General features: G+C 58.5%; 1 protein-coding gene across 1 annotated transcript; it reads right to left on the bottom strand.

Annotated features, from left to right (window-relative positions):
- Nucleotides 1-672: 672 nt before the first annotated feature.
- ZMIZ1 (zinc finger MIZ-type containing 1) lies at nt 673-36,216 on the bottom strand. Its single transcript, XM_080822933.1, has 18 exons — nt 36,159-36,216; nt 25,611-25,725; nt 24,415-24,632; nt 23,782-23,980; nt 22,554-22,844; nt 19,575-19,757; nt 18,311-18,388; nt 17,668-17,842; nt 16,909-17,050; nt 15,221-15,431; nt 14,016-14,121; nt 12,898-13,058; nt 11,920-11,987; nt 11,526-11,594; nt 10,818-11,062; nt 9,424-9,590; nt 6,034-6,291; nt 673-4,553 (listed from the first exon to the last, which is right to left on the bottom strand). Exons 1-18 carry the CDS (start codon nt 36,209-36,211, stop codon nt 4,446-4,448), a joined length of 2,847 nt encoding a protein of 948 aa, XP_080679059.1. The 5' UTR covers nt 36,212-36,216; the 3' UTR covers nt 673-4,445.
- Nucleotides 36,217-69,679: the final 33,463 nt, after the last annotated feature.

A 69,679-nucleotide genomic window follows, 5' to 3' on the forward strand; every position in this document is an offset into this window, starting at 1 on the left:
GAGGGGCACCGAGTTTGGGTTGGGGGCTGAGGCCACAAAGGAGAGTTAGGACAGTGGTCTGGGTAGGGGCCGTGGCTACAGATTCCCACCCAAAGCACAGTCACAGAGAAGAGGAAACCCAGGGTCCCCTCAGAGGGTAGGTGGCAGGGGTGCTGGGGAAGTACGGTGGCCTGAGGGAGATGCTGAGAGAGCCAGCCAACTGGGAGAGTGGCTGAGTCAGCAGTATCCCAGGGTCTTTGAAGCCTCGCTGGGCTTTCAGCTCTTCATTCTGGGTGCTTTGGACAGCACCCTCTGGGGCTTGGCATGAACAGGTTCCTGCTCTATAAACCTAGGAAATCCACAAGGGGCTTGTACTGAGCCTGGCCAGCACTGCACACCCTCCGCTAGACCCCAGCTGTCCCACTGCTGGAGGCGGGGCCTGCAGCAGACTGGAGTCCCGCCAGAAGGCGGCTCTGGGGTCTGGATATGACCATCTGGCCCCAGGTCCCAGGGCCTCCTCCAGGGACAACCCACGGCAGGGGCGCCTCCAGCTCCACACCAAACCACCTGACTTGCTGTTTTTTTGCCGGGTGATCGGGCAGGGGGGGTGGTTTAGAAGCGGAAAGAAACAACCAAGCCCCTCCGTAAAATTCACAAAATAGCTAATTCGCCAAACCTTCGTTTTTTGTCAATTTATTTAGAAAACAATTAACATGGGCAAATGAGATACCTCAGTGTTACAACAGAGTATAGAAATGTCTAGCAATAGTCAAATAATTTGATCTTTAAATACAAAATAACCACATGAACACCTAATATACAGGTTTCATCTGAATACATATTTATTAGATAAATATTAGAGGTTGTCACATCATCTAACTACATACAGCTTTGCAAGACTAGAAATCACAATTAGTTTTCTGACCAGTTTAAAGTATGAAATGATTGCATTGTACATAGATGTACAAAGACGATGACGGTTTCTGTGGGGGGTCACTTCAGGCTGCACTGTGGGTGTGTTTATGTGTGTACGTGTGAATCACCTGCAATCATGATATCAAAAAATTATACAAAGTATGAATTTGGTTACAATTTTCTTCTGAAATCCCCGTTTCTTTTCATTATTTCCATAGCACCCTAAAAATACACAGGTGGCAGGACTAGCACACTGAAGCTAAAGAGTACATGTAGGTAAAATAAAAACGAAACAGAACAAAAATTCCTTTCCACACAGGGTCAGAGTATATTACATGAGACAAATGTGGAGAGAGACCTCACAGACGCTAACGAACAGGATCTAGTTTTTCCACGTTAAGATGGAATTCCAAGCCTTTTTTTTTTTTGTTTTGTTTTGTTCCGCAAAATAAAAACAATACACATTCCAAGGGAAATGAATGCATCTGTTAACGTGTCTCTATTTCTCATTTACATATGTACACACGTCCCTTGTCCCTTGAGTCGCTGCTGCTGACGTCGTCCTGTCTAGGTGGTCAGGTCGAGGGAGCAGACAGGTAGCTCTCTGGGGGGTTTCGGGCTTCCGTGAGGGAGAAAGTATTAGAAGTTTCTTAAAAAATAAAATGGCTACAGGGAACATGATACACGGGTAAAGCTTCGAACCAAGGAGATGGGGTGATTGCCTGTATTCGGGCCTTCCCGCCTGCTCGCTGGTGCCCCGTCCGTCCTGTGGAGTGCCAGCAGAAACGCGTCTGCGGCCTGGGTGGATGCTTGTCATGGAGAGGTGGCTTGCTGAGGCCTCGTTTTTGCTGAGGTTACTTATGGCTCCAAGTAGTCGTCCAAAAGGATGAGGGAAGCATCTCCCCAGAGTTCAGAACCGCCCTGGCTCGGGGAGGCTGTTGTCACCTGAAATCTGTCACCAGCCGGGCCTTCGTCCAGCCCCGGACACCTTTCTGCCTCCCTCACCCCCCTGGCCTGGCTCCAAAATTGCTCCGGGGGGCACGTCCCCAGAGCATGGGCTTCAGGCACCACGGTTCGGGAAAGCTCTTTGCCCAACTTGCTGGTGGAGGTTTGCGTGGGAGGGGCCCCAGGAAACCTGCCTCGGGGAACCAAGCCCGGGCTTCCACGGAGATGGTTGAGGGAGGGGCCCAGAGCCTGGGCTGTGGGGAGCAGATCGACCTTCTGGCCTAGAAAGCTGTGGGTAGGTTGGTGAGCGGAGTGGGGACACCCGGTAAGAACCAGCATGGACCCCAGGCCTTTCTGGGAAGAAAGTAGCACAGCAGGAAGCAGGAACTTCTAAGGAAGGCATTTGTAAGTCTGTCTGGGGCAGAACATTCCCAGATGGCCTAACGCAGACTGTGGCCACCTGCCAGGGCCCTCAGCCACCGGGCGAGGACGGCCACATGCTACCTGGCACCGTCTGGTCCCCACCAGCAGACTGGGGATGGCTCTGAACAGCGGGTGGCCTGACCTCACCCACCCACGTACTTTGTCCCTTCATCTGTACAGACAGCCCTGGTTGCTTTTTTGTTTTTGTTTGTTGTTTTTTAAAAAAAAGGACTCGGTCTTTGTTGTTGAGTCAAGGTATTTTAAAAACACCAGCAAAGGCTATAACCAGGTCATGAAAATGTTGAATATTATCAAAGACAATACTAAAATATTCACAAAGATATTTACAAAAGCAATTCTTAAAATAATTGATTTGCATACTGAACACCACACTGTCTGAAAAAACCTCGACAACGGGACAAAGGAAAAGGGGGCAGGGACCATGGCAGCTTTCCTACAGAGAACCTTGTGCCGGCCGTCTGGTACAGTGACTGGAAAATCAACAGCTGGGGCCACCGTTCTGGTCAAACCCAGAGGAGCGCTGGGCACCGCCCGCCATGGGGCGAGGGTGTAGTGGGGAGACGGAGAGTGAGACCGCGGGACAGTGGACGGAAAGCAGGAGGCCCCCGGCAGCAGCAGGGAGGGGCGCAACGAATTCACAGACGTGACCCAAGTGACCCGACGGCCCAGCAGCATCACAGGCCATGCGGCTTAGGGTGGGGGGCACAGACGACCCCCAAACAAAACGGACGCCCACACAAGCTCCCCGGGAGACTCCGAGAGCGGGAAGCCGGGTGGAGCAAAGCAGTGGAGGGAAAACCAGAGGCTGCTTCTGCTCAAGTGAGCAGGAGTGTGGGCAGCTGTGCAGGGCAGAGGGACACAGGGAGGGAGAGGCCGGCAGCCAAGCGGGGCACGGAAACACCACGGGATGCTGGCAGGCACATTCCGGCACGTGTGGTGTGACGGACCGGGGTGCAGCAGGGACAACCTGGAGCACAGGGACAGACGGGGCCTCCGGGCTAGAGGGACGCCCGTGCCTGGGGTTCCTGCGGCTAAGCCCGCGCAGGTGCCCTAACCCGTGCCTCCCCTGCCTCTCCACCCGCGCCCCCCGCTGGCAGGGTGGACAAAGGAGAGCGGGGACAAAGGGAAGCGGGCCTCCCACATAAGAGTCTGGGAGAGGTGGGTGGGGGCAGGAGGAAGGAAACAGGATGCACGGAGAGAAATGGTTTGCTTGCCGTCCAAGTCCACCGTCCCTTTTCTCAGATGTCTTCATAGTTTAATCAAATTGTCATTTAAAAACAGGGAGTGGCTTGGAGCAACGTGGTTTAAGTTGCCGTTTCTATCCGACTCCGGCCGGCGGCATCCCCCTGCCCCCCAACTAAGGGCACAATAATTTCAGCTGGGTACTCTGTCTGCGCTGCCCCCCACCCCCAGGCCGGTGCCCCACTCCCCAACAGGCCTGAGTCCAGAGGTCGTGGGGCCAGCTGTGTTGTCCTGGCTCTGAGGAGGCCCTGACCCCCTTTCCCACCAGTCCCCAAGCAGGAATGGCACACCCTCTCTCAAACACAGAATCATGTCCTTTTTCTCTGCTTTCTGAGAGAGGAGTGTTTTTACAGGGTATCTTGGCTTAGAGGTCAGGGGTCAAAGTGATGACCTTGGCCCCTGAGAGAGTTCTCTTTCCCAGAGGTTTGTGCTTTTCTGTGGTGGGTGGTGGTGGTGGTGGTGGGTGGGCCGTTCTCACTGCCGTCAACCGTCACTGTTCCTCCAAGGCTTGGGGTGGGGGGGGCCTGCCTGGGTCTCGGGGTGCCCCTCTCTCAGGCTCACAGTCACTTGAAGGAGGCTCTGGGCCAGGAAGCAGGGAGGCAGGGTTACAGTCTAGAAACCGGAAGAACCTCGAGGGCACTGGAGGGTTGTTTGGAATCAGTACACACAGAGGGACCAGGAAGCCTTCGTCAGCATGTGCCCTCTCGCCGGGCTGGTTCCCCACATCTTCAGGGCCCGTTCTGGGAATGGGCACCAGCCCCACACAGCCTTCACAGTGCGCCCTCCCGCCCCTCTGCTCTGAGAAGGCCGCAGCAGGGGCGGTCTGAGGGCATGAGCTCCCAGTGGTGAAGTGTGCGGGGGACAGACAGGGAAGGAGCCAGAGTGGGGAGGGACGGCCCCAGTGGGGGGGGGGGTGGGCTTCAGTTGTTCTCAAAGAGAGACAGGAGGTCATCATTACTATTGCTCGGCAGGTCAGGGGGATCCAGGTACGAGAGGAGCTCATCAGGATTTGTGAGTTCTGGAAGGAGCTGGAAGAGAAGTACAGAAGCCCAGATGAAGTGTCAGCTGAGGGGCTGGGATGGCCCAGAGTGCGGACTGCGGGGGCATGTGCCCTTTAGCTGCTTCCTGGGGTCCTGGCCCAACACCAACCGTGCTGGCTGTCCCCAGAGGCATCCGGGCCACAGTGCTAGTCTGAGGCATACCCATGCTTATTGCCAGTGGGGGAGAGGGCGGTCCCCGGCCCTCCAGCTGGGAAGGCTCATGGCAGGTCAAGGGGCTTTCTTCTGATCCCAGCGTGCCTCCAGCCCCAAGACCCTGCCCAGAGGAGGTGTGGGTCACATGGGCCTTCCAGTCGAAACCATGTGGCTTTGCACGTAAGGCCGCATGGTGCCTGTACTGTCGCCAGCCTGCACCTCCCTTCAAGAGCTCACTGCTGTCTGGTGAGCCTATGGCTGGAGGGCTGCACAGCACTGTCCTTCCCTGTGGCCCCCGGGGCCAAGGCTGCACACTGTCCCTACCTTCCACTGTGAGGCCCTTGGGGCCTTTTTGTCACACTGGGGATCCTCATGCACCTAAAAGCACCCCCACTGGCCTGGTCTGGGGAGAAGAGTTGGGTGAAAATCCAAGATGGCTGCCAGACGGAATAAACCCCATTCACCATAGAGACGGACGTTGCGGGGGGCGGGGGGGCTGCTGAGGGTGACAGTGGGCCTGGGCCCACAGACAGGAGGGGCTGAGGACAGAGAAGATTCCTCTGTGGGAATCTACAGCCCAGGGGCGTGGGAGGGGAGGGGAGGGGCAGGCGCTGCCTCCCTTCCTGGCCAACCCTAGCCAGCTGCCCGGCCCCCATCACACAGAGCCTCTTTCCACCCCACTTTCCAGACCATTCAGCTCTCAAGGTGGGAGACCCCCGAATCTCAGTCACCCTGGCACGACCCAAGGCTGGTCCCTTCTCAGAGTGAGCGATGGAGCAAGCAGAAGCACAGGGCATGGACGACGCACGGACAGGAAACTGGACACAGACACACACCAGCGAGACAGACAGAGGGACCCTGTCACTCCAACCCCTCCCCTGCCTCAGGCCAGAGTGTGGCAGACACTGAGATGACAAGCTTGATGTTGGGGGTGGGGGTGGTCAGAAGAAGGGCAGGGGCCTGCCTGGGTTTCCTGCTGAACCCTGCCCCAGGGGGACTCTGTGAGGGCCTGGGGGGAGGTGGGGGTGGGGCAGGGTGGGGCTGCAGGGCTGTGGCCGAGGGGACCAGGGGGCAGGCACTGGCAAGTTCAGGGATAGGATGCTGGGACTCTCGGGGAGGCTTCCCTGTTGTGGGGTTCCCTGGTTCTGGAGCCAGGGGAGGAAGGCTGGCTAGGCCCACCCACCACCCACCCACCCCCTCACAGCTGCACCTCCTCCACCCTGGGCCTTGAGCCCTCAACACCCACCCCTGCTCTTGGGCAGGTCCCGGCACCAGGCCTAGCCCCAGGCCAAGGCCAGTGGTGACCCCAACTTACATCCAGCGAAGGCTCCGGCATGTCGGATGCTCCCTGCGCTCCGGCCTGACCCTCTAAGGCTGAGGAGGGGTTAAAGGTCAGGTCGCTGTGTGGATGGTTGCTGGGAGCGGCCTGTGGCGGTTGCCGGGGAGGCTGGGAAGGAGGAGGAGGAGCCCCACTGTGATGTAATGGAGGCCCTGACTGGCTGCTGGGGTGTGGGACGTGCAAACCTTGTTGTATGGAGGGATGGGGCTGGTCAGAACTGCCAGGGTGTGGCATCTGTGGAGGAGGAGAAAGCAGGAAAAAAGAAATGTGAGGTGACGAGGTGCAGCGACGAGATGCCTGGAGAAACGAAAACCAAACAAAACCAGGAAAATAACAAACCCCCAAAACAAAGCCACCCCCTTCCAAAGCTCAACGCTTTGTTGTTGCTTTGCAGGGAAACAAACAAACAAAAAGTCCTCCCCCAAAACTGCCAGTCAGGGAGGCTGTGGAGGAGGCAGGAAGGCGGCCTCTGGGGCCGTGTGCGTCCGGGAGGGAGGTGGCTAGGGGCTCCGAGACAAGCAGACACTGATGGCGGGGTCCAGGCCCCCGCAGGCCCGTCCGCCTCCGTGGCCCGGACACCATCACCACAAGGAGCAGCAAGGGCGGAATGGAGAAGCAAAATGGGCATGTTTCCAGGGAGCAGGGGGGCGGGAGGGGTGCTGGGGGCAGCGTGGTGCAGGGCCCCCTGCGGGCCAGGGCAGCGGAGAGCGGACACGGACAGACAGCATGGGCAGGCGTGCAGCTCAGGGGGCGTCTGTGCTCCACACGGGCCCCAGTCGGTGGGTGGCACTGGACACACAGGCTCCTTCCAAGAGCCCCTGGTGGCAGGGGCCGGGACCTCGGGACGAGCCCTGCCTGCTGCCCCGGGTAGGGGGAACCGAATCCAAGCCGGAGGAGCAGAGTGGGGCCTTCTCCACATTGCCAGACCCTCCCTGTTGGCCATCCATCTAGGCAGAGATAGGCCACATCCTGGGGGGATGAGGAAGGTAGGCGCTTCTAGGCCTGGCCCTAGGCCCGAAGGCTCACTGAGTTGGGCAGGAGGCGCCCGGAACATGGGGCTGCGGCGGGCAGGGGGCCATATGCTGGTCTGTGTGCTGTCACAAGCAGCCTCCCTTCAGAGCTCAGGTCTTAAGAGCACAGATCCACCCTTCACCCCACTGCCAGGGCCCCTGACAAATTGTCCCCACCCTGCCTGCCCTGTGCTTGTTGAGGGGAGATGGACTTGACAGGCCGCAGGGGAGCACACGTCTCCTGGGCCTTCTTGGACCTTCCTACCCACCCCCATCATCCAGGCCACACAGACATTTGTTTTCCTCTGATCTCCAGACCCTAGTTCCTCTTCCTGTTTCTCCTGAAGCTGCCCCCAGGCCTTGTGCTGGGCCTCTGCTCAGTCCAGCAAGCCCCTCCAAGCTGGGACCGGACTGCAGGACTGTGGGACTGCATGGGGGATGCACCTGAGATAGGAAGGACTGACAGAAGCGGGAAGGATGACCACCACACCAGCTGGTGACCCCCCACCCACGGCTGGTGCCCACGCCAGGGGGCAGGGAGTGGCTCCATACTCCTGGAGCAGCCGAGCCCAGGGCAGACGGTCCCGGGATCTGCTGACACAGCTCTCCGCCTTGGCCCTGACAACTTGCTGGAAGGTCCCAGGGCCCAGAGAGGCAGGCAGGTGCTCTATGGGAACTGCTGGTCAGCCTGCCACGGCTCCTGCAAGGGAGGGTCTCCGTGAACCAGCACCTGACTGGAGCCTTTCGGCCACGCCCCGCACACAGGGGCGTCCTTCCTGGCAGGTGCTCAGCCAGGGCCAGGCTGCTGTGGTGTAGGGTGGTACAGCTGTGACTGCACTGACCCTCTTGCACAGCAGTCTCTCTGGGTCCAGCTGCCAGTTAGCAAAAGCCCAGATACGGGGAAGGACAGTACGTATCTTGGGACCATCTTGGGGTGGGGAGCTATGAAGTCACCTAAGGGCTTAGGTCCCGCTGCAAAAACCTCTGGTGGCCCAGCTAAGAAGGCAGGAGAAAGCCTTGTTGGACTCAGAAGTACATGGCATCCCGTTGACATTTTCCGGAACTGAGAACTGTGACTCAGGGTGTGTGGCATGTGAGTGTGTGTGGCGTGTGATTTGGGTGACTCTGGGGCATGGAATGTTGAGGAATGGGGGCTAGGAGAGAGGCCCCTAGAAGTCAGAAGCCCCATGGGGCAGAAAGTAACTTGCAAAAATGTGGCTGGAGCCCTGGGACAGCAGCTACATCTGACATGGCATTCTGGAGTTCCAGAGGAAAGCCGCTACACTGTCCCTCAGCCCGTCAGCCTTCCAGTTAACAGTCATTCCTGCTGAGAATTGGTGGCTCTGGCCCACAAGACAGCTTCTGGCAGAGCCAACTCCATACGGAACACACCACCACCCAGAGGCCCTTCCTCCCAGGCCACATGGTGGAAGATGGGTGGGTGTAGGCCTGCCCAACCCCACTGCCAGGCCCCCCGTGGCCGCTCCCTCCTCCTTAGGGGAGAGACCAGGGACTCACAAGATGACTGAGGCCTGACTTCAGCCGTCAGGCCTCTGTGTTCCCAAAACCCAGCTCCCTCCACACGAGCACTGCCAGAACTTTTGCTCCGTTGGCACAAGGTCCGCATCTGTCTTGCTCACACCGGGTACAAGGCCTAGCCCAGAGCACAGGCCCAGGAAATGTCTACAGAGTCAAAAAGAATCACGCAGTGCTCACGAGATGAGGACCCGGGGAATGGCCGGGCCTGTTACCACTGGTTGGTGTGTGTTAAAATGGGACAGGAAACAAGAAGGGAATATTCTCAGGCTAAACAGAATTGCCAGCATTTCTTCCCACAGGAGATGGTGATACCCTGAAGATTCAGACCCCTGGGGAGCAAGTGGCTGGGTTTGAGACAAAATTCCACATGGCTGGAGCTACAGTAAGTCAGCAGAAGAGTGTGTGTAAGTCAGGGAGAGAGGCTGCAGGGGTGGGGGGCTGGCGTGTGCCGGGGGCTGCTATGTGCAGTGGGGCGGTGGGTACACTTGGGAGGTGGGCACAGGTATGCATCGTGTGTGCAGATCGGAGCCTGCAGCTTCCCCCCGCTGAGAATCCAAAGTCCTGAGCGAAACAGCCAAGTCCAAGAAAGCCAGAGGGCCATGACCCAGCCTAGGTCAGGCCTCTCCCTCCCTCTGAGCCCGCCCAGGCTCATTCCCATTCTCAGTCCACCGGGGGCAGGGGGGAGCTAGGCAAACATCAGAGAGGTCCTCAGGGATGGGGAGCCCTCTGCTCCCACGAGTCGCACGCAGAGGATGGGGACAAAGGGGGAGGGAGGCAGGGGGCGGAGAGGAGATCAGGGTGAAGAAGAGGTACTCACAGTTTCCTGCATGGGGTGGCTGAGGGGTTTCTCGAGGGCGGCCATGTTGTTGGGCATGTCCGGGGGGTGGGAGAGCTGAGGGGGCCCGTGCATGAAGTCGTTCATGGACGTGCCACCAGGGTTTCCATGGGGGAAGTCAAAGTTGCCGTGGCCCTGGTAGTTGTTGCCTGGAGAGGGAACAAGATGGCAGTGGGGCAGTGTCACCCAGGGGAAAGACAGCCACGGGGGAGGGGTGGGTGGGTGGGGTGGCATATGTAAATTAAGATGAGTCCTGTCCCCCGAGGCTGCAGTTGGCTCCTATGGCCTCAGACATCTGGGCTGGCTGGATGACAGGGCAGCGACAGCCTTTTCTGGTGGGCCTTAGCACCCCAGGACATGAGCTGTTTCACAGCTATGAGGGGACACAGTTTGAGCAAGGGGCAGGCCAGGCTCCTAAGGTGGCAGGGGAGTGGGAACGATGAGGCCCAAGTCTGAGCCTTCCATAGGGTCTGCTGAGCTAGGTCCCCAGGGCTGTCTCCCACAGCCCCCACATGGTCGCACCTCAGCCGTGGGAAGACCCCGGCCCAGAGTGGGAGATCGGGATCTGCCCAGTCTGCAAAGAAAGCTGCTTCAGATTAGAAGTCAGCTGTCTGGCTTCCCTGACCACTGTTCCCTCTACCACATGGCCCCAGCGAGGGATCAGAGGCCCATCATACTGGAAAGCTGGGGCCTGCTGAACGCTGTGGGACCCTGCTATGTGGGTTCACCTCTCTGGGCTTCTAATCATGCAGAGCTCAGATGCTGTGAGGAGTTGCCATCCCCTGTGTTTAAGGGGGCTGGGAACTTTCTAGGAACCTAGGTCTGTAGGGTACAGTTTGGTCTGGGCAGCAGGGAGAGTGAGAGGTAGTGACGGTGACCTTGGTGGCCAAAGACTAGAGCTGCAGACCTCTGGACTCTGTGCCTGGAAGGATGGGAGTGTTGTAGGGACAAGGACAATAAGGTGTTACAGAGAAACATGGGAGGGCCAGGGGAAGGGCCAAGATCTCCAAGTGGGAATGTTCTGTTGGTGGCCCCAGCAAAGCAGGCTCCAAAGGAGTCAAGGAGTTGTCTGTCCCCTGGAGCTTGAGGAGGCGATTAGGGGAATGAGGGAGAGGCAGGAGGCAGGAGGCTGGCCCACGGGCAGCATCTCACTTTGGCCTTCCCAGCTGGGTGCTGACCCACAGGGCTGGACGGAACCACATGGGAAAGGAGAGGAGGATGGTGTTGAATGGGCCACTGTACCCCCAAGTCCAATGACCTGGGTCATGTTCTGGGCGTGTATATTACCACAACCCCCCTTGCACCTGCCACATGAGCCCAGAAATCCTGGGCCCCTCGTGGGCCTCCTCTCTCCCTCCTTGTCCAGTTTCACCCACCTTGGTTGCTGTAGTCGTTGGAGCTGGTGCCCCCCGGTGGAGGTGGGAGGGGGTAGGGGGACGGGCCAGGGCCCAGGGCTGCGATCATTTCCATGACATTGGGCATGATCATCTGGCTGGGACTCATGGTCTTGAACCTCTTGGAGGGGATGCCATCTGGGTCATCTTTAATGTGTAGGTCTGACTTGATGGGGACTGGCCGCCAGCTGCACGTGGGGTCGATGGTGACCTCTTCAAACTCGGAGCTGGGGGTTGGAAGGGGACAGAATTGAGGTCCTGGGATACGAGAGCTTCCAGCTTAGACACCCACTGTGGTGTCCCTGCCTAGGCCCCCTGTCCCCATTCTCGCCACACACTGCACAGGACAGAGGTGTGAGGGACTTTAGGGGGTGACTAAGGCAAGGAAAAGCTAGAAGCTGGGTACCAGGCAGCTGGCGCCAAGGCCTCCCACCCAGGAAGAGGCTGTCTGGGGCACTGTCTTGTTCTTGCTGAGTTTGGGACTTTCTGGAAAGTGCATCTGCCCCCAGGCAGAGAAGTCCCTGAGAGAGTCACAGAGAAAGGAGAGCCTGGGTGGGCGAGTGGTCTGCCCGCCTGGAGAGCGAGGGGTTGTCAGGAGTACCCCCGTGTTCACATCATCCCATTCAGGCCAGTCCCCACTACCCCCCCCCCCCCCCCGCCACGTGCCCCTAGCTGGAGAGGCTGACTTACTGTTGGATGGCGTTCAGGATGCCCCACATGTACTGATCTACCTCCAGGCCCTCAAGCAGAGCGGTTTTACTGGAAAAAAGAGAGGGGGGCTTGGCCTTCACTCTTGCACCCTGGAGAGTAGGGACAGAGCCCACCCCTCCCCACTATGTCAAAGAGCCTCGGCCTCTGTGATCCTACGGGAGGCAGAGACAGGAGGCTGGCCTGCAACAGCGAGCACAAGAGGATGGCTCACAGCCCCCTTGCTCTGAGCTCCTCCGCCGGTCTGGGTTCCCCATTTGGCTTCTAGGCCAGGTGCTGGGGGCTGGGCCCAGAATGCAGGGCCCGATGGAGGCCAGTGAGCTCCTCCCTTACGAGGCTAGGTTGGGGGGATCCCGCCGGGGCAGCCGTCACTCACTTGCACACAGGACACCTCCAGGTCCCTCTCTCGCAATTCAGCTGCAGGTACGACTCCAGGTCAAAGCACTGCAGAGGCCAGGAGACAGGCAGGCAGACAGACAGACGGATGAGAAGATGCAGAGATGCAAATGCCGCTGCTCTTGGGACCCTCCCAGCAGGGAGGGAGAGGAGTGCAGGGAGAGACTGGAGCTGGGCTGTCACCGGTGGCCATAATGGGGCCTTTCTGCTGCTCGCACAGCAAACCAGCCTCCCCGAAGCCCTGCATGCATCACTCCTCACACTACTTGTGTACCTGGTGGCCCTTGCCCATGTCCTCAGAGGAGGTGTCCTGGCATGCCCGTCACTGACCCTGACATGTGATGGCCCCTCTCCCAGAGGCCGGGGGCAGTGCGGATGCCAACCTCCCCATCAGCCCAGCTCTGGCACCCAGAACACATCCGGTCTGGTTCGTCAATGTGTGTCAGACAAATCGAGAGCCCAGACTCTTTGTGCCCACACTGTTCTCCCAGAAGGAAGCTCCTGCCCCACCATGAAGCTCCTCGTCCCCTCTTCTAGGATTCCTTCCTGAGCAGCTCCCCCATCCAAGGGAATCCCACCCACCCGGGCCCCCCACATTTGCACAGTGCTCTACTGGAGCAACCCAGATGGTGACAATCACTCATTCCCTGGCCACTCCCTGAGCACCCACTGGGGGCAAGGTCCCAGGACACAGCAATGATCAGGCAGAAGTGTCCCTACTCTTGGGCTCCAAACCAGCTGTGGCTGTACGTGCAGAACTTTCAGCAGACACCTGACTTCTGTCAGGACAGGGACTAAGTCGGTTCTGCGGCCCCCTGGGAACCAAGCCCTGGGCAGACGAAGATGGCTGGGATGGGTGAATACGATCGGCTGCCGATGGCCACAGGGCGCTCTGGGGATCAGAGCCAGAGCATCCCAGCCGGACGCCCCACACCCTGCTACCCCCGGGAACCCTCACCTGGACGTGCTTGCAGTCATGGCCTCGAGCAGGCAGCTGGATGCGCCGGAATGTGATGGGGCACTTCAGAGACACCTTGATGGCCGTTTGCTCCACGCCATCCTCCCCGTTGAGGGTTGTGTTGCCTGACGAGGCAGCCACACTGCTGAAATTCCGCTTGACTGTGGGGCAGGAGGCACAAGTGGATGTGGGAGACAGGGCCATCCCACACACATGGCACTCCCTCCTGGGGCTGGGACACAGCCTGCTTCTCCACCGCCCCAAAGAAACTGGGAGGCCCCGGGAATAAGAGGTGCAGCCCGGCCTGACTGGAGGGGAGGCTTGGCCCTCCGGGCACCCTGGGCCACCCAGCACTCTGGGATGGCAGCCCCCATGTGCCATGTGTGGGAGGCATGTGTACCTAGAGGTCACCATGTCAGCTCCCCAGTCTCTGTGGAACAGGCCCCGCCTTCCCTAGGAAGGGGGACTTCCTACCACAGGTGCAGAAACCCAGTCTGGCACTGCTCATGATTTTCTGGGTCAGGCACAGTCACTTCTGCAAGGGCAGAGATGGGAATGGACCCATGCCTGGCAGGAACCAGGGGCTCAGGAGGTCATGTGAAGCAGCAGAGTCAGAGGGAGGAGCCGCAGGGCACCTCCCGGCATGGGGCCCCTCACTAACGACCTGGGTGTTTCCTCCAAAGGACTGGACTCGGAATCAAATCCCTCTCTCTAGCTGTCAAGCTGGGGAGGCCAGTTGGGAAATTACCCCTAGGCCTCCCTTCTGCTGAAGATCCCCTTTGTCCAGTTCCTATAGGTGATCTTCCAGGTGATCACCGCTTCCAGGAAGCCTGCCTGGCCTGTCTATACCATGGTGTTTCCTTTTAATTTGCCTCACTCCCCTGTGCTGTGAGCCCGCTCGTCCAGGCTAGACAGGTCTCACAGGCCATGCTACTCTGATCATCCCCACGGCTCCAGAAGGAGAGACATGAATTGGGGATGGGGACTGGTGCCAAGAGACACTTGGGCCCTGTGGTTTGTGCACGGAGCCCAAGGCGGGTCCTGGGTGGATGATGAATGTGGCTGGATGACAAACACGGGCTACGGCTGGTTCTGGCTCCCTGGGCCCCCACACTCACTTTTTGTGATACAGTGCTCGGCCGGCAGGAGGCGCTTCTTCAGGAGGCCTTGCAGCACAGAGCGCACGGAGGGCCGGTGGACCAGCTGCAGCACGAAGAGGTGGGACTGCCAGGAAAGAGTGTGGGCTCAGTCCCCGCCCTATGGTCCCCCACTACCTCCCTGCAGTCCCAACTTGTGCCCGAAGGCCCCTGAAGGCCAAGCACAGGAAAGGGCCCGTGATCCATAGTTATGCCACTCTAGAACAGGTCCCCTTGAGGCCCTAGGATGTGTCCTTGGACTGGTGAGCCTGGAGATCTAGGCAGGGGTCACCCCTTGGGACAGTTGCCTGGGGCCTGGGCTGACACTGAAACACTCCTGGCATTAGGTTATGGGACACCTGGCATCAGGACTGGAGCTGGCCTCACTTCCTGACCTCACCCAGCACTGCCCCCCATCATGAGTTCTCCACCATTCCTGACAGGGAGTGTCATCCCTATTTTCACTCCTCTAGGAAGCCTCCCAGGATTGTACACCCTCTCGAGCCCCTCCAGGCTCTTGATTTTGTGACTCCTGTTTCTAGGTAGCCTTGGTGTCCCTATGCTTGTAAGGGCAGGATCAGTGATTTTCCTTCTCCCGTGTCCCCCACAGAGGCCAGCAGAGTGGGGTAGGTAATCTACTTCCCCACACGTCCCTGAGCAAGCCCTATGTGCAGGTCCTGATCTCTGGGGGGTGGGAGAGTGGCTCAGATGGGGTTCCAGAGCAGGTCACAGATCGGATTCTGAGACAGCAGGGTTGGGTAAAGAAGGGAGAAAGTTAACTCCAGACTTGATGGAGTTGGGTCTGGGTCAAAGGTTGATTAGAATATAAACATTTCTTGTGAATGAAGCCAGAACAGTGCCTGGCTTCAAGGCACACAGACCTCCACCAGCAGAAGAGGTGGTGGGCACCGGGAGGCGTCCGGGAGGAGGGGCCCGTCAGAGGAAGTGGAGGCCGGTGTGCGGACAGGATGGGGGCTGTGGCAAGAGAGTGGGAAAGGCCACCTCTACAGCCAGAGCATGGCAGCTCTGAAGGTTATCCCACAGCCCCAAGGGACCGCCACACGTGTGCAGAGGCCATGTTGCTGAAAGGTCACTTCAGTGGCTACGGGGATGGGGACAGAGCCGCAAGGACACGGCCGCGCCCCAGAGGGGCACGCCCCACGCCACGCCCCCGCCCGCACACTCACGCAGCAGCAGGCCGTGACGGTGATCTGGATGGTGTTGCGGCCCGGCTGGCACACATGCTTGAGGTGCAGGGGCTTGTGGGAGGTCTTGTTGTCGCCACGCTCGATGGTGAGGGGCGTGGCGTTGACGCTGACCTGCACCGAGGCTGGCCAGTTGGTGTTCATCTGCCGGTCCTCGTGGTGGTAGCACTTGAACTGCAGCTCCAGGTCAGACCTGAGGGGTGGGGCAGGGCTCAGATGGTGCTGCCCATGGCCTCGGTGACCCCGCCATGGCCGAGGCCCTCGGGGCTGCACATCATCTGTTGTGACCGCTGCCCTCAAATTCCTGCACTCTCCTCTCCCACCCTGGACAGCCCCTCTGCCCACGTCCCCAGCCAAAAGCCCTCCTGGCCACCCATGTTCCCCCATACTGTTGACTCCAGCCACACCCCACAGCTCTACTGGTCTCCCCCAGACCCCTCCCTATCAGGGTGACTGCCACTCCCCCAGGACAGAGACAGAAGGACAGAAAGGACAGACGCGAATGTGACCAGATCAGCTGGGAGGCTGATTATGCCCAACCCAGACTCCAGCTAGGAGAAGCACCCAGGCCTGGGCTGCATCTGATTCAGTTCCCTGCTGGGTGCCAGACATACAGCACAGAAGAAGATCCTCGTGAACCCAGCAGCAACCATGTACGTGTGGAAACCACGCTGGCCAGGGCCACGGGACGCCTCCTAGGCGAGGGCACTGGGGTAAGGACGGACGGGTGAGCAGGGCCTCTGCACAGAGGTTTCTCCACCCTCCTGCCTGAGCACCTGAGCTCCTGCATGCACCCTTCCACCCACCCAAGCTCTGTCTGCAGCCCCCGCCAAAGCCTGCCTGGTAGGGTCAAGGCATTGAGCGAGCTGTGTGCATGTGCCCAGTGCACACTCATCTCGTGCCTTTCAGCTGCCCATTGTTGGGCAGCTGAGAGACTCTGGTCACAGTGGTGGCAGGGCAGTATGAGCCCTGCCTGAGGAAGGAGGACTGAGAGTGAGGACACCAATGGGTTCTGGCATCCAGGAGAACTGGGCCCGAGTCCCAGCTCTGCCGCTTGCCGGGAGAACTCCCTGTTCAACTTCTCTGGCCTCACTGTCAATGGGAAAAGCATGGCCCACTGACAAGATCAAGAGAGGTCAGGGGTAGAAGGCAGAGAACACAGGGCGTGGCCTAGCCAGGGACCTTCAGCCCTTGCCCTCTGGTGTGTCTGGACGTCTGAGCAGTGGCCTGGCTCAGTGGCCAGCCCCTGGCAACCCGTAGGGCTTATTGGTCGTGCCCAACCCAGCCTCATCCCTCTACATTCCTGCTCTAGCCACAACAAGTCATGTTCAAGTTCCTCTTGCCAGTGGTCTTTGGGTCTTGATGGTCTTTGGGTCTAAGCTAGCCACCTTTTCCTCTGGGAGATCATCCCTGACCATTCCCTCAGGCCTACGGTGAGCTAAAGCTGCTCCCTGCCCTCGGGCCACTGCACCTGCCAAGGCCTGCCTGCAGGTTCCCCACGACATCCCCCAGACCCTGCCCAGAGCAGGGCCCAGTCAGTGAGGCCGAGCAGGTGAAGGCAGCAGACAGAGGCTGCTACTGCCCGCTCAGGGCAATGGCCGGGCCAGGGAGGTCACCAGCAGAGGCCTCCCCCGCCCAACTCGGGCCTGGACCCCCAGCACAACACTCACCTCCACATCAGTGTCTGGTGGACCGTGGGCCGCAGGTGAAAGACGTGGTTGCTGACGGCCAGGTTGTGCTCGAGGCGGAAGGGCTCCAGCACCACGCCATCCCGCACCGGGAACGTGAGCCGCAGCTCGTCGTTGTGGTTGGCTGGGCAGGAGAGCCGTGGGTGAGCCGCACGCCCGTGCCACCGTGGGCACGGAGAAGTGTGGGCTTGGGGGCGGTGGGTGGAGCTTGTGGTCCCACACGACACACACTCCTGGCTGCGTCCTCCTGGGACTGCGCAGGTGTGTGTGTAAACACGGCCACAGAAGCTGGGACCGCGCAGGTGTGTGTGTAAACACGGCCACAGAAGCTGGGCTATCAGTCTGTGTGCACACCAGGGAGCCCATTGCTTCTCTCAGTCCGCCCCACCCCACCCCATAAAATGCCACCATCCCTGCATCTCTTGTTCCCCACATCCTGGCTCTACTCCCCTGTGGCCCCACCTACTCCCTATTCTGGAAGCCCCCAGGCTCCTTCACTCAGCCCCTCTCCTTGGCTGGGAGCTGCCTTTGCTCCCCACCTCCAGGGGCTCAGGGCTGTGGGTGGCCCAGAACCACCCCAAATTTCCCTTGCGGGTGGGGCTTACCTGCTTCTAAGCCCTTCTGCCCTTTCCACATGCCCAGCCCCCATAGGCAGTGCAACTTCCAAGCCCCCTGGCTCCTGGCCCTCTGTAGGGCCCCAGGTGGAGCTGGCCAGACAGAGGGAGGAGGTGGGGCACTCACCTGGGGGTGGTGGCAGAGCGCTCATATTTGGCTTGATGTCAGGTGGGAAGGGTGGTTTAACGTCTTGGCTGGGGGACAGGTACGGGGGGATGCTGCTCCCGGGGGTCATGGGGGGCGTGGGGTTCCCTGGAACAGGTGAGTGGGGGTAATTTGCCACAGGAACTGGCCTGGGAGGCTAGAGGGAAAGAGAAACCACACATAGGTTATGGGGTCACAGGGATGGGAGGGACTATGGCTATGGATGTACACCCCACCCACCCTGTAGTCCTAGGGCTGTGGTCCCTGCTCCCTGAAGGGCGGAGAACCAGTCCCCCTGGAAATCCCTCCATCCCGGCCAGCACTCAGGTCTCCGGCTGCCTATGTCATCACTCCAGGCCACACTGTCTACCCCCAGCCCAGCGCGGTCCTCAGATGGAGCTGGGCCTGCAGGACTGTGGGAAATTGGCTCCCTAGGAGCCCCTCTCCCTTCTGCTCTTAGTCCTTACTCATCCCTGCCCCACCTGCCTGCACCTGTGGCTTCTGTCTGGGCATCACTGTGCCCAGGAGCTGACGACTAGGGAGTGTAGCCTCACCCATGGGCTTCAGGTGGCAACGGCCAGGCCCCTTAGACACACAAATACACCAGATAAAAAGTGGAACGTACCCTGTTGACGTTCCCTTGGCTGTAGTTACTGTAGCTGCTTCCCGAGAAGGTGTTATTTTGTCCATTAAATTGCTCTGGCTGTTAATGCAAGACACATGATGCGGTGAGAGTGGAAGGCGGAGAAGCTACCAGAAGCCTGCTTTCTCTCCCGATATGAAAACTGGCCAGGAGTACAATACAGGGGATGCTGGTGAGGCCCATCCAGTGCTCGGGTGCGGAGTGGGACCCCAGGGGCTAGAGCAGGTCACCCCCTCCCCATCCCGGAACAGAATTTCATCTCTCTCTGTCCACAGCTAGTGATACAGCAAGAGTTCGCAAAAACAGAAACACCCAGAATGCTGAAGTTGGAGCGGTGGCTGGGTGGTCATGGAAGTTAACATGATTCCTGGGCAAATACACGTCAAGTGTGTCCAGAGTCATCTGCGCTCCTGAGAATGAACTTTATGATCCCAAAGAAGGAAAAAGCTAGATGCTGGAAACATTCATCATGGTGTTACTTTGAAAGTGAAGTATCAAAACGCAAATGTCAGACAGGAAGGGAATGATAAAATACAGTGTGGCTTAGATCCACAGAAGGTGAGACACCCTAAAAAACTGAGAACCACAGAGACTCTGTAACAGTATGTAACTGATTTCACCTTAAGCAAAAGAAACAGATTCAAAATGACAACCTTAATAATAACTATGTAACATGCTGATGCTCACAGGCAGTAGGGGAAAAAGGTTTAGAACTTAGTATTAATATAACCAGATGAATGCTATTTAAAAAAACAATACAAAACAAAAAAGTTATTTCCAGGGCACCTAGGTGGCTCAGTCGTGGGGTGTCTGCCTTCGGCTCAGGCCATGATCGCAGGGTTCTGGGATCGAGACCCATGTCAGGCTCCCTGCTCAGCAGGAAGCCTGCTTCTCCCTCTCTCACTCCCCCTGCTTGTGTTCCCTCTTTCGCTGTCTTTCTCTCTCAAATAAATAAATACAACCTTAAAAAAATAAAAAAAACCCGTGCTTCCTTTATGATCATCGGTGCATGCTGTAAACAGCAACAGGGAAGGGGAAAGACCTTGTCTGAGCCCCATGAGAACAAGGAACCAAGAGAAGCCAGCCTGACATTTTGGCCATGGCTCTGAGCTCTCGAGGACACATCCGGAAATCTTCACCTGGCCCCTGGTGACTTCAGGGGACACACAGGACCAAGAGGACCCAGCTGGGGGCAGGGATATGAGGTAGAGATGAAGGAAGGGGCCGGTGGGGTGGTGGGACTCACCTTGTAATACTGCCCCATGTTGACCGTGGGGGGCGGGTACTGCCCGGTGCTCGGCTGACTGGGCATCCTCTGCCCGGGGTAGTTGGGAGAGGTGAGCGGCCTTGGGGGGTTGGGGGTGGGGTACTGGCCTGGCTGGGTGGGGAACTGGCTGTTTGGTCCGTATTGCTGGTTTCCATAGTTGGGCTGTGGCAGTGGACAGAGGAGAGGAGAAAGGCTGTCAGTGTCGTGGAGCCAAGCCACTTACCAGAAGGCCTGGAGCACCCTGGCCCGCACTTTCATCCCTGCTCTTTTCCACAGACAAACTGCCTCCTTCACCCAGAGGGGGGCGGCGGCACAGAGGCTGTACGAGCCCCCTGCTGCCCTTATATCTGGGGACATGACATTCTGTCCGTCTGGCTTGAGGGCCACCTCCCTGTGAGAAGCCTTCTCCAAGTACCCTGCTTTCAGAGACTCTCATTCATCCTGTTAGGGGGGGATCGAGTCTAAAGCCCCCTTTATGTCTCTCCCAGCACCTGGTCTGTGGCAGGGGAACGCAGACAACAGGATGTGCTTCCAGAAAGGGAATCCCCTCAACCCCTGCATTTGGAGGCTGAATGTGGGGGGCCCCGGCTCCATACCCCACACTGAACAGCACACACGGATGTTCAGTTCTGGGCCATGAGTGCAGAGGTGGAGAGAAGCAGGCTTGTGGGGGGTCCAGACAACCCTCTCAAGACAGGCAACCGAGAGAAAAGGAGGCGGCTCGAGGGAGGGGCAAGGACCCCTGTCCTCAAGGATCTATGAGGTGACCCCTGACACGCCGATGTCCACCCCTGCAGCTGCCTCCCCCATCCGTAAGATGAGGGGACCCTCAGGGCTTCCTGCCACCCAGACACTCCAGGCCATGACATCCCGCCAGGTTGGTGATTTCTTCTCCTGGTCTGTTCAAACTCCTTATCTACTTAAACTGTCTCTCTTGCCTCTAGGCTCAGAGGTCCTGGCTGTATCCCAGTGTCTGGCAAAGAGCAGACCCTCCATAAACACTTGCTCAGCAAATGAAAGCAGAGTCCAGAGTTCAGCGGCAGAGGGTGGGAGGTGTCTTGTGTAGGTGCTGAGGACCTCTGCCACTCACACTGCAGCGACGGGGGTGGCTGCTGTGGGTGACAGTGTGGTTCCTGTCACAGCACTGGAGGAGCAAGGGTGGAGGGGAGCCCGCCCATCAGGCCACTGAAGAGGAGTCCTGTGCGGGACCAGCTAATCTGACACCTGCCCCAGTGTTCTGATGGTTCAGAGATTCTAGAAGCATCAAAAAGTGATGCCCGCCTTCTCAGACAGGGTCAGGCCACACGGGCTGGGATCACGCAATGTCCCAGCCCAGTGCCAGGCATTTTGTAACTGGGGAGCATCAGCGTTCCATGAAGAGGATGACTGAGTGGAAATAATTCAAAGCTTCTGGTGTGTGCCTTCACAGGTGCAGGTGGACATCAGAGCAAGGACTGAGACTTTCTCTGCCTTTCCTTTCCTGGGATCACCTCCTTAGGGGCCGCCAGTCCCAAAGCTGGATCTGCAGATGGCATCGCTAGCCCAGCCAACAGGGATGCTTGGAGTCTGAGGACAGAGGGGCTGAAAGGGATCCAGAACTCCTGTCGGGACTGTGTGTGGCAGTGAGACCAGGAGCTTGAGCATCCCCCGCCCAAGGACAGTCAGGACCTCAAGAGCACCGTCCTTCTCTGGCTGGTGTCTCCTGAATCGGTGCCACCCAGGAGTGTCTGGGCTTGAGCAAGGCTCCCTGTGTTTGAAGAGGTCCCTGAACTCTCTCCTTCTGGACTCAGGACACTTCCAACAACGGTCAAGCCTGAGCTAGGGGGAATGCTGAGGGAATCACACAGACCTTTGAGGAACTTAAGCTCTAGCCTCTAAACCCACCGCAAGGCCAAGCTGAAGGCCACAGTTCGGAGGCAAGTGGGGTGGGGCTGGGGGGGGGAGCCAGTCTGAGAACGGGCGGCAAGCAGAGAGCTGTGGTGGAGATGGCTCAACAAGAAGCTTTGCCTAGGAAGGAACCAAGGCAGGCTTCCTGAGGAGGGCACCCTGGGCCAGGATTCTAGGGTCCCTGTGTCTTCTGCAGGTGAACTAAAGCCTTACTTAGGCCATTGGCTGCCAGCTTTTCCCACTGCTCACTGAAGGCCCTGCGACACCTCCTCCAGGAAGTCCTCTTTCTCTGACCTCACGTTTAATTCCGGATACCCCCTGTGTGTCACCTCCTTATGGGCTCCTGCTTAAACAGGTTTCTAGGAAGGTGATCCCCTTTCCTGCGAGTCTCATTTGCCAGGGGACGGGTGTGGGTTTTATTTCCTTAAATCTTCACCTTTCCCTTGACTGAGCTGGCTGGGCAGCCAATGAGGCAGTGTTCCTCCTGAAAGAGCAGCTGACAGTTGGCAGAGAAGAGCCCTAAGAAGCACGCTGTCTGCCTTGCAGTCACTTCTTCGACATGCACAGCCTTTAGATATCTACAGACTTTTACTCCCTCTCTCACTCTTGCAAGTAAGAAGCCCTCGTGTGCAGGTGAGCAACGTGGACCCAAGGAGGCTTTGCTCCTTACCAATGCCACCTGGCTAGTGTCTGTGCCAAGACAAAACACCACACCAACTGCAGCTGCTGCTGCCCCTGCTGGCCCCCAGCCAAGTGCTTCCTGTCCAGCTCCTCATTCACATCTCCCAAGCGACCCCAGGAGGTGGGCTGGATCGGCACCATCTTTTACAAATGAAAAACCAAGACTCCAGCAGGGAACATGACTTGATCAAGGGCTTCCAGCTGGGAAATGGCAGAGCTGGTCTCCAAGCCAGAAGACTGACTCTGTCCTAAGGCTCAGACTTTTGGTCCAGGTTTGGTGCTGGTCAGTTCCTGCCCTTTCCAAGGTCCTGCCCACAGCCCATCTGTTTTCAAGCCCTGGGTCCTCCCCACCTCCCACCCTGGTGACCACCTGCCTGCTGTCACACTCACCTCTCCTGGGTATGGCCTCTTTATGCTCTGAATGGGAAGGGACTGGGGCCGGGGGCCCGGGTAGGTCTGCTGGGGCATCCGCTGCCCGTGCGTGCCAAAGGGGCTGATGCCGGGCGGCCGGGGCTGGTTCATGCCCATGGGAGGGCCGCTCATCCCCGAGGGTGTCATGCCAGCCGCCATGCTTGCGGGGTTCATGCTGCCCCCCATGGAGGCAGGCCCCCGTGGCCCGGGCTGGTTCATGAATTGGCTGTTATACGCCTGGGTGGGACCCATCTGGAAAGAGGAACAGACCTTCAACGGGAGAAGAAGAAAAAAAAAAGAATAAAATGCCACATGCATTGAAAGTGCAGGGAGGGAAGGGTGGGGGAGGTGGGAGGCTCTGGGTCGGGGGGCACTTTCCTGTGTGGTTGCAGCTGGTGACCAGGCCCCAAGGGATGTCAGGCCTCTTGGGCTCACCACTGCCCTCTGCAGGCCGCACAGGAAAGATGCAGCCCAAGGGGTGTTACGGGGTGGGGTGCAGTCACTCCAGAGAGCAGGCAGCATTTCCAGGGAGGCAGGCAGGGAACGGGAAAGAAGGTGCAGAGGTGGGGAGGGGCGTGGGAGGATGGAGGGGGATGAGGATGGAGGCAGGAGCCCCTTTCATGGAAGCCCTGGCCCCGCCCTCGGCCATTGGAGACACACCCTCCATCCACAGAGTCTGAGGCAATCCCAGCTCCCACCTCTGCCCACCTGCCCTGCTGTCCCCTTCCTACAAGCCCCATCTCCAGTCCCGTCCTCCATTCCTTCGGGGAACCCTCTCTCCTCTCACCCCACCAGTCCTGAAGGTCAGGGGAGCAGAAATGGGACCTGGGCTCAATCCACAGATGGGATGACTAAGACTATATGGTCTTCAGAAGCGACCACGGGGACACACTGGTGACAAGGCATTTTAGGCACTGGGCCCGCTCTTTGGTGAGCAGGCACCCAGAGGGCGATAAAGAACGTCTTTCCCCATTCGCAGACACGCACGAACCACAAACCCACGCAGAACAAACACAAGCACCCGGACGGCCTCCCCCCACCACACCCAACCACGCTGACACACCCTCGTCCTAACACACACCCGTCCACATGCCTCCAAGGAAACCCAGACGCACCCTGATACCATCAGCATTTCCAGCACACACGGCATCAACACCCCAACTCTGCTGGGGGGGCAAGGCTGGACCAGGACTAGTGGGGCCCTTACCGGTCCATACTGGTTTATATCCTTGTTCTGCGTCTCCTGCAAGGCTGCCACAGTGGCCGTGGCCGTGGCCGTGGCCGTGGCTGCTGCTGCCGCCACCGCAGCTGCTGCGGCAGCAGCCGCGGGCTGAGTGAAGTCAGCGGGCGGCCTGGTGTGCGGAGGGATGCCCATGCCTGCGGGGGCATTAGGACCCCCGGGGTAACTGCAAGGAGAAGAAGGGGAGACTTAGACACTGCCTGAATCTAAAGATGAACCCACTGTAAGCCCTGGGCTGGGAGGCTGGGAGGGAGAAGGCGGGTCCTTCCATGACCTCCTGCCCCAGGCTCACAGACGGGGAGGTGTCTGGACTCCGAACCCAAATGGGGGAAAGGGGCCTCCTGTGGGTTGGCAGCCCTTCGTGCCCCTTGGCGACAGGCAAGCTGCTGTGTTCCCGAAGCCCTAGGTGGGGTCCGGCTTGCGAGGACCCTCCGGGGCATGAGATTACTGCATCTCGCTGCCATGGGGAGCCCACCTTCTGGAGGAGGACGTGGTGCCTCAAAAAACCCCGAGCACCTTGCCCACGGGCATTTCAACCTGACACTTGCTCCGGAACGGAGGGGAAGGGCAGGGCCAAAGCTGCTCCCGGGGGCTGCTCACCTGGCCCCAAAGCCCCCGCTGCCGGGGTAGTTGGGCCGGCCGTACATGCTCTGCTGGATGTAGGGCTGAGCGGGCCCAGCCTTGGCCGAGAACTGCTGCTGCTGCCCGGCAAACTGGGGAGAGTTGAGGCCGGGGTTGCTGGTGGTCATGCCCGATGCCATGGGGTTGCCGCCTGGATTCATGGGGTTGTTGGCATTGGCCATAGGGTTCCCGAGGACCTGTGGGCAGAGAGGTTGTCACCCAAGTGGTGCCCCAGGGGGCGTGGGAGGGAAAGAGGAGACACTGGGGAGGGGGGCTGCTGAAATGGTACAATGGGGAGAGCAGAGGGAAAAGGGGAGAAAGCGGAGGCATGAATTGTCCCCAGACCATACAAATGCTTCGAAGTGGGTAATGCAGCCTTAAAGCTGGCCTCGCAGGGGATAAGAACCCCGGCCTGTGACGGAACCAGGAGGGGCTGGTCCTGCCCTCCGTTGTAGGTGGAAGGAACTGGACTTTTCAGCCCTCCCCTGCCAAGGGTCTGGATGCCCAGAGAACTGGGCCGCATCGTAGCCCTGGGGTGCTGCTTTGTCAGGGCGAAGAGAAGCCCAACCTGCCAACTCTGGAGGGCAGCGGGATCCTGGCCGAGGGGTCCCTGTGGCCTGAAACTGCAGGGAAGCCTGGGGCTGCCCTCGGGGGTGGCCACCAGCCCCTAGCTGTGGCAGAGGCCGAGCAGACTGGACAAGAAGGCGTGGAGGAAAGAGGAAGGGGTGAGAGCAGGAGGGCGGGCTGGCCAGGGGGGTGGGGAGGGGTGTGTCACAAGCTGAAAGCTCACCATTTTGCTGAAATCTATCCCAGGTTACCCAGGGTCAAAGACCCCAGACACTGGAGCTCTGAGACCAACAACACCCAAGAAGTTCTTCTATTTATTCAACCCAAGTAAACGTGGGCTAGGGAAGAACCCCCAGCTCTCCGTCAGATGAACGTCATTCCCCCAGAAACGCCCTCGGATGGGGACGGTGGCCTAGGGGCCAGCTGCTGCCCTCCTGAGCAAGCATGGAGGGTAGCAGCGTGTCCATGGCTGAGTGTGCCCCAGGAGCTGGTCTTTCCAGCTGGGCAGTGCGAGGACAGCCGGCATGGGAGATGATGCAAAGGTCCCCACGCTCAAGGGATGGTCCTGCTCGGGAGAGGCTGCGGCTGGGGGCAGGAGAGGCTCTTACCTGGCTCTGGGATGTGTTGGTCACTCCCCAAACCGTGGTGACCACAGAGAGGGAGCCGGGAGGCTGGTTGGTGTTCTGCTGCCAAGGGACAGAGTCATAGGGGAATGACCCATCACTGCAGAGGGAGACAGAAGGGGGATCCTCAGGGACTGGATACAAAGGAGGGTCCCATCACCCCACTGTCCTCCACAGCTTCCAATCAAACCCAGGTGACCCCCATCTCTGTCAGCTCTAGACCCCCTATGTCTGGCACGGGGTCCAGTGCAAAACAGGCGTGCTTCACGCGGTGGCAGACCGTGCCAGCGACCAAGTCTCCCCCCATCGCTCTGGAGGTCCCACTCCCATGGCTGTCTGCCTCACCTCAGCCCAAAGTCCAAAGGAAGAAGACAGACCCCCAGACCCCACCTGAGCTCCTCCTTCCACCAAGCTCAGACTCGAAGTGTCTCTCCAGATAGAGCTCTACTTCCCCCGTGCCAGCTTCCCCTCGGAACTTCCCAGTCCCTTCTCAGAAAACACCGGAATGGCCCCAGTCTGAAGCTCGCCTCTTCCCCCTTCCTCCCGACACTCTGCAGCAGGTTGGCCACCCAGCCCACCTGATCTGGCCTTTGGCAAGAGGTTCCTTACGTCACTCCTCCTTCCTGCCTCTGGATCGCAGGTACAGGCCTGCCCGCCATGCTTCTTCCCCTGCTCCCGCCCCAGTCTCCTGCGCACGTCCCCACCGAGCTAAGCTCCCTTAAACACCCAAGACGCTTTCCACAATCAAAGACCTTCAATGGCTCCCAGTGTCTACAAGGTGAAGTCCAAACTCACATACTTCAAAATGATTTACCCTTCTGGCTAATCCCACCGTACCCTGCCTCCCTGCATGGCTCCCACCTCTGCCAGAGCACCGTCAGCCACGGCCCCGTTGCCCTGTCTTCCTGCTAGGCCCAGAAGCACCCACTGTGTTTGGGGACATCTGAGAAGCCCCCAAACACCAGAAGCAAGGACTTATTAACCTTAGGCCCAACACCCTGCTCTGCACACAGTAAGTACTCAATAATGGTTTCCTCTTAGTTCCTGTGGTGCAGGTGAAGAATGGCCCCAGGAGAGGGCAGGGGCTGTCAGGGTTACGGCACGAAGAAAGTGCTGGGGTCCCAGCCGCCAGGAATGCTGAGCTGGGGCTGTCTCTGCATGGACTCCCTGCAACTCTCATGGAGAGACAACCCTGGACATGGCCCCCAGGGGGAGAGAAAACGCAGAGCACCCAGATGTGTTGTAGCAGCCCCACACGGCTTCCCGACAGCAGGGAGGCCTGCAGGGCGGCACTGCTGGGTACCAGGATGGGGGGTGGGTCTGGGGGAGGCTGGTGTGGGGGGAAAGCACTTCATGCCTCCGTCTGGCACGGCAGAGGCAAAAGGGCTTGCTCACTCCTTGAGTACTTAGACCCTGGCCTAGCAGGCAAGCCAGGCCCGGCCCTGGACGTGCTGGGAGCCAGCCCGGAGGTCAGGACTCAAGGGGGAAAGGCGTAACAGGCAGGCAGGGGGCTGAGTCTCGTGCCTGCTTCTTTCCAGGCAGAGCCCTTGGCACCCAATGCAGTCAAGGCAGGCAGGGCCCTGCAGGGGTGATCAGACTGGAAGGTGGGGCCGTGTCACTGTCCGCCCAGGCTTGCTCACCCCTTGCCCGGATACCCTCTCTGCCCGGCCAGTCCCTGGCTTCCTTCCTATCTCTGCTCAGAAGTCCTCTCGCTGGAGGGGCCTGCCCTGATCTCCTGGGGTAAGAGCCACCCCATCCCTTCCACTCCCTTTTCCTCCTGCCCTGGTTTTTTTGTTTTTGTTTCTTTGTTTTTGTTTTTTTTTTTTTTTTGTACCCTGGGCATGAATCCTGTCCTGTCCTAGCTCAGGGTCCAAATTCCCCTGCCTGTCTGCACCGAGTCCTCTCATCTGTCAAATGGGCATAGGAAGGACATTCCCCTACTCTGCTCTCAGAGTTTTTAAGCTATGGGTCATGAAACACGATTGGGTCATGACATCAAACCAGCACGAGGGGAAAAAGAGGGAATAAAACAGAAAACAGTTAAGGGTGAGCACACAGTAAGAATAAATAATGTTCTGGTTGCCAGGGGGAGGGGGTTAGGGAGAGGGTGGCTGGGTTATGGACATTGGGGAGGGTTATGTGCTATGGTGAGTGCTGTGAAGTGTGTAAGCCTGATGATTCACAGACCTGTACCCCTGGGGCAAATAATACATTATATGTTAATTAAAAAAAGAATAAATAACGTTCCTCAGTGGCTTGATTTTATGCGCGAGTGTGTGGGCACCCTGGGTCACGGTGTACTACACATATTTACTGTGGGTCTCACTGAAGGTGGTCTGGACAACACAGGCCTTGGTAGTTTAAGTCTGATGTGGCTCAAAGAAGAATATGCAGCCAGAAAGGTTTTCTCGGTTAGAAAGGGACACAGACTTGGGCATTACTTGTGATTTCCAGGGGGAGAGGAGAGGCCCTCAGGAACCCAGACCTCCTGCCTGCCCCCTACTCATGCCAGCCAGACACAGCGTGGGCCAGTGAAAAGGAGGTGAGGCCCAGATGCACTGACCAAAGCTGGCAGACAGCTCATACTCGCATCTGGGAGGGCTGGTTGGGAATCCAGGAGCCCAGAGAGCTCAGGAGGGGTGGAGAAGCCCAGGGAAGGAAGCTACGAGCCTGAGCACAGCTGGGCTGGAAGGACCTCCCTGGGAGAAATCAGGAAGGACTGGGGTTCCACCTGGTCCTGGGCCTGGCACACCAGCAGCCTGAAGGAAAGCCCTGCAGGCTATAGAGAGAAGCTATAGAGAGAAGCAGGCTATGGAGAGAAGACCCCTAGACATGAGCTGTCCTGTGAGGCCCTCAACCTTGGTGTGCAGGACGGAACACAGGACCCTCAGCAACTTAACAGCACAAGTGTGCGTCTTCTCTGCCCCACAAGCTCCCAGCGACCCTTCAGGCTGATGTTCAGTTGGTGTCCTTTAGAATGTGCCTGGCACGCTCAGAAGGAAAGCCCTCTGGGAGCCCCTGGAGCCTGGCAGGGCCCCACCTGCGCCTGGAGGAGGGGGGAGCAGGCAGCTGCTGCTTCACACCCTTGGGTGGGGAGGCCCCGGCTCACCGGGATACTGCACAGGCCGACAAACCAGCCCCCGACTGCCCTACAGCTCCGTGGGTGGGCCTTGTGGGTGGAAACCAGCTCCTTCCTGTTTCATCCCCTCCGCCCGAAACTTGGTGAGAAGCAAACTTAACCGTGGTTCCCAAACTCGGTATGCCCACCTTCTGGCTGGAAGGGGACCCCCAGAGTCCCGGGCCCATCCTGGGAGTGCTTGCGGGTGGCTAGGGACATGGCTGTGGGTCTGCACACGCACCCTGCTGCCACGGTGCTGTGCACACGTGGGGGCAGAGACAGGCACACGCGTGAAGGGGCGGTCTCAGGGCCTTGCTCGCCCCCACTCGCACCTGCTGCAGAAGCAGAAGTGGCAGCCGCACCAACACGGCTGTGACTCATCTCCTGGGGAGACGGCTCCTGCTGTCGCAGGGAAGGCTCTCGCCCCCACAGGCCCATGGCAGTCGGCCCTGCCACCGCCTCTGCCCGGGCTCAGACACCACCAGGGGGCGGGGGTGCTGCCCGGCTACAGCTCCCTGTGGACTCAAGGAATAAGGACAAGCCCGGCTCCTGGGCCCTACCAAGGTGGGAGGGGGCCTAGGGTGATGAAGAGGAGGCCTAGGGGGCCTATGGAGGAAGGGGGTGTCCTGGGGCCCTTCCTTCCACTGGCAAGTACTATTTGACCTGTAGATGAGGTCAGCCTGGGTCAGGGGTCCAGGCATTTTGGGACTGCCTGCTAGGAAAAACTTCTCTCCCCTTCTCCATAGCAGGTTGTGGTTCAGAGGGAGGCCAGGGCCGCTGGGATGTCAGCATCCCACTCTTAGTAATCCTGCCCAGCTCTGTGCACCCCCAGTGGGTACACCCCATCGTGCACCACCCCAGAGCCCACTCTCATGCCGAAGCTGCGGCACGAGTGGCAGTCCCGTCCAGACAAAACCACCGCAAGAACACCAGTGCCCCCGGAGAGGCACCAGTACCAGCAGCCACCTGTAATCTTGGCAGTGTTCTGCCTACCGAGCACCTCCTCATGGGGAGGCAGCTGCTTTCCCACTGCTATGCCTCCTTAGTCTGGAACGCTTCCTCTTCACCCTCATCCTTAGTCTGGAATGCTTCCTCCTCACTCCTCACTCATCCTTCCCAGGATCCTCTTAGAAAGGCCACCTCTTCCAGGAAGCCCTTGGGAAATTCACTGGCTTGAGCTCCACTTGTTCCTCACATTCACAGGGCCCAAGTCGGGGCCCACTGAGTGGCCCTTGGGTGGGGGGATTTCTCCTTCCATCCCAGGAGTCCTGACTTAGGCTACCTGTACCTGGCATGATGTCTCCACACACCTAAGGGACTCAGAAAGCCTTTGTTAACCAAAGTACCAGAGAGAAACACCGACTCTCCATACCCTCCTCACAAGGAAGCCCGAGAATGAGTAACTGTGTCCACTGATTAAACCTGACTGTTGACCACCTACAGTGCGCTTGTGACCCCACAGGCACTGGCTCCCAGCAACCGAGAGTCCCGCCCTCCGGGGAGAGGGACAGAGGGAAGCTAATGAAGCAGCTACTTGCTGTCTCTATGCCTCAGGGTCCTTGTCTGTAAAATGGGACAATAACAGTATGTCTCTCAGAAGGCTGTCAGGAGGACTGAGTGAGCTCCCATGTGTAAGGCAACATGAGCACATGCCGCTTACCTCGGGCACCTAAAACTGGTGACTGCCGCTGTTGTTATGATTTATTGAGTGGCTTCTAGAAGCAAGGAACTAGGTGAAGGGACTTTCACCTAAGAACTCATTTCATCCCTTAAAGTGGGCTCAACTCAGACACATCTGTAGGAGCTGAGGGTCACAAGGTCCTGGAGCTTGTCAAGGGCAAGACTGCCAGGTGGGCTTGACCTCATCCCCTTGCCTCAGGGAGCTAAGGATCTGGTAAGACAGCACCTCCCTGCACAAAGATGGGGCGGGGCGCCTGGGGGGCTCAGTCGGCTAAGCGGCAGACTCTGAGTTCACGCTCAGGTCATGATCTCAGGGTCATCAGATCGAGCCCAACATCAGGCTCTGTGCCCAGAGGGAGTCTGCTTGGGAATTCTCTCCCTCCCTCTCCCTCCACCCCTACCCCCCTTCTCAAATAAAAAAATAAATCTTAAAAAAAAAAAAAAGAGAGAGAGGGACGCCTAGGTGGCTCAGTGGGTTAAAGCCTCTGCCTTCAGCTCAGGTCATGATCCCAGGGGCCTGGGATCAAGCCCCACATTGGGCTCTCTGCTCTGCAGGGAGCCTGCTTTCTCCTCTCTCTCTCTCTGCCTGCCTCTCTGCCTACTTGTGATCTCTGCTTGCCAAATAAATAAATAAAAAATCTTTAAAAAAAAAAGAGAGAGAGAGAGAGATGGTGGTAATGCAAGGGGGGCACACAGTATAAGGGACATCTAGCAGTCTCCAAGAATTCTGAGAAGGGGCACAGCTTCCAAGGCTTCTTGGGGGATGCCACCCAGCATGAAGGGACAGAGGATATGTAAAGTTTAGTCTCAAAGACTGGCTGCAGAGAAAACCCAGTGGCCTGGGAAAAAACCCAAAAAACAAAAACAAACCCGCACAGAGTATCCTGGCAAATATTCAGGGACTCCAACTAGACATTCATGAGACTAATACTCAGATGGCACAGGGAGGCCCTGCTAAACAGTGGGGCTCCAAACTTCGAGTCTTTGGGGTTAAGCCTTGGTTCTGCCACTGACAATTTCTATGACCTTGGACATATCACTTAAGTCAGCTCGACTTTCTCATCTGTAAAATGGGACTAATACTCTCCTAGAATGAAGCATACGAATATAGGTAAAGTTTTGCCCAGAGCCTGGCACCGAGTCCCTGCTAAATTGTACTTCCACTTTTCTCTCCATTTCTCTAGGCTGAGTGCATGCAGGTGTCCCTATTTACTTGATGATACGATGACAGTGCTCACAAGTTTTGCAAAAATGCTATGAGAGGGGAATGTTCTTCTCATTCCTGCCCATTGAACAGATTTCCCAAGCCTCTGGGGGCATTCCTTAGTGTTCCTTTGCCTTCCTGTCGTTACCGAACTCCTACCTACACTCCAAAGCCCAGCCTGGGTACACTCCCTTTTGTGATTCTCTTAAGCAGAACCAAGGACATTTCCCTCTATTCCCTCAGCTCTTTTTGTCACATAAAAGAGCTTTTCACACTGCAGTTAGCGTAGACAATTTACATGTCTGTTTGGCAGCTCCATAGGCACTGACTGATGTTTGCTAAATGTGAGAAAATGAGTAAAAGCCCAGCAAGAGTGGAGTGCTGATTCCTGGCTCCTGGGTACCTCCTGTGGCAGCGTCTACACAGACATTCACAGAGGGAAGAGGCGGGCAGGGCTGAGTTATTTCTTCCCTTGCACTCCTAACAGCCACTTTATTTGGGAGAAAGAACAAATTCCTATTAAGGGTATTGTCAGACCCGAATTAATTTCCCTGATCTGGCTATATCGGTCCGTCTCCATGCAAGGCTGAAGAGTTACCGCTAATGAAACACCAAGCCAGTGAGGAGCGGAAGCCCCCACCCTCTTTCATCTAGGGGAGCCGTTAACGGGGCTCTCCATCATCACAATTACTCGGGCCGCTTCCTTCCCTCCCCGCGGTGAAACGTAGAGGGACCTGCGCAGCTGACTGCATGTTGGAGGGTTTTACATTTTTTCAGTAGGAAGGAGGAAAGGAAAAGATCCTATATCTTAGCAATCTGGAACCGATGGAGCAGAATTTTTGGCTCCTTCATCAATCCTCCCTCCCTCCCTCCCTCCCTTTCTTTTTTTTTTTTTTTTAATTTTCTGGGGGCAAGAAGGACCCATTACAACCTAAGCTTTGGGCCCAGCTCCATAGAAGCAGCTAACAATGAACACAGCGAAGGTGGTGTGATGGCACCAAGGAAAGGAGGAGGCTGGGGGTTCTGCTCTGATGGAGCCCCTCTCTGTTGGCTGACCAAAGTGAGCGCATCGGAGTCCGCTGGCACTGAGCGCGCTGGAAGTCCTGCACTGCTGTTTCTAGTACTATAGGTGAGGACACCGAGGCACAGAGAGGTTCCAGAGCTGCCCAAAGGCCCCCAGCCCGGAGAGGGCAGAGTGAACACTCACGCCTGGGGGGCCTGGCTCAGTGCCTGTGCCGCCCACCTACTGCTTAACCCGGAGCACCCGGGGTACACCCAGGCACCTCTCCAGGGGGCGGGGGGAGGAGACACAAACCCGTCCCCTGGAAGAGGAAGGGCGGCACCCCTTGATTTTGGAGTCGTCCTTAGCTCTAGCGGGCTTTGACTGTAATTAAGTTCGGAATGTAAATGAGATTTATTAGGCTTTTAATTACTTTGCAGTACTGATTTGCATAGGGACAATGTGCTAATTACAAACGGCTTTTTTAACCACTCCTTTAAATCTGAGAGAGAAGGTAGAAGTATACGTTGGCAGCATGTCCAGGTGATGGCGGGGGTGGGGGGTGGGGGGGTGGGGTGTGGGGCTGTGAGCCCGAGGCCCCTTCCAGCCCCGGGCTCGGCCTTCCTTCTAGGGCCAGGAGCACTGCACACCTCTGCAGAGCAGAGAGAACAGCATCCACACAGCCCCTCATCCCGGCCAGCCTCAGAGCCACTCCAAGGACAGCTCCACAGACCATAAAGCTCTTCCTCAACGTGTGGGCGCTCGCCGTTCCCCCCAGACTGCTGTCACTGCCAGCAGTGGCCGCGGGGCGCCTGAGCCCTCTGATCCTTGCGTGTGTGCGGTACCAAGTGCCACTGTGTGCCTATTGTCTCCAGCCCTGATGCTGTGGTGCCCACCTCCGGGGAACCTACCCCCTAAGTGGCCAGGACTGTGGCTCTGGAGCTGACAGAAGCATGACAGTCACAGGGTCCCCCAGAGACAGCCTGGGGCTCTGGGCTCCCAGGGGCCCCCCACCCTTTCCTACTTACTAGTCCTCAGAGCCTACAGACAAGCCCCCCTGAGTTTTCAAACAGCGACACCCCTCCAAACCCCAAATCCTGAACATCACGTGGCCCAGGGTCTCCCGAATTAAAAGGGCAAGAGGGGCTTCTGTCCTCCAGGTCACTCAATCCAGCAGCGAAGGAGGAGGCCCGAAAATTTTCCTCTCTGTGAAAAGTACCTGACTTTCCTTCTTATTTGGGAAATTACATGATGCTTCCTATTGGGGATTCCTGGGAAACTCATGAAGCTAGAAGTAGAGAACGGCCCACCTCACATCACCAGCCACAATGTGCCCTTGGCCTCAGCGTGGGGTCTGCAGGGATGTGGACCACTCTCTGTTCAAATGATGCCACTTCTTTCTGGTAGTGATATTGTACAGAATTGGGAGATAGGGCAAGTCTGGATCAGAGTTGGGTTAAACAACCAGACACCCCCTCGCCGGTCTTGAATGGCCAAGAGCAGAGTGAAGGGCAGAGAACTGTCCTGCCCCTTACTGGCTGTGTACTCTTGGGCAAGTCACTGTCCTGCTCTGGGCCTGCTTTCTGTTCTAGCTCTGCCATCTGGGGTGGGAGGTAATTTGCAGAATGTGAGGAGGCCACGTTCCATGGAAGCAACTGGTCCTCCATCAGTTCCCAGCGACTCTTCCGGGGCACAGGGCTCTCCCATCTCTGAGAGGCTGCCTCTTTGCCTCCTCTGTCATTCATGGGTCCCTACAGGGCGTTGAACCAGTGTGGCATCAGGGGCAGGGCACTGCGTCCCGGCCCCCTGAGGAAAAGCCAGTTCAAGCTCACGGAATGCACCTGCCCAGCTCTGAGACCAAGTTATTGTCCTTGAAGGTCAAGGCCCATGTCCTCTGGGCAGCCTGTTGACAGCCTGGCCATTTTTCCTCCTTCTGACCCCCAGGCCAGGCCTGCCTGTCCCCTAACCCTAAACATGCCTCCATCAGTCGGGTCTCAGTTTTGCCTCAGTGGGTCTTCTTTCCTCCCCAGCTAGTGAAATGCAGCTCCCCGGAGCACAGACATCCTTCATCCGGGTAACTCCAGGACAGGATGGTCTCCGGCCTCCAGCTCAGCTCAGCAACGACCTGGCAAAGGCCTGGCGGGGGTCCAGAGCCACAGCACTCTGCGGCCTGAATGGTCATGGCTGAGCAGGTGCGAGGCAGGCCTCTCGTGGGGCTGCGGGGCCCAGGTCCACCATCCATGACTGCTTTCCTGCAGTGGCTTGGAGGAGGAAAGGCGGAAGGGACGGGAGATGGGAGGCAACGAGAGATGGCAGGCGTCTGGCAGAGCGGAGTGGTAAGGAGCTAAAGTAAAGGCAGGCAGCTGAGGCTCCCTTCAGCCACAGCCCGTGCAGAGCGGCTGGCAGCCCCGACGGAGAAGCCCTGCAGCCTACTGCTGAGCCAGGGCAACGGGAGGACGGCAGCCAGAGGCAGGGTTTGCCTTTCCAGAGCCGTCGTTCTTAACCACAGGTGATACCCTCACCCCCCCAAAATGTGTGAAGGTGCTTTTACAGCATGGGGGTGGAGGGCACTAGAAGAACCAAGTGGGCAGGGCCCGAGACATTGAATGCCCTGACCCAATGCAGCAGTGTCCCCCCTGCCACCCCACCGAGAAACACCCACAGAAGGGGGGCTGTCCTGAGTCTAGGGGTCAGGGTGGGACCCAGGTCACCTGCCGCATGCTCTGGGCTTCGGGTGCCTCAGTCAGGCTGGGTCGTGAATGAGAGCCTAGCTCTGACTACAAGTGTACCCTCCTGAGCCTGTCATCAGGGGGACTTGCGGAGGGAAAGCAGACAGTGTGGCAGGCCCTGCTGTTCGGGGGTCATCGGCAGAGCATGCAGAGAGAGCGGGCCCAGCTCAGCCAGGGAACTGCAGAATCATTGACTGCTGGGTTTGCTGGTCCTGAACACACTGAACACGTGCTCCTTCCGAGGCTGGGGCCGGGCAGACCGGCCACTTCCTTGGGGCCCGATGGTCTCCTCCAAGGCGTTCCCACCTGTGACCCCGGGCTTCTCTGGACCCTGCCCCTGCACCGACAGCCCAGCCTCACTCAGCTCCTGCCTGCTCAGCCTCGGCTGGCTCTGTCCCCATCTGCTGGTGGGAGCCCAGCTCTGTGATGTTCCTGAGCCCCTCGTGGGCCCTGGGTATCTCTGGGTTTGCCCAGGACCCTGCTCAGAAGAAACGGAAGGCCCTGGGCTCGGGACAGTTAAGCTTCAGCCTGAAGTCTAGAACCTAAAAGAAGAGGCAGCCCTCCACCAAAGGGACAGAGCAGCCAGGCTGGGTAAGACCAGCAATTTCAACCTCTGCTGTGATGGGGAAGAGACAGTGCTCCTCCACCAGGATTTAAAAAACAGCTGCATTTTAGAAAACACAGAATATCCTCCGAGCTGCTTGGCACCCCACCCCAACCCCCCAGGTCTTCCACTGGAGGGGCACTGCCCAGTGCCCGCCCAGTAGCCCCCGGCCCACCCCAGAGATACACGCCCACTTACCTGTGCGACAGAGTGGGTTTCATGGAGCTCATGGAGTTGAGGGGGGGCTGCATGGGGAGTTTCCCAGGGGGGTCGCTCTGGCGGCTCTTCTGATGTCGGAGCAGCAGCAGGCGGCCAAGCTCCTCACACCAGGAGGACAGCAGGGCTACAAGGAAGGACAGGACGGTCAGCCGGCCCCATGGCCACCTCCCCCTGCTATGACCACCCCCACACCTCGCCCTCCCAGACTGGGTGTTCCCACCTTCGTGTGACACCGGGAGAGCCACCAAACCTTGTCGGGAGGCCTTGGTGTTCTCACCTGTAGAGTGGGACTGCCACCCCGAAGGAGGGCCAATGTCAATGGCCCTCACTCTGAGAAGGACAGGCCAGAGGTGAGCATGGACTCAATGGAGGGGATGTCAGAGACAGTGTCAAGGAGAGACCACCAGAGCGGGAGGGAGGGAGCCCAGTACAGACCCTATGTGGGGCAAGCTTAGGAAGTGCTGGGTTCCCCCCAACTTCTCAGCAAAGCCTCTAGACAGTCAGCTCAACATGGCCTCTCCTCCGGGGCAGGATAGGAGGGGCAAGTCACCGGGAATCCAGAGCCTTCCTGAAGCCTCCTGATGATCCCAGGAACGCCCGCAGGCTCCTTCCTGACAGTCCTCTCCACCAAAGTGCCCATACCTTCCAGGGAGACCTGAGGCTGGTCCCTGTGCTGCTGGGCACCCATGCTTGGGAGGACTAAGGACTTGTAGGGCAGAGGGCAGCCCCAGCGTGGGGTGGGGGGGCTAGCCCAGAGTGTGCCGGGGGCACAGAAGGCAGAAGCCCAGGAGGACCTCCACATCCAGGCGTTGAGCCCTTGAACACCAAGAGAACAGCAGCTGAAGCTAACTAAAGGGGTGCTGGGGAATCACCCTTCACTGTCCCAATGTGGCCGCCAGGGGCCAAAAGCTCCCTCCCGGTCAGTTTGTCTGGCCAGTCCGTCCACGCATGAGCAATTTGGGAAGGCTGGGCTGCCACCACTTTGTTATGTGAACCAACAGAGCTCAGAGACCCTCTCTGGACCTCAGTCTGCTTAGCTCTGCCTTGCCCTCCTCGCAGGGGTGTGGGGAGGGGTGCATGGGGGGATTGCTGAGATAGTGTGGGAGCAAAAGGGGGTGATCACACCCCGGCCACTGCCCCATTCCTGCCGTGAGGACTTTGGTCAGCCGGGTCTGAGAGCTCTGGAAGTAGTCAGCCCAGTCCGACAGACGCCCGTGGAAGCACAACCGCTCAGCCACTTGCCGGACGCAGAGCCCACTTCCTCATTTCCAGGCTCTCCCATCTAGATGCTGTACGACATGCTTCTGTGTCCTTTTTTCCAAATCCGCCCTGCATGATCCAGAATGCCAGCCACTCACCCCATTCTACAGATGAGCAGACTGAGCTCAGGTGAGGGAAGTCACTTGCTCACAGTAACCACAGCTAGAGGGGCAGACACAGAAGGGGCGCCCCTGCCCCATCGCCCCAGTGGTGAAGCCCAAGCCTGGACCAAAATGTGGCAGAGAAGATGAAACCCTTCAGAAGGCAAAAACCAAGTGGCCATGGGCTCCAGCCCCACCAAGAGGCCCCCCGGCCTTGTCCGAACCTCCCCCCATTACCATGTTCAGCTAGTGCTGGGGAAGATGCCTTGCCCCACAGAGCCCTGCAGTGGCTGCCCAGGGCTGTCATGTCAAAATGCCCAGATCCCGGACTGAGTGCATTAGCCCAGAGACCCGAGAGGCAGGGCTGGGACCCTCTGTAGTCCTGTCTGCCCCTGACCACGCCCACATCAGCTCTGCCAGGGCAGGTTCCTTCCTGCCCCTCACCTGGAGGGCAGGAGCCAAGAGGCCACTGTTCGGACCAGTAGGAGAGCCCTGTGCACACGGTCCCACTGGCAGCTGCCCACCTGTTCCCGGGGAAGCACAGGGGCTGCTGGGCAAGGGACAGGCAGCGGTTCTCCCAGGGAACGGGGTCAGGGTGGGGAGGGGCCCTCTAGGGTTGCTCGGTTCATCTGCTCTGCTTGTGTGCTGCCCAAAGACCACCAGTCAAGGAGGCCAGCAGGGGTTGAACACCAGCCTGTGCCTCTGGCCAGGAGAGCACCTGTTCTGCCTCCGGGAGGGGGTGCCAATGGGTGAGCTACATCTTAAGAGATGTGTCCCGCCCTTCCGTCAGGCTCATCTTGTCACCACCTGTCCAGGGAGGAGGGTGCCAGAGAGGCTCCTACCCTGGCGGGTGTCTGCCCAGAACCGTGGCAAAACACCCCTAAAGCAGGCATCCAGCACACATCTGCCACAGCTGGAGGGGGAGGCAGCCTATTCAGAGAGGTTGGAACAAACAGAAATGAATTTCCAGATTGCTCCATTCTTCTCCCAAGCCCCTAGTTACCGCTTCTTGGTTGGGGGGGTGGGGATGGTACTGGGCATCTGGAAACTCATTTGCACGCCAAGCACGAGGCCTGCCGGATCGCGGCGATGGAGGGACTGCTCGGCTGCCAGCACAAAGGACGGCCACAGATGGTGTCGCCCGCTGCCCGCGGATGCCCCTCCCAGCCCGTGCTCCTCCTGGGGGCCACCACGTCGGGCGGGAGCTTTCCTCCAATGTCACGGGCCACCCCCCCTGCTTGGTCAAGGACAGCCCTCATCTGCCTATCGCTGGTGGAGGGATTTTCCATAAAGGGAATGAAAGGAAGCTGGTGGCATCGAAGGGCCTGGCTGCGAAGAGTCTGGGATACGGGGAGCAGACGGGACATGTGTATAAGCCAGTCACGACATAACACAGATGCCAGGACAGTCACGGAGGAGGAGGGCAGGGGGCGAGGAAAGCAGCACCCTCCCCTCCTGGGCCCGAGCAGCCAGCTAGCACAGAGGCCACGCTGACAACGCATGGGGGTGGCGGCACGGACACAGGGCATGCTCTCTCGTGCCGCAGACCCACACAAGCTGCTCTGACACAAAGGCTGGGTGATGACAGCAGGTGAGAGCCAGTCTGCGGCCCAACAGGGAGTCGGCACTGTCTGAGACCCAGGAGGACTAACAGAGGCAGGCAGAGGGTCACACAAGGACAGACAGACAGGCCAGCCGGATGGGCGTCTGCGTGCACACCGCATCGTGCCTGCATCCGGGCAGAGTGGAGCATGTGTGCTCGGATGGGGCCTGTCCTGCCTGCATGTCTGCAGGGTCCCATGGGTCTCTGCTCTGTGCCCTCTCTGCGGTGGGAAAGGAGAAGGGACTGCCGAGCACAGGCTCTGGGGCTCAGGAGGGATGTCAGACATGCAGAGTCCCCAGATGGGGTGGGAGGGATGGGAAGGCACTGTGCGGTGTGCACGAGGCTGCCCGAACTGGGCAGAGCTTCAGGAAGAGATACCAGCCATCTTAAGAAGCTAAGGCAGGGGAAGGAGTGGCCCTCTTGCTGCTTGGACAGCCACTGCGGCCAGCCCTGGGTCTGGTTCTGGGGGTACCACTCACCCTGGCAGTCTGGGTTCCAGTACTGAGGGTGACGTGACCGTGGGCGAATTACGCACGCTCTCTGGGCCTCAGTTTCTTTATCTGATAATAGGCATAATGCTAATGCTCTCTCCTTAGGACTGCTGGGCCCCTGGAATGACACTAACACCTACAAGGTGCTGAGAACAGGGTCTGGTATAATAAGCGTGGAGAGCTGGGAAAGCACTGCATGTGCTCTCCGGACAGCAGGTGAGGGTCTGCGAATGCTCCCTGTTCCCCCCAGCAGGAAAGCACCTTGTGAACGGGAGGAAGCCAGCCTGGCCCGCTCTAGGAGGGGTCAAGGCAGTCCCAACGGGCACCAGGGCCTAAGCTGCCCCAGGAGAGGGTAGGGGAGGGGACAATGGTAGGGAGGACCCAAGGAGCAGGGGCTGTGCTCTGGCTCTATAGTCCCACAGGTGATGAGGCTTGGGTCCTGTCCTGCCACTCTCTGGCTGTTGAGATTTCACACAGGCTTGGAGACCCAGTTTCCCCATCTATGAAATGGGCTTAACAGAAGCTGCCTGTCTCAGGGAGTGAATGGGAGCTATAAATTAGTGTTGTCAGCCAACTGCAAAGGTATCCAAGCAGAAGCCAGAAAGGGAGGGAGGGTGAGCGGAGGAACGAAGGAACCCTGTATCCTACAGTAGCCCCCGAAAAGCAGCCCGTCAATCCCACGCCCACTGCACAGCCCTGGGAGAGTTGGGGAGGCACCGGCTTTGGAACCGGTCCATGAGACCCAATCCTAGCTCAGTCTCCACCACCCGTGTGGCACCTGAACAAGTTGCCTACCCTTCCTGGGCCTCGGTTTTCTCATCTCTAAAATGGGATGGTGGTGATTCTACTCCCCACCTCAGAGGGTAGTCGTAAGCATGAGCTGAGTTACGGGGGCCACACTCGTAGGGGGCCGTACACGTGTTTGCTACGGTGAAGATTAGTATTACTGACCTCCGTCAGAAGAGGAGCGACCGTCAGGATGCAGCTTTGGTGTCGTTGGCCACGTGGGACCGTACGACAGAGACCAATGACCCGGGGAGGCATGCAGCTGCAAAAGTGCCCAGGGGCTGGGCTGGGTGCAGGGTGTCCCTAAGTCCCAGACCCCAGAGCAGATGACTAGGCCTGCCTGCCCCGTCGGCTATGGGATCTGCCAAGCGGCCCCTTCCCGAGCTGCTGAGGTGGGTACTGAGGGGCAGAGTGGGGACACCATCACGTGCCCCGCTTTGCCTGAGACACAGAAGGCAAAAATCAATTCCCCTTTAGATGGAGTTCTGCCTTTGCTTCAGCCAGTGGAGAGGGACCTTCAGCCCCGGAAGGGAGGTATTCTGGCTTCCCTAAGATCCGCCATGGGCCTCCCGGCCCAATAGCTGCCATCTTCAACGAGGGGTTCCTTGGGATCTCGAACACCCCAAGACCCATCCTGGGGCACCTCACCTGGCCCTGTCTTGGGCCCTGGTCTCTGGCAGCCAAGTTCCGGATGGCCACGTTATAGGGGAAGCAGCAGCCTCGAGGGTCAGCAGAGCCCGGCCGGGAGAAGACATGACGGTTGACCACGGCCCGCACTTGTCTCTGCAGCTTACCCAGGAAGCCACACGGACATGAAGATTCCCACTCCAGACCCGCCTCGCCTCGGATTTCAGCAACTAGGGTCATTTGCCAACAGCACGTGTCTTACTGTTGATGCCACGTCGTGGTGTGATTCGTGGCATGACTTCCTTCCTCGTGGTACATAAAACAGTGGTGAGTATGACCATGGGGGAGCATCTTCTATGAATGAGATACAGTAGACGAGCCTAGGGACCCCTGTGCCAGCAGATTCAGTGGCTAAGGCGGCATGAACTCTTCTGGAAGAGAACTGGAAATGAGCTCCAGGTCTGAGCATCGGGAGGACACAGAATGCCCGTCTGAAGGAGGGCAGGGAGGGAGAGCTGCAGACATTTGCTCCCCAAGATCTTCCTGGCCACTCCCCCCACAGCCACAGCTGCCATAGTATGCTCTATGGACAAGCCAAAGAAACCAGATGTCAAAGCGAAGGCAGGTCTGGAGTGGCGTCCTAGAGCGTCTTAGTCCTGGCTTGTCCCAGATGTGTCCTCCCTGGGAACAGGGACAGGCCCTGTACTTGTCTCTGTACCCATAGCTCCTCGCAGAGGGGACCCCCAGGATGGGCTGACCAGATGGACTAGTGGGACTGGCCAGTCTTACCATGGGGGTGGCGAGGGTGGGGGCAAGAGGCTGTACGTGGCAGGATTTGGGAACCGCCTGGTTCCAGGTAGGGAGGGTGGAGCTGTACTCTCCAGGCATGGCTAGCCGCCAGCAGACAATGGGCAGGTGGGGGTGGAGGAGAGACAGAGGCTGGGGGTCTGGGAGCTAGAGCATCAAAGGGGTGAACAAGCTCACCCGGGCACAAGAGAAAAGTTGCCCCTTGCCAGGCTGGACTCCAGCTTGAAAAGGAGCCAGGAACCAGAGGCAGCCAAGTGGCCACAGGAAACAAGGCATTTGTTCTTTATGGAGGCGAGCAGGGGATGTTCAGATAGCAAAAAGCCTGGTCTGCTCATTCTGGGGAAGGTCTGGGGATAGGGAAGGGACAGGAGTGGCCTGGGGGGCGTGAGGGGGGAGCGCACAGAGACCTGGACGTGGAATTATCAAATACAGCCTGGGGAAGCTACATGCGAAATGAAACAAAGGCGTATTAAGTATCAAAGAGCATCTTAGCCGCTAAAAGGCTGCTGGAGAACAGAGAAACTCTGTGAGTGTATGTGTGTGTGTGTATGAGAGAGAGAGAGGGAGAGAGAGAGAGAGGAAGAAAGGGAAGGAGGGAGAAAGGAGGGGCTTCTGAGACCCAGGGATGGGGTAGGACACAGGTGTGCTCTGTTCGGAAGGGGGTGAGGGAAGAGCCTTGCAGGGCGAGGCATGAAGAACCCTTGGGAGCGCGCAGGTGGAGTCTGCTCCTCAGTGAGAGGTAGGAAGGACCCGTTCCCACACATCTCTGTGCTCTTGGCTCCCAAAATGGACGCAGGACCCTCAGAAGTGGCAGTGGGAGCATGCCCCACTTCCCAGTGGGAGCTAGGAGGAAGTACCAGCCTCCATGCAGCCCTCCTTCCGGCCCCCCAGCCATGTCTGAGCTCCTCCTGGTCCCTCATCCACCCGAAACTCCAGGAGCACGCAAGCCCCCTCCTGAAGACGCCCCCTCCCCTGCCCCACGCAGGGCCACTGCAGCCTGATCGCCTCTGCAGCGTGTCCCCTTTGCTTCCTGCCTGTTCCAATCACCTTCTGCAGCCTTGTCCCTTCTCCTCTGAATTATGACAAGCCTGGCCCCTCATTTATCTCTGTCTCCGAAACTGCCTCCCGCCAACCTACACTCTGCAAGGCGGCCAGAGGAATTTTTCCACAAATGTATTCTGATCACCTCTTTTCTAATCTGTGCCCCCGAAGGCTGCACACGGCCTAGTAGATGGTAGGTGCTCAATGGATGCAGAAATGAGTCAGAGAGCCGGGCTACCCCAGGGGAAAGGTGCACCATTGTCCCACATGAGCACAAGCCCCATGGGCCAGGATGGGATCCAAGGGGTTCGCTTCTGCAGCCCTAGCACCCAACATGGCCCTTGACATAGGCGACACACCGATACGACCAACGGGCTGAAACGAATCACCGCTGGAGAACGTACTACATGGGAAATGGGAGGTCTGGACAGACCCACCTGCTGTATCCAAGAGCCAGACAATCAGGGCAAACGTGCGACAGGCTCCCTGTGGCTTTTAAACCTGTTGACAGCCCTCCACCCCTCTCCCCATTCCTCGCGGGCAGGGGCCTGGCCTCAGCAGCATCACCCCTGCATGGAATTCTATCATGATGTGTCCAAAGATGGGTGCTGTCATCCAAAAACATCCGTATCTGAGACAACTGACACCTGTTTTGTGACCTGCCTGCTGGTAGGCTGTGCTAACACAGGAAAGGAAAGGTAAGCAGATTAAAGGAACCACATCAGCTCCTACACCTTGGCAGGCTAGCTGCAGTCCTGGGTCTTCCCTGCTCACGGTGAGATACTGGTCTTGATGTCGACGGTGTCCACCCCACAGGGGAAGGCCAAGGGCCTTCCCAGAGCACCTCACCCACGGCCCCCTGGAGATGCTGCTGCTCTTCCTCCTCCTGTCTCCAGACCCAGGCCACGCCCTCCCAGCCTCTGACCTTCCTCCTTCATCTCCCAACCATGGGATGGGACCCGGGACCGCTGCCCGGGGGAGCTCAGGAGTCAGAGACCATGGAGACCCAGTCAGTGGGGACTCCTGTCTGCACCTGGGGCCTGGGATCCACGCTCCAAAGCCGTGCAGAGAAAAAGAGTAGTGAGGGGCCTGGAGGGGAGGGCGAAGGGGGAGCAGCCACAGGGGTTGACATGACTCAGGTGTGGCCTGGTCTGTCCGTGTCATCTGTAAAGTGTGAAGACAATAAGAGGAACCTCTGTTCACAGGCCTGGTGGGAGGCGTCCTGAGATGAAAGAGGGACACAAGCTTTAAACCACATGGAAGAAATGTCAAGTCTTGTGCCAGAGTCTCAGCTGGAAATTCAGAAGCTGGAAAATGCTGACTACCTCCTGCTTCCAGAAGGCAGAGGGGCTGAGCACATACAGTGGAGCCAGTCAGCTTGGGTTCAAACCCCAGCTGAGCCCCTTGGCAGCTGTGTGACCTGGGGTAAGTTACTTAATCTCTCTGTGTTCTGGTCTTCCCGTTGGTAAAATGGGGAGAATAAACATTACCCACCTCCTAAAGTGTCAGGATTAAACCAGCTAATGCACATAACATGGTAGTACCATTTCTGGCATCCAAAGACTCTATATAAAGAACTGTACTGGTTTGGTTGCCGAGTTCATGCTCCTTCTAGGGTTGGGAGGCCTCTCTGTCTCCCCCTCCACATGCTGCTGCTCAAACAGAATACAATTCCTTTCACTCATCTCCAAGAGGATCGCAAAAATGCATCTGCACCTTGGGCCCAGCCCCGCATCACCTCCTTCACGCTGCGTGCTCTCTGGGTAGGTGGCGTTGCTCTGCTCCCTAGCTCCCAGCTATGCCCACGCCCTCCACTGTCCCTGCCAGACTCTGTGAATCAGGCAGATGGCAGGCCCCCACATATCTGAGGCCCAGAAGTTGCTCACTTCTGACCCAGCTCTTAGGCCACACTGGGCAGGTGGCCAGTCTGGGCAGACTCCTTCCTCAGGAGTGCCAGGGAGCAGGCGCAGACTCTGCAGCCCTCCTCTCCAACTGGGCCAACAGAGCAGCTGACAAAGAGCCTCTCTTCAGGCCCCAAACAAGGGGTGGGTCAGGGAGGCCTGGGTGGGCCCTTGGCCCCTCCTGGGTCCCCATCCCTCTGTGTGTCTACCAGGAGGTGGGACGAGGGACAGGAGCCAAGGTCAGGATTCCTGCTCTGACTCATGACTCCAGCTCTGAGAACAGAGCTGTCCATGGGATTGTTCCTCCGCCTGTCCTCCTTGGTGGGCCCACCACTGCCGGGTCCCCAGAAATGAAAGAGGGGCCCCCTCCCTGCCAGTTCTCTTGGGTCATCTTCTCCCAGAAAACAGCACAGGATGCACTTGACCACAAAGGGGCAGAGCCAGGGCCAGCAGCTGCTGGGGCTCAGGAGACCGGGTGTCGGCCTGAATGTAGCCACGGACCCAAGAGGCCAGCCAGGGCCCCAAGTGCAGGCCTGTGAAACAGGGTGATTTCACCCTGGCATGGACAGGGAGGACCTGATGGGATCATGAAGGTGCAGAGACAGCCCTTGACTCTTCTCACCTGGCTGGTACCCTCTGCTTTGCTGAGCCTCACAAACCCCAGCGGGGGCTGGCCCAGGACGAGGTTGTCCATGTTTCATGAAGCAGCAACGGCGGCCCACAAGGAGGCGGTTCAACCCCAATCACACCACAGGGCCGTGACCCCGCTGCTGGGCCAGCACAGCTTCCCTCTCAACCCCCCGAGTCTGTGATGTCACAGATCTGAGAACAGGCAAGGCGTGCCTCCTGCCCACCTCCTGTCCTATGATTCATCCCGGCTTCTTGTCCCTGGTCTGCCACCAACTTCCTGGGTGACCTCAGGCAACTTCCTTCTGCCTCTGGGCCACACATGAGTGGGGTGGGGTGGGGGGTGTCACGCTCTCTGAAGTCTGTGTCTCTGGGAATCAGTGCTGGTCTCCTAATGGGGTCACGGCTCTCAGGGCTGAGGCTAGCCTCCGGCCTTCTCAATCCTGCAGGTGCTGTGGGATTGTGGGAAGAGTTGCCTATCCTCCTTGTCTGGTCTGGACACGTCCATCCTCCCCTCCCTGGGTGACAGATGGAAAGAGCTCCAGAGATCTCACCTTGCCCGGTTACCCCATTTAATAAAGCCAGGAGTGCAGAGCGGGGAGCAGGTGTGCAGAGGTCTGAGAGCCTGGGGGTCAGGAGGGCCGGGGGAGGGAGCTGCTGGGGCTGCCGAGGCTAGAACTTCCCTCCAGTTCCTGAAAACATTGTTCCTGGGGGGCTGTAGGCTGGACTTCGTGGCCCTGACAGCTGACCCCTGGATCATAAAACAAGAGATGTTTTCCTTGGGGGGAAATATTACTGTCCTGCAGAACAGCCGTACCCTTGTGCCAGCAGCAGCAGCAGCAGCACACGGAGGACAGTGTGCTAGATCATTCCCGCACTCTACTCCTTGCTCTGTCACCTCTCACTGCACTGTGGCCAACAAAGTCAAAACAAGGAGGAATGAGCTGCCGGCCCTCTGGCTGCCAGTGACCCTGCCCTTCTCCAAGTGCGCCTGCGCACGTGCTTAGGCCCCCGAGAGCAGCGAGAACTGAGCAGGCTGGAGGTCCGGCTGGCTGCAGACGTGCATGGAGGCTCACGGCCTGTCCTGCCTGGCCCTACCTATGTCCTTGCGCTCCGCATCCCGTCCCTCCAGGTCCTGGCTGGCCAGAGAGGGCCTCTGGGCTGTGCCCTTCCTCCCAGAACACTCGTTCCATGCTCCCACCCCCTCTCCCCAAGGGCTGCCCGGGTTGGCAGGAGCTCGGAGTCTCAGGGCATGTGAACTCACCCTGGGAACTGAACTCCAGGGGACCCCGGAGCCGGAGCTGGCAGGGATGATTCCCAAACCGGTTCAGCCGTCCTTCATCCTGCCGGGCAGGATCTTCAGACCCGGGGGGAGATGCCAGACAGGTTGAGCCTGTCTGTGGGCTTTAGGAAAATCCCAGCCTGGAAAATTCCCTGCCTACCTCACACCACCATCTGGAGCCTTCCAGGATAACCCATTTAATTGTAAAGACACCCCAAAGCCAGCTCAAGGGGCTCTTTACATCGGAAAGAGAATGCTCCCTTCTCCTGAGAGGTGCCCCCTGGGTCCTGCCAGGCAGAGGCACAGACCAAAGTGCTGCTCGCTGAGACCAGCTGGCAGGGAGCCCGCACCATGTCCCAGGCCCCTGCACTCTGTCCCCGGACCATTATAAACTACTCAGGAGTAGAGCAGTCACAGCCCCCATCTAAGAGATGAAGGGCGGGCACAGAGAGGGTAGGGATCCTGGCTCAGGGCACACCAAACTCGTGACAGGCTGGGACAGAGGCAGGACTTTCTCCTTTTACCCCAGGGACACTGGCTGGTAGTAGAGTAAGGGTGAGCAGAGTTCCCCTTCCATGCTGGGAAGGGGAGAAGGGCCCTGAGCCGCCCCCACAACTGACTGAAGCCAGGTGCCCTCTGTGCATCTGTCCCACCATATTCTGGGAGAACACGGCTTCCAAAAGGACAGATCCCTCTGACTCCCCGAGGTCTGACCAGAATAGCCGCTGGGAGGATGGTCCAGGGAGTCAAGAGTCTCCATGGCTCCTTTTTGCTCCAAGGCAGCACCCAGACAAGGCAGAGGGGAGCCCAGAGGCCTAGGACAGCGAGGGTGCTCTCCCCACACTGCTGACCCTGGGATGACACCCCTGGTGGGTCTGTAAGACCAGACCTGGGCCCCACAGGCACAGAGCGTGCCCCTGGGAACCATGGAACCCCCATGTCCCTCATTCCAGCTGTCCCTCATTCCAACAGGGGCTACCTGGAGAGCCTGCTTCTGTCCTGTACATAGAATTTCTCCTGGGGCCTCAACACCACTGCCCAGGGCGTACTCCAAGGGAACTGGAGGGGTGGGGGCGGGGCAGGAATCCGTTTCTTCCCTGAGGAGCTGACTTTCCCGAGGCTTCCTAGCTTAGTGCTTGGCCATTGGTCTGGCTCCTTCTGTTCCCTCTGGGTCTAAGGGAGAGGTCGAGTGAAAGCAGGCCCCTTCCAGGCTCAACCAGAAGCCCAGTCTAAAAACCATGCTTGTCCACCTTAAAGGAAGGCAAGGCAGCTGTGAGTCTGAGAGTTGAGAGGCCTGGCTGTGCACCTCCATTGTTAGTTCCGGTTCCCACGGCCACTCTCGATCCTCATGGGAGTGGGAGCCAGCAACAAATGCCAGAACCCTCAGATGAAGGTCCCCTTTCACCCAGCCTGGGCTCCCAAAGCCACAGCAGACCATCCTGGGGTCCCGGGACCAGGCCTTGGGGAGGTGCTGATCCCAGGGTACCTTTGTCTCCATTAAGGAACCACCTGGAAACCTTCCCAGCCCTAGGGTGACTGAGGGTGCGTGCGTGCCATGTTGACAAGGACAAGAGAGAGATCTGGGGCGGGTGGCACTTTGCCTGGTGATCCATGCACTTGACTCCTGAGAACTGGCTTTAGGTCACTTGTTGCTCTTTGAGAAAGAGGGAGTTCAGGACCAACTTGTTGACCACCCCCAACCCTCCTCTGCTTCCCCCGCCCAAGGGACCTCATCGTCCTGTAAGAACCTCAGGTGCACAGTACAAGAGAGGCGGACCACACCTCCACCCTCCCTAGCCTGGGCTCAGCCTGGGCTTGTGAAGGGGAGGCCATGCTGTGCTAAAGGCTTGAGCCACAAGGCAGGTGGCTCAGAGGTTGACACAGCAGTCTTGTTCCAGCGGCAGTCGCTCTGCAAATCAGGCAGGTGTTTTAGCTCAGGGGCAGGTGACCTGGCCCCACACTGTGGGGGATGACAACTGTCCAGTGGGTTCTCTATCTAAAACCCATGTTGCACTGTTTGTTTTTCTTTCTTTCTTTCTTTTTTTTTTTTTCTTATCCGTGTATCCAGCAAGAGCAGCCCATCACCCACACATCTCGCATTTCTGTCCTGGCTTCCTGACTGATTACCACTCCTTTTCTGGGAAACCCAGCGTATGTGGACATTTGAGGGAAGCCTGGAAGCTGCCCATGACTGGCTGTCACCACCTCTCCAGGTGCCTCACAGGGGTTCGCTGTGGGTAGCCTGACTGCCTGAAAACACAGGGCTGGCCCAGCTGGACTGCCTGAGACTGCTGGGGTCCCTGGTGCCTCTTGGTGACTCTGTCACATTGCCTACCTGTTTTGGTTATGGAGAGGTGGACACCAACCCGAAGAAAACATGACTTAGAGACTGAATTTCTAGAACACTGGGGAGGGGGTTGGGCAGGAAATGGGAGAGGAGTTTTCTCTTTGCAGAAGCTCCTTTATGAGATGAAATGATTCTCTGTGAGGTTTCTTTAAATATCCAGCTGCCTTGTTGCAATGAAAATGATCATTTATGAGAATTCCATTTACATATAGTGCTTCCTGGCTGCACCTGTTTCTCAGAGAGTAACACACCTGGGGGATGTCTGGGTGACTCGGTGTCTTGGGTGCTGAGGTGCCAGGGCAGGGCTGAACCACCTGGGTCTCCAGGATAGGAAATTTTTGCCTGTGCATCAGAATCGTCTGGAAGGCCTCCTCCCCAGTGGGGTGTCAGATTCAGCGGGCGGTGGGATGGAGCCCAAGAATTTGCATTTCTAGCCAGTTCCCAGGTGATGCTGATGCCACTAGTACAAGAACCCCACTTTGAGAACCACTGGTCTAGCCCAGTGGCCCTTTGGTCCATGAACGGAGAAAGAAGGAATAATTCTTCCCTTTCCCTTGCTGGGTTCAGAATGCACACAGGCTCTCAGGCCAAGGGGAACTGTGTGCTTGGCACATGGTCTCCCCACACTGCTGCAGACTCCTCAACTGTTACGTTCAAGGCCTTGGAGATTTGACCCTGGACTCCCTCCCTGGCCTCAGTATAGATGAAAGAACACTGGGTAGGGAGTCCAAAGTGGGTGAGTCCCCATTTTGTCTACTCGCTCTGTGCTGTGTGGTCTTGGGCAACACCCTGGCAGATTTATGGACCTCTCTCTTCACCTGCACATCAGCCGATCTCCACCTACCTGCTCCCAAGGTGTAATGGGGCAACCCCGGCAGGGGCTCCTGTGCGTGGAGAACCGGGTTGGGGCCAGGCCTTGTTCTGAGCCCTTCGCACACACTGTCTCACACAAGCCTGCACTCTGGGAGTCAACTACTCCCATCTCCCCACAACTTGCCAGTGTGTTGGCTGGGTGGCTCTAAGCCCTCTCTGCCTTGCGGTCTGCCTCACAGAGTGGCTGGAAGGACGGGGTTAGGTCCTGCTGGCCTCAGCATGGCCGTGGCTCTCAGGAGGAGGCCCCGGGGATGGGGGGGGGGACTGACAGCAGCCTGGGCTGCCTTCAGTTCCTGTCTCTCTTCCTGAGCAGCTGGGGGAGGGGCCGTCATTAGTTTAGGTCTCTGCAGTGTTTAATCACCACGCAGCTCTGCCTCCCTCCTCCCCACCCCAGCGCCTGCTCTCTCCCTGCAGGAAACAGCTCTCTGCCTTCTGCCTCTGATGGAAGCCATGAAAAATGAACACAGCACCCAGAGAGAAGGAAACACCAGGGCAGGGAGGGGCGTCGGAGCCAGATGACCGGCTGGTCCTAGCCCAGCAGGCACCAGCTGGACCAGCTGGATCCCGGGGAGGCTCTCGAGGGCCTGCTGGTCACACACCTGACCCCCTAACAGGGCCCCGGGGTCTGGACGGCCATTGGCTCAGAAGTCCAGAGCAAATCCAGCTGCCTGAGAGCTAGAACCCAGAGCCCGGACCTTCCTGGGATCTCCAGCACTCGGGTCTACTCCCTGCCTCTGCCCTGAAGGCCAGGCCATGTGGGCACATGCCCTCGTGAAGGTCGACTGCAAGCCGGGCAGAAATTCGACACATCCCTTTGGTCCGTTCGTTTTCCTAACAGTCCTATGATGTCAGGATCATGACTCCCATTTTCTAGGAGGGAATTGGCACTCAGAGAGGTTAAGGAACTTGCCCAAGGACGACCAGCCAAAACAACTAGCAGAAGGGGACTATTTATTTTTCATTAATGCCATTACTGCTTATTTACATAATACACGAAAGCATTCTCTTAAAGCTAACATTTCAGACAGAGACCCGAAGAGAAACCGAGGCCCAGATCTGCTAGCCTCCAAACTCCTCATTCTCCTACTGCCACTGATGACTCCAGCTGGCTATACTTCCCTCCCTCCCTTCTTGAACTTTTCAATGTAATTTTGAAGAAGTCACGCGTGCACATGACTTAGGGACAGAAGTCGATAAAGGGCACATACTGGAAAACACGGTCTCCTCCAACCACAGGCTTGTTGCCTAGCTGCTCTCAACCAGGGGAATCATGCTAGAGGCTCTGGGGTTTCCTCCCAGAGCTGTTCTGTCACTGACATACATCATGGCCTTGGCAACGTCTGGCTGGAAGATTCTCATCCTGGATATCCACGTGGTTCATCCCCCTGTCCCCCAGTTGTCCATATTCGGCGGTGGGGGGGCATCCCTGCCCTTTCCAGCGTGCACACTGTACCACCTGTCCCGCCTCCCGCGTCCCTCCCCCGAGTGATCCTTCTCCACGGCACTGACTCCCTTCTGCTTTTGATCGTGTTTATTATCTGATGCCCCACTCCCTGAGCCAGAGTGAAAGCTCTTCCTCGGCAGGGGTTTCCACATGCTGCGTTCACTGCCACGGCCTCAGTACCTAGAACAACGACCCACACATGGGTAATAACATGAACGTAAAAGCCGGCCCTGGCCATGGTACATGTGGGCAGACCCCACCCTTGACACGAAGGGTGGCATCTCATACACGCTGTTCTCAACCTTCTTTCTAAGAACATATGGTTCAGCCCAAAGAGATTGTCAGTCCTGGAGAACAGGACGGAGCCTTTTCTACCTCTTGTCTCTCTAAAGATCCAGCCTGGCCTGGGGGCCACACAGGACACGCTCAGAGCACAGCATGGCCAGACTGGAAACTTGGCCCTGGAGACCGCAGACCAAAAGATAAAAAAAAAAAAAAAAAAGCAAAACAATACACTGTCTGGAAGATGCTACAGGAGAATATCTCCATGACCTTGGGATTGACCAAGATTCTCAAAGAAGACCACAGATGCTAACCATAAGGGAAAGTTGATAAATTTTCTGGCATTAAAGCAAAGAACCTCTGCTAACACAAAATACCCCACTAAGAGAATGAAATAGGTAAAGCCCAGGGTGGTGGGAGAGTCTGGAAGAGACAGAAGACACACAGCGCATTGTGAGGCCCAGGGTCAAGGGCTCTGGGGAGGAGGGCTCCCCAAGACTGTCTGCAGTGAGCTACGAGTGCTTCTCAGGACAGATGGAAGGGGACTCCATCTCACTCCCCCCTCAGCTCTGGCCTCCTCCTTTCTAAGAAAACCAGACACTTAAGACAGACAGAAGACCCCCAGCCCGCCCGCCCCCCCACTTTCTGCCCCATGCAGAGATAACCAAGCAAGAAAAAAACAAATTAAAGAGCCCAGGAGCCTGGCAGGGCCTTGGTAAGTTTGGTTTGACAGGGCAACAGCATTTAACAAAGCTCAGATCATCCATCACTGGGGCCCAGTCATTTAGATACTGGGCATTTGATTAAACTAATATGGGCGGCTGGGGCAAGGCACGGCTGGGCGCTTCCTACCCTCGCCTACAAATTAGACCGTCACACACAATCCGATTACCTTGACTGCCACATTTATCTCTGGAAAGGGGCCATCCATCACTCCCCAGCAGCTGGCTCTGTGCCTCCTCCTGCAGGAGGGGAGTGACGCGTGCACCCGAGTCCTAGCAGGCGGCGCTCACTGGGTCGCGCCTTCCACCATCCCCTCAGCAGACACCGTCCCAGGTGCCCACCCTGCTGCAGGACTCAGGTCGCACGAGCGGGTACAAGCGGACACAAGCCTTGCCACTGCGGAGCCCACACAGAGCTTGTGAAAGGGCAAGTCTCCGAGCTGGCCAGAGGAGAGCGCGGCACGTGGACGGAGCCGTGGGCCCAGGTCGAAACCCCAAGCTCCCTCTCCTCAGGCTGGGACCCCGAGAGTGACGTGTCCCTGATCTAGTCCTCGACCTCACACCCGTGAAATGGGGCACCGACCTAATACAGCACCGTCCGATGTGACCTCTGCGGGGACGGACGTGGCCTGCATCCGCGCCCTCCAGTCTGGAGCCACAGCCCACCTGTGAGGCGGGACACCTGACCTGCGGCTCGTGCGAGGAGCCGGGTGCTTAACTGCATCTCACTCTTTCTGCAGCATTAAATGCCAGTGTACACAGCCACACAGGGCTCCAGTTCCAGAGCCGGACATCGCAAATCCAGTGGCCGCTCCCTTTCTAGGGCTGAAGTGAGGGGTACACTGGACAGCTTTACCATGGCCAGTGCAAAGCTGTGACCAATGCTCCCTGAAGGCTAGACACCCTTCCTTCTCAAAGGGAGGGCTGGATTCTGGGGCCAAGGACAACAGCTGCTATGACCCAAAGACCTGGCACCGGTAACGCTGTCACCTCTTTTGTCTCGTGGTCCGACAGGGTGGGCATGCTCCCATTTGAAACAAAAAGCAGCCTTAGAGCTAAAGACAGATCACCAAGGGGCAGGCGCAGAACTCGAGTCTAGGTCTTTGTGATCTCGAACCCCCTATCTTCCCACTGGATGCTTCCCACCGACTTAGGAGTTGGGTCTTCGGATGCTCAAGGATGTCCTGCCGGCGGCAGCCTCTCCCTTGACCACCATGTGTGCGGATGCCACGCGCACCAGCTTCTCTCTGGACCGGTCTCCTCTCAATGCCAGAGCCGAGGAGGTGGGTGCCAGGCAGAGGGGCACCCCAGAGTCCCTGTCCAGCTTGCCCAAGCCAGAGTGGCCCCTGGCAACCCCACCTCACACCCCACCTAGCACAGGGTAGAGCTGGAACAGCCAACACAATTTGTGGTTCTAAACATACCGAGTCTAGATGGGGCCCCACCCGGAGGCTTTTGCAGAGTGACCAGAGCACCCAGAAATGGAGCCTCTGTGATTGTAGGACCAGCGAGAAAGCTCAGGGACATTGCTCTACAGGATGCGACTGAGCACAGGCTGCCGGGCTGGTGGCAGTGCGTTCACACCAGCTTCCGGCACCAGGAACCCGAGGGTCCTGGGGGAGCTGAGTCCCCTTATGGGGCTGTAGGGGCGAGGAAGGGTGCTCACAAACCTGGGGATAGGATACAGCACCCCACAAGCGCTCTCTCACTGGGTACCTGTTCCAACAACCACTCCTGCCTGAGGTCTCAGGGCAGGTCAGAGACCAGGGAGCCCCCCAGCCTGTGTGCAGGGCTGGCAAGGCTGGAGAGACAGCCCTTAGGAATGAGCACTCTCACAGGGGCCTGAAGACCCCGTTTCTTACTGACTGGCTCTGGCACAAGCTGTGTCACCCTCGGGGTCTCCTTTCTTTATCAAAAACGAGAATAAAGTCACAGGCATGCGCAAAGCCCTTGGTGCGGATCTGATGGGACAGGTGAATGCATGCACACACGCTGGATCTGGACACGCCTGATAAAATCTAGGTGTGTCGCTGGGGAGGCTTTCCCAATCACCTGAGAGCAGCCTCGCCCTACAGAGAAATCACCTCCCCAGGAGAAGACAAGTCTCCTGCAGAAACAACCAGAACTCAGAGTTGGGTCTTTAGATGCTCGAGGGACGTCCAGCTGGCAGTGGACTTCTCCTAAAGCCTGAGGCTGGAAAGGGGCAGCCCCAGGGGAACAGAGGCCCACCTTGGGAACCTCTCCTGAAACCCTCTGTGCCGGTCGCCAGCAGGATCCCAGGAGTGGGCCGGCCTGGGCATCTGGGAAGGATGCAGGGGACACAGCTATAGGAGGGAACATTCTCCCCTGGATGGAATACAGGAGGTTCCGGGTGGGAGATCTCCTCTAGGCTGGGAGAGGAGAAGGGAAGGCTGCGAGGTGGGAGCCAGACCAGAAGAGTCCGGAGATGAGGTGACCTGGAAGAGCCATACAGGAGATGGGAGTGGGGAGGGGTGCCCAGCAGGGACTAGCTGAGGAAGCCTCCTGAGACACAGCCTCTCCCCAGATTCATCCTTCTCTGTTGTCCCAGTTGATGGTATGCTTAGCCACTCACACATTAGTATAAACGAGTTCATAACAAACTGTGCCAAGATAGGCAAGAAGCAATACTTGCAGGAGAAAGAATGGGGTGGGGGAAGGTGGCAGGCAGCTCTCCCTAGCAAGCCACCTGCTTGGAAGGCAAGGAAGCCACCCCAAGAGCTCCCCAGTGGGGACCCTCTGCCGCCAGGACCACCAGCATTCCCCCCATCCCTCCCCACAATGCCAAAATGCCAACACTCTTTTGTTGCCACTTAAACCAATTTGGGGGTAATTCTGCAGGCAATTGTCTTCCGATTTACAATGCTGCGCAGTGATTGCATGGAGGCTGATGGTTCAGGCTGTAATTGTATGGTAATCACTTCTGTTTATGATCGATGCGGAAATCACTATTGTTTTCCAGCAGGCTTGTTAAATCAAAAAAGTGCAGGGGTGGGAAGGGAGGGTTTATTTCTGTGAGTTGGAGCCCCAGGAAAATGAAATTAAGCAGAGCAACCCGATGTGGGGGGAGGTGGCTCTGATGGCAAAGGAACCCTCGTTGGCTCTGAACTGAGACAGAGACAGGCAGGGACGCAGAGATGCAGAGACAGCGAGAGACACAGCAGGTGTAGGTGGAGACCTGCGGAGACACAGGCAGGTGAGCAGGGAAGCCTGGGGAGTGGCCCAGCTTGGGGTAGAGATGGACAGATACTCAGATACAGGGATGCCGAGACAGCCCCCACTGCTGAAACATACAGAGACACGGAAAGAGACGTAGTAAGGAATCCCCTCTACACACACATGCATGTGGGCGCACACGCACACACACGCATTACTAGACCTACTCTCCCCCTGCTCCTAGGGGGGCCAGACCCTACCTGCCCGTCTGGGCTAAAGCACCGTCCCTGTCCCATCTGGGATCTGCCTGCCTTCTTCCCCTCGCCCCTGCCCCAAGGCCACCTACCTGCTGCCTGGAAACAGAGTGGCACATGGCACCTGGGGGGCTCAGGTGGCAAGAGCACAGCGGTATTGGGAGCTGAGCCATGGCTGCGGGGAACAGGGGGAGCTGCCCACCTGGCAGGCAGAAACCCGAACCTCCCAGAGGCTGTAGGGAACAGGCCTGGGCCAGGGGAGAGGCCCACCTCCCCAGGCGGCCACAGGCACTCCATGGCACCACAGGACTGAGCCAGCCCAGGCTGGGGGCCAAGGCCCACGGGGAGCGAGCAGGCACCAGCTGTTGCCGCTCAGACAGGCCTCTAGGCTGCAGGCTGCACTTGGCTATAAGGCATGTGTGTTTTTCAACCACATGCCCTCCTTCCCCAGCAAAAGGGCACGCAGACCACTGGACAACATACTAAAAATCCTGTCTTTGGTACGAATCTCAGATATTTGCTTCCCAAAGCCTACAGGCCCCATGCCCTGGTCTCTGCCAGCTCTCCTGGCACTGCCTAACCCCGCACCTCCCTGCCCCCGGCACCTTTCTCAACTACCCACCATACACAGTGCTGCCTGGCCTCCCCAGGGAGCCTTCCCCCACCCAAGTGGATCCTCCTCTCCAGAGCTCCATGGTACTGGAAGTCGCGCCGACTGCGAGGCAGGACTTGGGCACCCACAGACCTGGCTTGAATTAGCTCAGTGGACAGGATGGCAGGCTGAACCCTATCATGGGTGAACTCCCAGCCGTGGGGGTGAGAACGGTTCGGCAGCCTTCCAAACAGTTTGAGCGTGGGCCGGAAGGCCACCCTGACCTAACTGGTCCGGCTTCCCTTAACCCAGAGAGCCCTGATACTGCTGTCATGCCCTGTGTGTTGCTCCAAAAGGCAGTCCAGGCAGTGGGATGGTAAGCAGTGAGATCAGCCCTCCTTACATGGAGGAGAGGTCTGTGCCCTGTCCCTCACAGGCCCTCCGTGGCCTGGGTTCAGGTCCTGAACTTGCCCTCGCCTGGCCTTCCAAAGGCCAGCCCCAGCTGCGCTGGGCCCTGAACCGGGGTGCCCCGGCTGCCTAATTAGGGGCTCAGCAGGGCATGCCAGGCAGCCGCTGGAAAAATCTTAGAAGTGGAACAATCATTCCCTAATTGGACTTCCAGGATTCTGCTTAAGAAAACAGACTGCTTCTCCCCCAGGGACTATGCTGCTGAAGTATATACAAACAAGTGATAGTTGTTCAACATTAAAAACAAAGTTGGCTAAAACAAGAATTGAAACTGCCGTCAAGTTGTCTAGATGGAGAGGAACACCCCAGCGGTGGGGAGTACGTGTGTGCCTGCGTCCGTGTGAAGGGCTGTGGGCATGTGTGTGCAGGCTCAGGCGTCCACACTGGACGTGTGGCATGTCCAGCATGTGGCTATCTTTTGGGGTCACTGTCTTGTCCTGTCTCTGGTCAGGAGCCCATCGCCAAGCCTGGACCCCACACCTTTGCAGGTGCTGGCACCGGTGGGCAACGAAGACGCCCGCTCTGCAGGGGGAAGGCCAGAGGGAGAGCCTCAGCGCTCCCCTGAAACGGCCCAACCCTGCCCCTCAGTCTCCCAGTCTGCCCAGTGTTGGTAATGACAGCAGCTCCCCACCAGGGGAGAGAAGGTACCCCATGGGTAGAAGCACATTTTTAGACTCTGAAGAGACTCCGATCCAACTTGAAACTTCAAGGATGGGGGAAGCCCATGGACCCTGACTTCTGTTTACAGAGCACCCTGAAGTCAGGGCCCTGGGTGGGAAGTGTAAGGTAAGGCCACTAGGCCAGGGCGCTTCCCCTCCCCACACCCACCCCTCCGAAGGGAGGAGTAGCCCCAGTGAGCCCATGGAGCTGGCAACAGGACACCGAGGCTGGGCAGGAAAAGGCCAGGGTCGGTTCGTGTGGGAGCTGCTCCCCACCCAGGCAGCTGTGGCCAAGGGGCAGGGCTGTGAAGGCACAGAGACGCAGCCTGCCCTGAGTCAATCCTAGAGCTAAGGAGGACAGGGATTAACAGCCCCATTGTTCAGATGGGGAAAGTAGGGCCCCGAGAGGCAAGGGACTTCTCGTGAAGGGTGGAATACGGCAATCTCCCGACTCTGCGTGCTCTGATAGACGGATAGTCCAAAGGTCTCTCTCTGTACGAAGCTCTGAGAGTTCTTCTGCCACCCCTGAGACAGGCAGAGAGGAAACTGTGGAGGGTCAGGGCTGATTTCCCCGGGAAGCCACGGAACACCCTTTCCTGAGGGCTGGGAGGGTCCAGAGTCATCTTCCTGAGGATGGGACAGGCCTTCTGGGGTCAGCTCCAGCAGGCCTTCCCAGGCCCTCCCTTAGTCCCTGGAGGGATGCACCAAGAGGGCCACTGGGCTAAAGGCCCTTGGCCATCTCTCAGGGGGAAGAATATCCCTAGAAAGGTCCAGACCTTGGGACGAGACCCTTCTCAGAGCTCCATGTCCATCTTCCAGTTTGAGTGGGCCAAGGGCATGCCTACACTGGGGAGGGGGCGGGACAGGGCCAGGCACAGTGAATGCCTTCATCTGGGGCCACTTGCTCCGAGTCATGGGCCCCTAGGCCAGTCAGGGACCATCCCTCCCGCCCTAGCACGATGAGAACACCTGGTATTTATGGAGTGCCTCCTTTGTGCCCAGGCACATGGACTCGGTGGGTCCTCACAGACCATCTCAAGGTTGCTACTATTATCCTTGTTTCTAGACAGACATGGAGGCTGAGGAATCACAGAGCTTCAGTAACATGCCTGAGGTCACAAAACTGGTGAGAGGAGGGGCTGGCCGCACACAGCCTGGCCTTGGGTCTCCCTTATGCTGCCCAGCATGGAGAGAGGGCCGATGTGGGCACCCGCACGCCCCAAAGGGATGGGAACATGTTAACTCACACACACACACACACACACACACACACACACACACTCGCAACAACCGTATGCCCCAAAGGGATGGGAACATGTTAACTCTCTCTCACACACACACACACACACACACTAGCAACAACCCCTGTGTTCACAAACCTCCACAAATCCATGAGAACACCATCGTATACATTCATCCAACAGTCACTCCACTTGTAAATGCCCCCCACACGGCCATAGGCGTGTCCCCCTGCACGGGTTCACAGCATCTATACCCAGATCCCAAACTCGCAGAACATTTTCAAATGTTCCATCTTCCACTTCTCCAACACCTACAACACGTAACCGGCTCACCCTCGCTCAGCTGCTAGGTGCACCCGTGGCCCCGCACACCCAGCCCCATCCGGCCGAAACCTCTTCGTTTGGGGACTTCCAGCTCCCTGAGGGCAGGGACCATGTTCCGTTTTTCCACATTCCCCACCGTGCCCCACCCAGAGCCCACTCTTCATTTGTTCCTTCATTCATCCAAAACATATCAGAGTATGTACTTTTTGGCCCATTTGGATGTGGATCATAAAAACTCGAACACACTACAGCCATGAACTTGAAGAAATCCAGTATTCCTACACAAATGCAGGGCAGCGCTGAGGGCTCTAACTGCTTCACAGCGAACTGGGAGAGGGTCCCAGGCGAGGAATTAGTGAGCGCACACGCGTGGAGGGCCCTCAGCAGGACAGCCATCCGCACTCCCTCGCTCCTTTTACAACAGGCCTGGGGGCAGGGTGCCCCCATCTTACTGGAGAGGCAGCTCACGCGGCACAGTGGAATCTCCAGCTCGGGGCACCAGCGTGGAGCCCGGGAAGGCTGCACGTAAGAGGTAGCTGAGACGGGGGAGGCGTCCGGGGAAGCCACCCTGGGCCTGGCCTGGCCAGAGGCTGGGTTCCGTCTGGGCAGGAGCCCGAGGGCACGGCGGGGAGTACTCCCGCACTCCTGGGAGAGAGGAGGGAGCAATCAGGAAGCCGCAACCTGGGAAGAAATCTCCCGTCGAAGACACGGGAACCCGAGGCCAAACGGCTTATCCGGTTCATCAAACGTGTTTCCTGAAGAAGGTACAACTCCATGCAAAGCTCTGAGAGGATTATCAAGCCCCTGACAGGCCCGATGGTGGGGAGGTTTAATTCCTGGGGGTGGCGGAGTGGGGGGGGGGTGCTGCGGGAGCCTGGCTCACAGTGGGGCGGGGGTGCCGGGTAAGGAGGGTGAACTGACCAGGCAGTGATGCTCCCAGTTCCCCAGCAGGAGCAGACCCACGAGGCCTGCCTGCTACTCACTGTGCCTTTGGGCAGGGGCATGGAGAGGGCCAAGGACCCACCTCTTTCTCAAGGGTCAAAGTGGCCTGGACAGAAGGGAGGGTTCACAGGGAAGGTTCCATACCTTGTGGAGCTTCTGCTTACAAAGGGAAACAGATGCTTGGCCCTTGCCCCTTTCCCTAGCCTGATGCTGACCTCAGCACCCCCTCCAGGGGCTGGGCTGCCACCCTATGGGAGGAGGGCATTCAGAAGTGGAGACCCAGTGGTTAAGGCTGTCCTGGGTCCGGCCAGGTTGGGGGGGGCGGTGGGAAGGTGTGCTCTGCTTTGGGACCCCCTGCCCTGGTGCTTGCAGTCCCTGTAGGGCACCCCAGAACTACCCAGGAGCTTTTAGGGGCCGCGTTGTTGGCAAATGAAAAACAGACACACCAGAGGGTTACACAAGCAGTCCCAAAGCCCCTGCAGAGAAGCCACAAGCTTCCCTCAGCAAACACTAAGGAGGCCTGAGCTCCTGGCCAAGAGCTCTGGGAGGCCCCCGCAGGGAAGCAGCAGGGCTGTTAGGTCCAGAATTTCCTAGGATCACCGGGGGAGGTGGGCATTCTGCGTGCTCCCCACTTCAGGGCTTGTGCTGGGGGAAAGGCACCCCCACGCAGACACATGGGCGGACACAGGCGGCGGGGAACATTCTGAGAGGCTCGGGCTGCAGTGGAGGGATACGAGGCAGCGAAGCTGGAGGATGTGTCCCCAGAGGAATGGGCCTTGCACACATACAAGGACACCCATGACTGGGCAGCAAGGACAGCGAACATTTACTCAGGACTGGCTAGGTCCTAGTGCTGTGGTTAGAACTGTAGCTGGAATGTACCCTTTAATCCTCCTGCAGCCTTTTGAGATGGGCACTGTTGGCCCATTTCACAGATGAGGAAACAGGCTCAGAGAGGGTTAGACTATGTCCCTTCCAGTCCCAGTGTGTGGGAGGGGCAGGAGACGGGGTGTGGGAGAGGCTGGTGGGCAAGCCTCAGGAGGGGAACCTCTGAGGACTTAAGGGCTGCCAACCCATAACGGGGAACCAAAGGAGGGCCACACCCCTCCCCCGGACCCCCTCCCCGCTGCCCCAGTGGAACCCTCCCTGTGAATGCCTAGCCTACACCTCCTCCGCCTCTCTGCATGGAGACAAATCCCTGGGGAGCCCCCTATCGGGGCCTCCACCCCAGCTGCCCCTGTGCCCTCCCTACAAGCAGTCTGTTACCTGAGACTTGTTGCTGCCTCACTTCTCAAGGACAGGCCTGAGTGCTGTCCTGCTGCCCAGAGCCCAGCACCACGCACAGAGGCTCCTGGGATCTCCTCCCCCAGCTCCTAGAACTTTCTTTCACTGAGCACTTTTCCTGAAGCCCTTTGGACCCCTGGAAGCCAGGCCTAGACCCAGAGGCCTTCCCTGCCAGCCTGCCTTCTTCCGGGCTACTGTGGACCCAAGAGCCATGTCAACATGGCACGTCTCATGGGACCCTCTGCCCAGAAGACACAAATTGGGGGCTTGCAGACCCCAGCAAACTGTCTGTGGACCTCAAATGGGGGACGTTCATGCGCAAGTCACTCAGGGGGCTTCAGGAGTCCAAGGTACAGATCTACAGCTCCTTCCCCCAGAGGGAAACGAAAGTGGGTTTGTGTGGGGAGCCATGCAGACTTCCTGCAGAGCTAGGACACACACTGGGACCTCCTGAAGGCTGCTGGCAGGGGACAGCCCTGCAGTCCCAGAGTCAGGACAGGCAAGTGGCAGGCACACTCACGACCTCGCTGCCTCCCGCTGACCTTCACAGGATCGCCGGTTACCGTGGCCCCGAGGGAGGGGGGACAAGAGGACCCATCCTCCAGATGTCACAGCAAGGTCTCTGGCCACAGCCCACAGAGGGAGGAGCATCTCACAGGTGAGGACACTGAGGCCCCAGACAGAGCTGGGACAAGAAGAACCCAGTCTCTCAGACTTGGGAATTCGGGAGAAACCAGAAGCCCAGCGCTGAGGGAATTAAGTCAGGAAGCTGCCTTGTACTGAGCAGTCCTATGTGCCAGACCCTGAGCTAAGCACCTTACCAGCCCGTCTCGCTGCCTCCCCACTGCAGCCCCGCCATGCAGAGGCAAGTACAGGCAGCTCGATTTGGTTGACCAGGAAACAGGGTTAGAGAGGTGAAGTGACTTACCCAAAGTCACCCAGTAAGTGACAGATGTGGGTTTCATAATTACTGCCCGACACTGTCTCTGGAAGGATGCTGGTGGCCCCATTTTAAAAGCCCCAGTGGGGATGGGGCAGGGAGGTCCTTTGGGACCCCACACTTCACAGAAAGGATGGGGGGCGGGGGACGGAGAGTCTGGGGCCCTGAGCTAGGGAATGGAGGGTGGGAGCAGCTGCTGGAGCTGCTGCCCAGGCAGGTGGGCCTGGGGACCCCACCCCCCCATAGAACCACAAGGGCAGAGCTACAAAGGCCCTGGGAGCCCGGCGGGAGCAGCACTGTCTGACAGAACCGTGATGGTGGGAAATGTTCAACCACTCCCCTGTCCAACACGGCAGCCACTAGCCCCCCGGGGCTACTGAGAACTGGAACTGTGTGTACTGTGATTGAGGAACCGAAAATCTATTTTCACTTAATTTTTCCTAATACACATGTAAGTGGCCACATGTGGCTATTGGACATGCTCTAGGACAGCCCAGCAAATCTGGTGTTTTTTTCCTACAGGTGGGTTTCCCAAGAAAGAAAGAGCTCTGGCATGTCACACGGTCAACCTGGGAAGCCAGAGCTGGGCCAGGAGCTCAGGCCTCTCCATTTCTTCCTGGGTGACTGCCTTTGCCGTGACCCACTTCTGCCCTGGGCTGCTTATTTAAGATACTGTTATCAAGCACCCAGCACTGCTCTAAGCCAGGGAGGTCCTGTCCTATAACCCACAGCCTGGGGGGGTTAAACACTTGGGTAGGCACGTGACCACATGAAACAGACCTGCATCAGGTGGTGGGACCTGGGCATCCAAAAGGGCGTGAAGGACTGCCGAATACAGGGTCCCACGTCTGTACATGTGCTGGGGGTGGGGGACCAGGGAAGGCCTCCTAGGGGGTGACACTGGAGCTGGGCTTAGAAGCCACACAGGATGGAGACAAGAGAGAAGAAGGTCTCCCTGGGCTTCTCCCTGCCTCCCTGCCCCCCCAATTTTTCACGGCCCACCCGCCCACACGTAGCAACTGAACCAGACCTGCTAAACCTTCTGTGAACGTGCCAAACAGATTACACTCTTGGGAGGCGGAGACAGTGCGTATAAATCTCCAGCCACCCCAGGCTCGGACCGAGGACACCACTGAGATGGTAGGAGAACAAATTCGGCAAGCCCAGAGGCTATCACCTGTCCCCAGACCTCTCTAGTCCCAGGGAACTGCCCATGTTGATTTCAGACCTCTGGGGCCTGGCTGTCACCCCTAGAGGGGCTGGAGACACAAACACGTCTCACTTTTTTTTTTTTTTTCCCCAGGACAGAGCTGAGGGCGCGAAGAGGAGGTCTGGCCAAGTGCCACCAAGTTCCCGGAGCTTTTCAGAAGAAGAGCCGGCTGCCCTCGCCCCCCACCACGGGCAACCGCAAAACAGGAACCCTGCAACAAGAGGAGGCTTTCCATGGCGTCAGCACAGGCAGGGATGTTCCCGCAGCAGAACTGTGACCTCGCGCTGAGACCTCGCACTGCTCCCCATTTCTCTGCATGGTTCCCTGCCTACAACTCGGCAGCATCCCCGCTCCTGGAAGTTCCAGTGGCATGTGTGGATCCAAAGCCTTCGACGGCTCCCCGTTGCCCCCAGGATAAAACCTGTGTTCCCCACGGAGTTTCGGCAATGGCTCCACTTCCTACGCTGACCTCTGGTGCTTCATCTGGAGGGATCCCCTCCCTTCCCTGAGATTACCACACCTCTCCAGGTTTCCAAACCTTTGCTTCTTTCCACCCTCCTACCTGAGATCCATGGCCCTTTGCACCTAAGACCCAAATCCTACCATTCTGGAAATCCAGTTCCACCTGGGAGGAATTTCAGGCTACTCCAGCCTCGAATTTTCCATTTCCCCTTCTTCCTTCCACAGCTCTTAGGGCGTGGGGCACCGTCCTTTGTTCACTCAATTCTCCTTACCCTGCTGGGCCTTAATATTTCCCCCTGCGCCATCAGAGGCTGCTGGCAGTGCCCAGAGGCAGCACCAAGCCTTTCTGTCTTTGTCTCCCCCCAGCACAAGACTGCCAGAGTGGCGTTTACCTTTTAGAGATGAGACACAGAGCAATGCTCTCAGTACAGAGATGAGAACAGAGGCCCCCAGAAGGGAAGTGACTTGCCAAAGGGCTCACACTAATTTGGCCCCAGATCACAGATGTTATCACTTGAGGGCTAGGCCCTGAAAGCCATGTTTCCATGAACCGCATCAGAATTATCTGAAGGACCTTTACAAAACCAAAGCCAACTCATAGAGGCTGGGCCCTACCTCAGAACTACTGAATTTCCAAAGTAACTGGGAGCCTCAGCATCCAGGAATGCGGGTATCCTGGCTAAAGCCCCTGTTCTTCATTCACTGAACATGCTGGAAGCACCCATTACTGCCTGGGGCAGGGGCCCTCTGGAGGCCAGGCCTTACTCACAGGTGGGCGGGGCCAGCAGGACCCAGCAGAAGATAAGGGGGCTCAGAGAAGGCCTGAGAGCTGGGTCCAGGAAGAAGTCAGTGCCACGGCTTGGGTACTGAAAGGGAAGAAAAGGGGCCACTTTCTCACCTACAGCACATGAGACTCTGGGGAGCACGAGCGCTGTGGGCGTTCCCAGGGCGGCCCACCCCGACCCCGGGGAAAGGCACAGGGACTCCGAACACCACCCTACCTCCCTCAAGGGGGACTGGGGACCTGGGCATGTGGCCAAAGGTCCTCTCATCCCTCCAGTTCCCCTGGATGGGCCTTAAAGACCACCTTCAAGTTGTGTGGGTCCCTGGCAGAGGGCCACCCTCTTCTCAGACCCCTCCCTTTGGTCAGCTCAGGGCCATTTAAGAGCTGGAGGCTGCAGTGAGGCTGATGCTGGGGGCGGGGGGAAGGGTTGTACCTCAGGACATAGGGCCAAGGCCAGAGACAAAGTGACCTCACCTCAGGGCTGGGACAGGAAACTGAAGCAAGGCACAATTAAATCTTATATAAACCTCAAGTTCAAAATGACAGACCGGGATCTGCAGTGGGCCATGAGAGGGCATTCGCTCCATTTAGGCCTGCCCTACTGGGTGACCTTGGGGCAGGGAGTCCCTTCGCTAGTCTGGGCCATGGGTTCACTGTCCTTCCCTGCCGGTGGTTAGTGGCCTGGGAGCTCCCCGGAGAAGCTGGGTGTGCTTGGAGGGCAGAGTCTTGTTTTTCCCAGAACAGGCTCCCCCGTGAGGCTGATGCTTCTCTGCCAGGCCCTGGGAGAGTTTCCTCCTGCAGCTGAGGCTTCTTGGGGGCGGGGGTGGGGGGGAGCGAGGGCAAGCGTGCCACGCAAATGCCCCATGACACAAGGGGCAGCAGGCCCTGGCAGGGAGGGAGCAAAGGGCACCTTGTGCCAGCCAAAGTCCCCAGATAATTCTTCTCGTTGGGCTGGGGTCTGCATACCTCCTTTGGGGTGGTGCTAACGAACCTGGCCACAGGCCCGTCCACAGGGTCCTTCCCTTCTGAGACAAGCCAGTCTCTCCTGGGGACCAGAGCGGCATCGATCAAGGTAAACACCTCCCTCACCCAGAGCCTCTCTCCCTCTCCCAGCCCTGCCAGCACAGAACTCTCTGTTCCTGGGGACCCGAGGCTGAGCTGGCTCTCCCGCCCGATCGATGGATGACTTCACAAAGACTGACGCCTAGCAGGCACCACGATGGTCCTCAGGGAGGTCTAAAGCTGCTCTGGGGATGGCTGCCCACCCTTGCCCCCTGGCTGACCTCCGCTGGGTGGCAGAGCCCTGGTAGAGGAGGGGCTTGTGCCACTCTCTGGGTGACCTTGGGCAAAATGGAACCTCGGCTTTCTCCTGCACTAAATGGGAATACCTGGCTTTTGTCTACTCCCCTCACAGGGAAGCTGTCAAAAAATCAAGTACTAAGAAAACAGAAGATGGCCTCATCTGCACTGGCACACCTGTGGGCTCTGGACTAGTGTCTTCACCCCACTTCTGCTCTGAGTCTCCATCCTTACAGGCCAGCGCGGTCCAGTGGAACTTTCTGTCACAGGGCAAACATTCTACAACCCAAATAGCCACACATGGCTGGTGCCTCCCCTATCCGACAGCACAGTTCTAGACGTACTCCGCCATCCTTAGTCCCTGGGGTGTGACCCAGAAAGAGCCATCGGGAAACTCCCAGGCAGGACTTTGGCTGAGTATCTGTGGGGGCACCTCTCTCAGTCTGACTGGCTGACACCAGAATGGGGACTCATCTGAAAGTTCCCAGGGTCTGAGCAGGGCCTGGCTGCCTAGTGCTCAACCAACATGAACTTAAATCCGGGAGTGCTCTCTCAGTCCTTCTGTCCCCTCCCCACCCTTGTAGGGAAAGCAGCACCAGACCTGCCTTCTGCTCCTGCAGCCCTCAGCACTCACTGAGGGTCCGCCAGCTGCCAGGCACAGTGGTGGGTACTGGCCTATCCAGTGGTGAGGACCAGATGATCCCTGCCTCCAAAGAGCTCAGGGTCAAGGCCTCCTTCTGGTGCGAGCTAACATTGGCTTCCTCGGTCCTCTACTGGATAGTCTCAGGGCTTCACACACATTTTCCCGGCTGAAACTGGGGCTCCCAAGTCCCTAAGTGCACAGGCTGCCGTGAGACCCCAGGGGCAAGAGAGCATGGTGGGGGGGCTGGGCGGCGGTGCAGGGGAGTGGAGACAGCCTTGTAAAGCAAGTCAAACTCTGTGCAGCCTGCTGCTTCCGGTTCAGACCCAGATTCTCACCAAAGCATCGCTGTTTGGTGGTTTCTCACTAAGGAAGTTCACGGTAAAAATAGCTCAGGAGGGGACTTGAATCCAGCTAGTTGGGGGGTAGTGACTGCTTAGCTAATACACAAAAAAAGGGGAACAGGCTTATTAGTGACCATGTGGACCCTAAGACTCAGAGTGCCCCCCCCAAGCCCTGGTCCCTGCCATGGGACAGAGCCTTTTGCTTTGTAGTGGACGGGAGATGAACATCCTGTCCCAGAACTGGAGGGTCTGAGGCCCTGTAGGCCACTGGGGTCACCCCGAATTCAGGGTGGCACCACCTTGTCCACTCCAACTCACTCCCTAGCAGGATTTCTGGCCCACACTGCACCCACTCTCCAGGCTGGGCCATTAAGAAATACTCTGGCACCAGCTCGTTGTCAGTTGCCTCACAAAATCTTCCTGCTGGAAGAGCCACCAGCCATGCCCAGTGCCCATCTCGCAGTCTGGCCTGACGGTCAAGGGCAGGGGTCCTGGACCCCTACCCTGAGAATGACAGTTACCTGAAGCCCATCTGAGGAGGCGCCACCTCACTCCACTGGTGCAGAGGGTTAGGGCAGGGAAAGGTGCAGCCTGGTCCCCCCAGTCTCCTAGGAGCAAGCTTCCCGTTGGACCCGGGAACTGGGACCTGTCTGGAGGCTTGGGCACCAAGGCTAGTAAGACCCAACACCAAAACCATGTGCTCAGGACAAGGAAACAACCCATTAGCCCCAACAGTCTCCTGAGAAACCCTCTCTCCAAAGCCTTAAACAAGATCCTCACAGCCTGGTGTCAGGCACCCCCAGAAAGGCGCCTTCCTGCCTGCTACTGGGAACCCTCTCTCTCCTTCTCCAGCCGGCTTCCCAGCAAACACTTGTCAGAAGTCTGTTCCGTGCCCACCAGCTCTCCGAAGGACGCCCTGCCGCAATGGTGGCATCACCAGCGCCCGTGGGGGTCTCTGGGCTCTTTCAACATTAGGGCTACAACCTGACAAAGGAGCAGCTTGAAGTTAAAGACCCTCGGCCGCTGCCTCCGTGGAAGGCTTCCTGGCCGATTCTTATTTTGCTATAGGAGCCGATTGCGGACGAGCTTCGTAAAATGTCTGCTGGGGGACCAACACTTCACCTTCGGGAAGAGTGCGGGGGAGCACCCAGGCCCCGGGCCCCGAGGAAAAATGAGGGCCCCTTCAGTGGGAGCACAAAACGGGCCCGGTGCACGCCTGTGCCACTCTCGCGGCCAAGCCTCGGGCTGACACCATGCAGCACACGGCGCTACCCACAATGCACCGGCCCTCCTCTGTCACACACAGGCACGCACACTCACCCCCGCGCCCGGCGGGAGCCCGGCCCGGCCCGCGGGCGCCCCGGCGCCGACCCCTCCAGCCCCGCACTCACCTAGAAGTTGCACCGGCCTTGGTCCCACCCTGGCGCCCGCGGGGGGCTGGGGCCCGGCGGAGAGCTGCCGCGGCGAGCGTCTCCGGGCAGGGTTCAGCCGGCGCCGAACAAAGGCTGCGCGCAGGCAGCGGGCGCCGCCTGCATCCCCGCTCCGCGCCCGGGCGGCGGCGGCGGCGGCGGCGGCGCGGGGGCCCAGGCGGCTCCGGCGCCCGCTCGCTCCGCGCTGCCCGCTCCGAGGGCGCTCCGGCTCCCGCGCTCCCGCTCGCAGCTGCCCGCCACCGCCGCCGCCGTCCGGCTACCGCACCGCACACATCAATTATTCATCGCCCGTCTCCAGCTTCCCGGGCGAAGCCAATCACAGGCGGAGGCTCCGCTAATGGGGCCGCCGCCGCCGCCGAGGAGGCAGCCAGCCGCGCGCCCGGGCGCAAGCGACAGCCCTCCGGGGACGGGGATGGGCCGGGGGCGCGCGGGGGGCGGGGGCGCACGGGGCGCGCCAGCGAAACTTCCCACGGCCCGCGCCCTGCGCCGCGCGCCGGGACCCCGCCGGCGCGACCACCCACCCTGCGTGCGCCCGCGTGGGGCTGGGGGCTCCGAGGAGGCCGGGCGCGCCGCGGAGGGGGGAGGGGAGGGAGGAGGAGGAGCGCGCGAGGAAGATGAAAGGCTAGCAGACCTGCTTCGGCGTCTCCAGGGAGCCCCGGCTCGCGCGCGCCCTCCCCGCCCCGCGAGCCTCGCCGTCCGCACCCCCGCCCCCCAGCCCGCCGCCCGCACTCACTCGCGCGCGCAGACCGTCGGCCCAGCCACTTTGCTGCGAGGGAGCGCGAGCGAGTATGAATCGGAGGCAGCTCACATTTCAAACTTGCACGCAGGGGTGGTGCTGGTGCACGCCGCCGCCGAGCGAACGCACGACCCGACAAGCGGCGCTCCAGCCTCCGGGCGGGGGCGGCGACCAGGGCCCCCGCCCCCCGGTCCCCCGGCCCCCCCTCTCCCGCCGCCTGGGCAATTAATTGGAAGCAACACTTGTGCGAGTGGGTCTCCCGGAGCGCTGTCGCCTGAGGGGGCCGCCGGGAAGGCGCTGGCGGTGGTTGACTTGGGGTGTCTCCCACCCCCCACCGCCCCCCAGCGAATCCTCCCAAGTGGTCATGCTAATGAGGGTCCCCGGCGGGGTGTGGGCGGAGGAGGGAGCTGGCCTGGGGGCGGTCTCGGCCCAGGGGGTGGGGGGAGGGGAGGAGCGGGGCGGTACTGGGTCGTCCGGATTGCGACCTCGGTTTGCAGGATTTTCGGAACCGGTTAGGGGGCGG

Source organism: Martes martes (genome assembly GCF_963455335.1).
Source record: "Martes martes genome assembly, chromosome: 14".
NCBI classification, from domain to species: Eukaryota; Metazoa; Chordata; class Mammalia; order Carnivora; family Mustelidae; genus Martes; species Martes martes.

Coding starts and splice junctions, on each gene's coding strand:
- ZMIZ1 (XM_080822933.1), bottom strand. CDS start 36,211: ATGCAGCCCCCCCTCAACTCCATGAGCTCCATGAAACCCACTCTGTCG. Junction 17,843..18,310: donor GCCAAGGGAACGTCAACAGG/GTACGTTCCACT, acceptor CTTTCCCTCTAG/CCTCCCAGGCCAGTTCCTGT. Junction 13,059..14,015: donor CGAGCACTGTATCACAAAAA/GTGAGTGTGGGG, acceptor CCTGCCCCACAG/TCAAGCGGAATTTCAGCAGT.